Here is a 72,089-nt window from a genome sequence, read left to right as displayed (position 1 = left end):
GTGCTCCTGAATCGGTCGGTAGACCGATCCAGCTACATACAGAAGCTATGGCTTCCGTGCCAGTGTCGAGCTGGATCGATTCCTGGATCGATCCAACAGCCCAATCGATCCATGGATCGATTGGAATGCTTGATTACAGCTAGCAAGTCATCCGGGAGGCATAGATTGTCTTCCCTAGCACGTGTACAATTATTAGGTACATGTAGAGCGTTCAGTTTCAGCGTTCCCAACAATTAGATTAGAAAAATTCAAATTAGATCAGTTTTTCGCACAGTATAGCACAGCATAACTGTAGCGATTCGACCTTACAGCCTAGTAGTAGAAGGCGGGTCGTTACAGTTGTAAATTAGTGTCTGAAAGCTTAAATATGGACCTAGAGACATCGGAATTTGATGAAACAAGTTTTTATGCATCCATATTGTTGAGCTGATCATAAATGCGTCATCATCCATAATTTTTAATTATTATTTTCAGTGATTAGAATTTTTAACACCAAATTAGGTCAAATTGGGATTAAAAAATTCCAAAAATATATATATTTGGTAAAAAATATTTTTATTGATAAATTTATGATCAGGACAATGATACGAGCGCATTGAAACTTGTTTCATCAAATTCTGATTTCTCTAGGTCCATATTTAAGGCGTCCAAGTTTGTTTTATTTTTTTTATATAATTAAAATTTTGGGACGAATCCAGGATTTGTCCCAAATTCTGGGACGAATCCAGGATTCGTCCCAAAATTGAAAATATTTTTAAATAAATAAAATCAAATACCTAAGGCTTAAATATGGACCTAGAGACATCAGAATTTGATGAAACAAGTTTCTATGCATCCGTATCGTTGAGTTGATTGTAAATACGTCATCATCCATAATTTTTAATTAATATTTTCAATGATTTAAATTTTTAACACCAAATTATGTCAAATTGGGATTAAAATATTCCAAATATATATATATTTGGTAAAAAATATTTTTATTCATAAATTTACGATCAGGACAATGATACGAGCGCATAGAAACTTGTTTCATCAAATTCCGATGTCTTTAGGTCCGTATTTAAGGCGTCCAAGTTTGTTTTATTTTTTTTTAAATAATTAAAATTTTGGGACGAATCCATAGATTCGTCCCAAACTTTGGGATGAATTCCTGGATTCGTCCCAAAATTTGGGACGAATCCAGGATTCGTCCCAAAACTGAAAATATTTTTAAATAAATAAAATCAAACACTTAAGGCTTAAATATGGACCTAGAGACATCGAAATTTGATGAAACAAGTTTCTATGCGTCCGTATCATTGAGCTGATCGTAAATACGTCATCATCCATAATTTTTAATTAATATTTTCAGTGATTTAAATTTTTAACACCAAATTAGGTCAAATTGGGATTAAAATATTCCAAATATATATATATTTGGTAAAAAATATTTGTATTCATAAATTTACGATCAGGACAATGATACGAGCGCATAGAAACTTATTTCATCAAATTCCGATGTCTTTAGGTCCGTATTTAAGGCGTCCAAGTTTGTTTTATTTTTTTTTAAATAATTAAAATTTTGGGACGAATCCAGGATTCGTCCCAAAACTGAAAATATTTTTAAATAAATAAAATCAAACACCTAAGGCTTAAATATGGACCTAGAGACATCGGAATTTGATGAAACAAGTTTCTATGCATCCGTATCGTTCAGCTGATCGTAAATACGTCATCATCCATAATTTTTAATTAATATTTTCAGTGATTTAAATTTTTAACACCAAATTAGGTCAAATTGGGATTAAAATATTCCAAAAATATATATATTGGGTAAAAAATATTTTTATTGATAGATATACGATCAGGACAATGATACGAATTCATAGAAACTTATTTCATCAAATTCTGATGTCTCTAGGTAGATATTTTTTAAAACATATATAGGTTGATACTAACTAAAAAGGTGTTGTGTAGTGAACGGTTGTAAATTAGTGTCTGAAAGCTTAAATATGGACCTAGAGACATCGGAATTTGATGAAACAAGTTTTTATGCATCCGTATTATTGAGCTGATCGTAAATACGTCATCATCCATAATTTTTAATTATTATTTTCAGTGATTAGAATTTTTAACACCAAATTAAGTCAAATTGGGATTAAAAAATTCCGAAAATAAATATATTTGGTCAAAAATATTTTTATGAAGATATTTACGATCAGGACAATGATACGAACGCATAGAAACTTGTTTCATTAAATTCCGATGTCTCTAGATCTGTATTTATTCCTTTTGATTTTTTCTCCTTTTTTATTAAAAAAAATTTAAATTCTGGGACGAATTCCTGAATTCGTCCCAGATTTTGGGACGAATCCAGGATTCGTCCCAAAATTAGGGTCAAAATTGGGAACAAAAATTTTTTGATGCTGATAACCCTATATCTATATCCCATCCCAATTCTTGTTTTCTTCCCCATTTCTTTCTCCCCCGTTCCCCTTCCAACCTGCGATTTCCAGGGTTTCGGCCACATCTCCAACCAATGACGGTGGCGTGATATGCGACGACCGCTTGATCTCCGGCGGTGGAAGGTTTTCGATTAGTAAGCCCACTGCTCTCGGATCTCCCTCTCTCCGGCGCGTGCTGGCCGCCGCCAGGCGCTGCCTTGCCGCTGGCCACTGCCAGGCGCTGGCTGGCCGGCGTCTGGCCGCCGGCGTGGGCCTTGCCGTGGCTAACCGCCGTCTCCCTCTGCAGCTGAAGAAGAAGCCCAAGATCATGCAGCAGCATCTTGATGTAAGTTTCCTATAAAAACATGCTTGTTTTCCTAAATTTGGTTTGATTTCTCGCACTTGACTTAGGATTGATCGCTTTTCTGCTCTTTACCATTGATATGCGCCTTCTCTTATGCTTGATTTGCCTCTGCAGTATTGTTTCCCTGGTTTATGGCTATCCAAGATAACTCCTCGATCCTACAAAGCCAATGAATAAGGTTAGTTTTATTTGTCCTCGATTCTGCAAGGGTTAGAGATCGTTGATGAGGGTTTTAGTTCTAGAAACTAGTAAGAGCTCAGTTAAATGATTTTAGATTTGCCATTTATTTATTAAGAATCATTTCAGATAACTCAGAGACTCTTAGACGAGATGACTAATAAAAATGGTATATCCAAATCTTTGCTAAGAAATCAACACCAAGTACATTGTTCAGGATTTCATTGTGATTTCTTCAATAATATGTTTTTAATTTTTAATTTCTATTTTTTTTAATGAAATGAGAATTGAATTATTTGTAGAAAATATTGACTTTCATGCGTATTAATCAGTACATGTTTTCAATTGCAGACATGTGTTCTTATAGTCCGTATACATTGTGAAGGTTGTAAGTGTCACACCCCAGAGGAGTCCCTGTCCGAAGAAATTTCGGCAGCATCTCCCCTGTACGGCGGACAATCTGAAACTTCTACATAACACATATACCTCAGCCACAGTCGACTGGAATTATAACAATAAATAAAAACAATCACCACGCAGTTTATATAGATATTCAGCCTCTGGCTGTAACAACCACGCAGTTAATAATAGTAATCACAAACAATAGTACTCTGACTCGAAATCCACCCTACTCAACTACACTCGTAAAACTCAAATCCGACGAACTCACCTCTTCTGCCGTCCAGGCAGGCATGTAGTAGAATAAAATCCAAATCATACCAAAAGTCCATTAAACGGAAGGATTCCATACAATATCCATATGTAAAATCTAAAACAAGACTAAAACAAAGTCTGATAGAGAAAAGCTAAAATAAAATAACAACTCAAAACCAGCAGAGGACTAGCACTACGTGCTGTGGGGACCAGCGACTGGAACTGCTCCGGACAGCCTCAACCTGAAAATATAACAACAATGGAGGCGGGGTGAGTCCAACACTCAGCAGGTACAACTGATATGCAAAATAAAGTAAATAATAGACAACACTAATCATGCGTACAGTCTCCTGAATACGAGAAGGATAAATGCAACTGAAACAAAAACAGGAGAACTGTACTAACCAGTATCAAGGTAAAAAGATATCTGGGTCGTCAGACCGAGAGTGTCATAAACCTATATGCATGTCAATCATATGCATCCAAATAAATGCAGCAAGTAAATGCAGCAAACACAAACAATCAATGCATCATGCATATGATGCCAATGACATGGTCACCCCTGACGCCAGTCAGCCATCTCACACACAACGGTGAGTCCGAGTGGGTAGGGCTGTGACAACCGTGCACTCTGACATCACTGCCCCTGATGAGTGACCGAGTGGACGGGATGCTGTCGGAGTACATACATACTCCTACCCCAAATCATAAATGGGGGAGCACAATTCTCGAATCTCCCGGTACACGATGACGGGGAGGAAATCTCTGCCGGCTACCACGCTGAGACACACTACCCATGAGCGGACCAACGGAGCCAAACAAAGTCCAACTGCCTGCCGGCTACAACGCTGCTACACTAAACCAACGGAGCCAAATAGAGCGGAACTGACTGCCAGCTACCACGCTGAGTCACCAGACCAACGGAGCCAAACAGCAGCACTGCCACACACCTGTCTGATATACCCCTAACCCATGAGTGGTGGTGTGTACAGATACATGTAACTGACGATACGCTCACAATAATGGAGCAGACAACCGCACAGCATGCAATCATGCAAAATGATGCATGCCTCTAAACATGGCAATATCATGAATAGCATAGCAAGATCCATACATAAATAAAAGGTGTACCACAAGTCAATGTATCAGATGGAAGGTACACAAACAGATAGGGTATCAAATAAACCCTAGGTCCTGAACATGATGTATCATATGGTTGGGTCACTACCGAAAGCATGCATGGTCAGGTCAATAATAACATGCAGTGTATAATAAATAAACAAACAACATGTAACAGATCATGTAGTGACCAACCGAATCAAAAGGATAACACAATCATTGCTATATGTTAAACACTTTATTATGCATATCAAAAGACATAAGTCAAAGTACCCGCCTCCAATAAAGTGGTCCAATCCGGTAATCAAGATACTCGTCGAGATACCGTCCCGAATCAAAGTCCTGTGTCGAACATATAGATATATTTTATTTAGCTACAATTCAAATGAATTTAAATAGCTTAATAAAATCCACGAAACTAATATCAGGGAAAAACCCTAATTAACATAACCAATTACCTACCCAAAATTAAATCTAACCATTGACTAAGGTTAATGGTCTTAACCCTAATCGTTCCATTAGATTCATTTAAAACCAACTCAATCTACAACAAGGATCCGCCATCAATGTATCATCCTATAACCAAATTAGGTACGTATCAATTCATACACAAAACACATTTTCACCTCAAATCACAGCTGGTGAAGATTCGCTGTTGCAGCACAGTAGACGAAGTTGCTGCCAACAATCCTATCCGGAGCGAGGTGGAACCGTTACCTAGCAAGTTAACCCTTCCAAAACAGCACCAAGACAAATCCAATGTCCAATTCACAGTGTGTACATGCTCAACCATGCAAGACCAAATCAAGGCTCACCTTGGGGGTCTGATCACCTTACTCACTGTCTGCACTTCACAGCAACCCGAGGCTAAGATCCAGCGCTGGAAGGACAGTGTAGCACAAAGGAAAACAATGGCACAGAGAACCCGTGTAGGCTAATTGGTTGGCTGCCGACGCTAGGGCAGAGAGGGACGGCAGTTGGCTGTGCTCAGATGTCGCTGAAGAGAGGGGTGTCGCGGCTTTGGCCCAAATCTAAGGCACGGTGTGGCTCGGGAAGGAGGAGGAGTCGGCCGGACAACTAGGGCTGAGGAAGGCCGGCGGCAAAGAGTGGCTGTGAGGCGACCAAGGCTCGGCGGCGGGCCAACGCTAGGGCACAGAGACACCAAGTCTGTAGAGGAAGAGGACTGTGGTGGCACCGGCTAGGGCTCAGGCGACTGGAGTTCCTGTGGCTGGTGGTGTCTCAGCGTCGGAACGGCAGTGGCGCGCGTGAGGGAGGAGAGGCTAGGGCATGGGGTGGCGTCGGGAGGACAGGCTCGGCTTCACCGAGAAGAGGAGAAGATGAAGGGAGGAACCGCTACAGCCGGCGGTTAGGGCAAAGAGGAGAAAAGAGCAAGGCGGCGTCGGGGAGAAGAGAGCTCGGGCGCAAGGCTTCGATGAGGAGAACAGAAAATGTAAAAATAAAGGAAAATAAAAGTAAAAGGAAATGTAATTATAAGCATTTTCTCACTTAAATGGGGTAGCCTAAATAGGCTTTTCCGGGCCCCGTCTTTATCCCCGTTAACTTGTCCGTACGAGCTCTGAAAAATTCCCGGAAAATTTCCAAAAATTTCAGAAAAATCCCTTATTAATATCCGCCTATTTTTCGGTATTTTACATTCTCCCCCACTAATAAAAATTTGGTCCCCAAATTTCGTTATCTACCATCAGCAAGTACTAACGACAGATAGAAAGTATAAATGCTGAACGGTAAACTAAATCACATACCTTAAGTGAAAAGATGGGGATATCGAGCTCGGATAGTATCCTCGAGCTCCCAAGTAGCCTCCTCGTCTGAATGATGCTGCCATCCGACTTTAACCAGCCGGATAGTCCTGTTCCGCAACTGACGCTCTTTCCGGTCGAGTATCCGTACCGGAACCTCCTCATAAGTAATGTCAGGCTGAACTGGAACTGGGATATCTGCCAGCACATGTGTCGGGTCATGTACGTATCTCCTCAGCATCGATACATGGAATACATCATGGACGCCTGACAGGGACGGTGGTAGTGTCAGTCGGTAAGCTACTACTCCGATCCTCTCCAAGATCTCGAAAGGACCAATGTACCGCGGAGCTAGCTTACCTCTGATGCCAAATCTCTTCACCCCTTTCGTGGGTGAAACTCGCAGAAATACATTGTCACCAACAGAGAACTCTAGTGGTTTGCGTCTCCGATCAGCGTAACTCTTCTGGCGATCCTGCGCCTCTGACATCCTCCGTCTGATAGTACGGACCAACTCTGCATCCTGCTGAACTCTCTGAGGTCCCAACAACTGGGCCTCTCCAACCTCATCCCAGAGGACGGGTGTCCGACAAGGTCTACCATACAACGCCTCAAACGGTGCCATCTGGATAGCCGAATGAAAGCTGTTGTTGTAAGCAAACTCTACTAACGGTAAGTGGTCCTCCCAACTGCCTTCGAAATCCATAACACATGACCTCAGCAGGTCCTCTAAAGTCTGAATGGTCTGCTCTGACTGTCCATCTGTCTGCGGATGGAAAGCTGTACTAAATCGGAGCTGCATGGCCAAGGCTTGCTGCAGACTCTGCCAGAAACGTGACGTAAACCGTGGATCTCTATCCGAAATGATACTCAACGGAACACCATGTAGTCTGATGATCTCTCGACAATACAGATCTGCCAATTGATCAAGGGGATCAGTCCTCCGGATCGCTAAGAAATGCGCGGATTTGGTTAATCGATCAACGATTACCCAAATCGCGTCATGGCCTCGTCGTGTCCTCGGCAATCCTACCACAAAGTCCATGGTAATGTGATCCCACTTCCACTCAGGAATAGGAATCCGCTGAAGTAATCCTGCAGGTCTCTGATGCTCAGCCTTCACCTGCTGACAGACAAGACATCTAGCTACGAAATCCGCGATGTCTTTCTTCATGCCGTTCCACCATTAGGAACGCCTCAAGTCTCGATACATACGGGTCCCGCCTGGATGGATCGCAAATCGAGAATGGTGAGCCTCCTGAAGTAGCTCCTGTAAGACCGGATGAGACTGAGGTACGCATAATCTGCCTCGGAAGTATATGATACCCTCCTCGTCTCGTGTAAACTCGGTCTGCTGCTCGGAAGCTATCTGACTGCTAATGAACTGCAAATGCTGATCACCAGCCTGTGCCTCTCGGATCTTCGTCCTGATCGACGACTGAGCAACCATAGTAACCAAAATACCCTGCTCTGTAGATCCCTGCTCCTCCAAGTCTGTAACCACAACTCAGTGGCAAGCCAAAGTCCCTCTAGACTTCCGGCTAAGTGCATCAGCAATCACATTAGCTTTTCCCCAGGTGATAGCTAATGGTGCAATCGTAATCCTTCAGAAATTCCATCCATCTCTTCAGACGGAGATTAAGTTTCTTTCTAAGTGAACAGATATTTGAGACTCTTATGGTCAGTGAGAATCTCGAATGTAACACCGTACATATAACATTGCCAAATCTTTAAGGCAAAAATAATGGCGATCAGCCACAAGTCATGTACTGGGTAGTTCTCCTCATGCAACTGTCGAGAAGTAGTAGACTACCCTACCGTGCTGCATCAAAACAACGCCCAACCTTGTAGAGATGCGTCGGTATAGAGCACGAATCCGTCCTCTTCAGAAGGTAAAACCAAAATCGGAGCGAACACTAGTCTCCGCTTTAGCTCCTGGAAGCTGGTCTCTAGTCCTCGAACCACGTGAACTTCACGCCTTTCCTGGTCAGGCATGTCATTGGCATAACGACGCATGGAAAACCCCCAACGAATCGTCTGTAATGTCGAGCCAGACCAAGGAAGTTGCGAGTCTCCTGTATAGACTACGACTACTCCCAACGATAACAACCTCTATCTCTTGTGGAACCATGGTATACTACTACTAGTGCCCGTGTGTCTCAAACATCTCACAGAAGACAACCAAAATACGCACTACTGATCTTCACATATAGACATTTCCGTCGAAACATCTCTAAAACTATGCGAAGATGGTGTACGTGACCCACCTCGGATCCGAAATAGATCACAACATCATCAACAAAGACAATGGAAACCGATCCAAACATCCTAGGAATACCCAAATCATCAAATCCATGATAACATCTAGGGCACCGCAAGCCCTAATGGTAAAACCAAGACACATAATGTCTGTATCACAGACATTCCTAACCTTAAGATCCTCGACAATAAACAGATCTGATCACCAACGATATAAATCACCAAAGAATAGATCCTCCAATGTGAGAGCAACGCTCCATCACATGAAATACCACATAGGTGGGAGCAACCCTCTACCATAAGAAATCCTCCATATGTGGGAGCAACGCTCCATCACAAATAATCCGAAATATGTATCTACAATAAATATGAGAGCAATGCTCCGCTACAAGAAATCCGTAATATGTGGGAGCAACGCTCCACCACAAATAATCCATAACACGTGTGGGAGCAACACTCCACCACAAATAATACATAAGTGCCCAAGGCACCTAACTATCCAGCTAGAGTCTGCATGAAATCTCTCTACCACAGATCACTGGGGGTAGCCTAGGGTATAATAACCCAGTAAGCAAATCAAATCCATAGTCAACTCTATCATCATCCTAATGGGTCGACCGCCCATTAATAAGAGAATTAGTTGACAGGATAATACAACAAATATCATAATGTAGATATTTAACATTCTACATTTAACATAGGTAGAATCATCATGAAACTACCAACCATACACCTGGCGCACGTGCACACACATATATGGATGATCGACATAATCCTCCAATTAGTACACATCAAACATACCCACAACATAGGTATAAATCATCGTGATACCTCCAATAATGCATACCGAACCCGTGTGCATATAAAAACATAGGTATAATCGACAATACACCTCAAACAACACTCACATGACATATATACACCTATGCCAAGAGTATAATCACGTAATACTTCCAACAAATCATAATCGACACGAGTGTACACACAGAACAAATAGAATGAACAAGATACCTCCAATAAAAATACTCAAACACATGTGCACATTTCACGACATAGATTTAATTGACAAAATATCACCAATAAACCAATCAGACCACTCAGGTATATTCCATTAGAAACTCACAATAAACATAACTAGAAAAATACACCCACTACATGAAATCAGACCGTCCATCATAACACTCCTATAACATATAATAATCATATGTATACACCACATAAATATACAGAGTCAACATATTTAATCCAATCAACCTGATATTCTCCATGCTACATATAAGTTATCCAACCAGGTATATAAAGTCTAAAAATTAAAGTACCCATAAAATAGGATACATCGATCCTCTATAGACTGACCAAGCCGACAATGGTATACGGCAAATTCAGTCTTTTCCACATCGGTACAAACCCTCTACTCAAATGTGCTCCAAATATCCAACTAAGCACGAATAACCCAAATATCAGCATCTTTATAAAATAGAGTATGATGGTCCACTACTGATCGGACCAACAAAACTAAATTGGTCATCTACCAACTGATCACTTAATCCTCTTCAAGCAACTATGGTAAATCAAACTTCTACTGACTGATCTAACAAGAGTAGATCAATTATCTACTAATGAAATTAATTAAGATAAAATGGTATACTACTGGCTAAGTCAACATGAATATGTAGATACTATCCACTACACAACTAATAATAACAGAGGCTGGTATGCGCCTCGATCTTCTAACCAACTAGTAGTAACATAAGTAAAACTACAGGTGATATGATATGGAAAATCACTAGAGACTGTAATCCTTGATCTCTATTAAAGTCGACTATGATAAGGGATTTACCTAACACATAAAATATATGCTATATCAACTCGATAGGTACTAATAAAGAATACTAATACATGTCATAAACTGTAATAGTCAACGGTGCATATACTAACAAAAAGGTAGGATAATAATATACTAACATACCTCCTATAGCTTGGAGATGTCCTGCTGCTGCCAGGTCCCAAAACCCGAAAAGTCACATCGAGAAAACTAAAATACGAAATCCAAAACACGGGATATAAAACTCGTACCGTGCTCTGATACCAATAAATTGGTATCAAATAAATCTCGAAAATCCAAAACACATAGCAAGTATCGTATACCTGCTCTGATACCACTAAATTGTCACGCCCCAGAGGAGTCCCTGTCCGAAGAAATTTCGGCAGCATCTCCCCTGTACGGAGGACAATCTAAAACTTCTACATAACACATATACCTCAGCCACAGTCGGCTGGAATTATAACAATAAATAAAAACAATCACCACGCAGTTTATATAGATATTCAGCCTCTGGCTGTCACAACCACGCAGTTAATAATAGTAATCACAAACAATAGTACTCTGACTCGAAATCCACCCTACTCAACTACACTCGTAAAGCTCAAATCCGACGAACTCACCTCTTCTGCCGTCCAGGCAGGCATGTAGTAGAATAAAATCCAAATCATACCAAAAGTCCATTAAACGGAAGGATTCCATACAATATCCATATGTAAAATCTAAAACAAGACTAAAACAAAGTCTGATAGAGAAAAGCTAAAATAAAATAACAACTCAAAACCAGCAGAGGACTAGCACTACGTGCTGTGGGGACCAGCGACTGGAACTGCTCCGGACAGCCTCAACCTGAAAATATAACAACAATGGAGGCGGGGTGAGTCCAACACTCAGCAGGTACAACTGATATGTAAAATAAAGTAAATAACAGACAACACTAATCATGCGTACAGTCTCCTGAATACGAGAAGGATAAATGCAACTGAAACAAAAACAGGAGAACTGTACTAACCAGTATCAAGGTAAAAGATATCTGGGTCGTCAGACCGAGAGTGTCATAAACCTGTATGCATGTCAATCATATGCATCCAAATAAATGCAGCAAGTAAATGCAGCAAACACAAACAATCAATGCATCATGCATATGATGCCAATGACATGGTCACCCCTGACGCCATCTCACACACGACGGTGAGTCCGAGTGGGTAGGGCTGTGACAACCGTGCACTCTGACATCACTGCCCCTGATGAGTGACCGAGTGGACGGGATGCTATCGGAGTACATACATACTCCTACCCCAAATCATAAATGGGGGAGCGCAATGCTCTCATCTCCCGGTACACGATGACGGGGAGGAAATCTCTGCCGGCTACCACGCTGAGACACACTACCCATGAGCGGACCAACAGAGCCAAACAAAGTCCAACTGCCTGCCGGCTACAACGCTGCTACACTAAACCAACGGAGCCAAACAGAGCGGAACTGACTGCCGGCTACCACGCTGAGTCACCAGACCAACGGAGCTAAACAGCAGCACTGCCACACACCTGTCTGATATACCCCTAACCCATGAGTGATGGTGTGTACAGATACATGTAACTGACGATACGCTCACAATAATGGAGCAGACAACCGCACAGCATGCAATCATGCAAAATGATGCATGCCTCTAAACATGGCAATATCATGAATAGCATAGCAAGATCCATACATAAATAAAAGGTGTACCATAAGTCAATGTATCAGATGGAAGGTACACAAACAAATAGGGTATCAAATAAACCCTAGGTCCTGAACATGATGTATCATATGGTTGGGTCACTACCGAAAGCATGTATGGTCAGGTCAATAATAACATGCAGTGCATAATAAATAAACAAACAACATGTAACAGATCATGTAGTGACCAACCGAATCAAAAGGATAACACAATCATTGCTATATGTTAAACACTTTATTATGCATATCAAAAGACATAAGTCAAAGTACCCGCCTCCAATAAAGTGGTCCAATCCGGTAATCAAGATACTCGTCGAGATACCGTCCTGAATCAAAGTCCTGTGTCGAACATATAGATATATTTTATTTAGCTACAATTCAAATGAATTTAAATAGCTTAATAAAACCCACGAAACTAATATCAGGGAAAAACCCTAATTAACATAACCAATTACCTACCCAAAATTAAATCTAACCATTGACTAAGGTTAATGGTCTTAACCCTAATCGTTCCATTAGATTCATTTAAAACCAACTCAATCTACAACAAGGATCCGCCATCAATGTATCATCCTATAACCAAATTAGGTACGTATCAATTCATACATAAAACACATTTTCACCTCAAATCACAGCTGGTGAAGATTCGCTGTTGCAGCACAGTAGACGAAGTTGCTGCCAACAATCCTATCCGGAGCGAGGTGGAACCGGTGCCTAGCAAGTTAACCCTTCCAAAACAGCACCTAGACAAATCCAATGTCCAATTCACAGTGTGTACATGCTCAACCATGCAAGACCAAATCAAGGCTCACCTTGGGGGTCTGATCACCTTACTCAGTGTCTGCACTTCACAGCAACCCGAGGCTGAGATCCATCGCTGGAAGGACAGTGTAGCACAAAGGAAAACAATGGCACAGAGAACCCGTGTAGGCAAATTGGTTGGCTGCCGACGCTAGGGCAGAGAGGGACGACAGTCGGCTATGCTCAGATGTCGCTGAAGAGAGGGGTGTCGCGGCTTTGGCCCAAATCTAAGGCACGGTGTGGCTCGGGAAGGAGGAGGAGTCGGCCGGACAACTAGGGCTGAGGAAGGCCAGCGGCAAAGAGTGGCTGTGAGACGACCAAGGCTCGGCGGCGGGCCAACGCTAGGGCACAGAGACACCAAGTCTGTAGAGGAAGAGGACTGTGGTGGCACCGGCTAGGGCTCAGGCGACTGGAGTTCCTGTGGCCGGTGGTGTCTCAGCGTCGGAACGGCAGTGGCGCGCATGAGGGAGGAGAGGCTAGGGCATGGGGTGGTGTCGGGAGGACAGGCTCGGCTTCACCGAGAAGAGGAGAAGATGAAGGGAGGAACCGCTACAGCCGACGGTTAGGGCAAAGAGGAGAAAAGAGCAAGGCGGCGTCGGGGAGAAGAGAGCTCGGGCGCAAGGCTTCGATGAGGAGAACAGAAAATGTAAAAATAAAGGAAAATAAAAGTAAAAGGAAATGTAATTATAAGCATTTTCTCGCTTAAATGGGGTAGCCTAAATAGGCTTTTCCGGGCCCCGTCTTTATCCCCGTTAATTTGTCCGTACGAGCTCTGAAAAATTCCCGGAAAATTTTCAAAAATTCCGGAAAAATCCCTTATTAATATCCGCCTATTTTCCGGTATTTTACAGTAAGGATAGGTCAGGAAGAAGGTGCAGAAGGTTCAAGGTAAGTTGTGGGGTTCAGTTGTATTTTATTCGTTGTTTAATTGGTTTATTGTTTGGCTGGGTTCATGTGGTACATGGAAGCAATAAATAACATATTGTTGTAGGAGCTTTGTTGATTCTTTGAAAATGTGGACTCAATTTTACTCTGTTTCAATTATGTTTCATATTCTGTTATTTACTTGAGTTATGCTTGTATTGTATTGTAGAGTGGTAGATCGTTGTATCTTAGAGAAGGAAAATGTTTGTCTGGCAAACTCTATATCTGAAATGCATAAATTTGGAGCAATCTATAATATCAAATGGTTCTCATACTTTGGCATATGAATCCAATGATTTGGGTAAAAAAGATAAAAAGAAGAAAGGAACAAAAAGAGGAAGGCACTTTGATAGAGATTCTCGAGCTACTAATCCAGAGGTTCGTTTGGAGTCTCTAACTAGGCAATATGAATGGAGTCTCTAATACTCTAACTTTATTTTTGTCCTGATTTGATAATGTTGTTTGTGCAGGTCTCAGGTGTGATCTCACTGTAGTTGAAGACAGCTGTATTTGTTCACCTCTTTTCGGTATTCCTAAGTTCATTAATATGCATTTACTGATCTATATATACAGTTAGCTTTAAATAATTATGTTATAGTTGTTTAATTATATAAAGTTAACTTTAAATAATTATGTTAAAGTTAGATTTAAATAGTTGTTTAATTGTGTTCCTTCTTTTTGATAAGCTGCTCATTCTTGTTTTGTCTTCAATGATAATGATGCATAAAAGTTCTGAATTTGATCTATGTACAGTCTCAAAACTATATAGATACATAAAAGTTCTATATTTCATCTAGAATTACATCACACTATTCTAAAATTCTTTACTAGATAACGATGCATCCTCCTACCTTAATATTTTGCAAAAATTTGTTAAAAATGTGCTAAAGTTATTCATATGAAATTGTCAACTAGTTAACACAATGAAAGGAACAATTATTTTAAACATCCTTTAGTTTACATTAAATACCAACCAAAGACAAAACTATAAATTCAGTAAATTAAAATGAAAAATAAAGTTAACTAAGTGAGAAAATTTGAACTCTAATACCATACTTCACAAGATCTCTCTCTCTTTCTCTCTATATGATGTGCCAATTATATTAGGTTGTATCATAGTTACGATACATGTACTTAGCTTCAAAATAATGCTTATAATTTTATTTACCGTTGCTATGACATGGATGATTCATATCGTTGGTAAATATGACTTTTATTAGAATTAGGGCTTTTATTAGAATGTTTAAGGAATTTCACATTTATGTTTTGTTTCCAATTATTCTTTTTACATGGCCATATCGTATAATATTTACAATCTTTCTTGTTACACATAATCTAGTTTATTTGTTCGTTGTTATGTAGGCAAAGGAGATTTGATGGGGATCAAAGATTTTGTGGCACACGAAGATGACTATATGTATTCTTAGTGTTGTTGGATAAATGATGGACTTATAAAACATTGGGTTGTTGAACTTGTAAACTTTGTTGAACAAGATGGATCTTGTAAACTTTGTTGAAATCTTTATATTTCTTGAATTATGAGTTGATGTGTTGAATGTTAAATTAGGATGTGTTGAATGCATATTATTTGTTATTTGAATTTGGTTTTTATATATTTGGATTGTATTGCAGAAATAAATTGAAGCTGGAAAAATTATTTGATATAGGGATGAATTTGGCAACGAAAATGATTTGTCCCAATTCTATCGTAATTTGGGACAAAATTATTTTCGTCCCAAAATTCGTCCCAGAATCTGGGACGAATTCTGGGACGAATCCACAAAATTCGTCCCAAAATTTGTCCCAGAATCTGGGACGAATCTACAAAATTCATCCCAAAATTCGTCCCAGAATCTGCGACGAATTCTGGGATGAATTTTGTGGATTCATCCCAAAATTCGTCCCAGATTCTGGGAAGAATAAAATTTTCGTCCCCAAATTCATTGCAAAAATGTATATAAATTTGCAACGAAAATTATTTTTGTTGCAAACTTAGGAACGAATTTGGGGACGAATTCACATAAATGTTCCGCCAAATTTGTCTCTATTTTTGCAACAAATTTGGGGACAAATTTGGTGACAAATTATATTTTGTTGCCAAATTCGTTGCCAGTTTTGCAACAAATTTATTATTCGTTGCAAACTTAGGAACAAAAATGGCAACAAAAAAAATTTTGTCACCGAATTTGTCCCCAAATTCGTTGCAATATTAGGGACAAACTTGGCAACAAAATATAATTTGTCACCGAATTCGTCCCCAAATTTGTTGCAAAAATAGAGACAAATTTGGCGGAAAATTTATGTGAATTCGTCCCCAAATTCGTTCCTAAGTTTGCAACAAAAATAATTTTCGTTGCAAATTTGTATACTTTTTTGCAACGAATTTGGGGACGAAAATTTTATTCGTCCCCAAATTTGTTCCCAAATTTGCAACAATGCATAATTCGTTCCAAAAGTTGGCATCAACCATTTTGGGACGAAAAAATTTTCGTCCCAAATTTTGTCCCTAAAATTTTTGCAACGAATTTTTTTTAAAAATTCGTCCCCAATTTTGTCCCAAAATACCTTATTTTTGGTAGTGAAGTCGAAAGGAAAGAAGAAGAAGAAACAGGTTGTCTCAGCAAAGAAGGTGAATAAACCTCGAGGTACAGGATCAAAAGCTAGAATGAAGAAGCCGAAGGGAAAGTGCATCATCTGCAAGCAGTCAGGACATTGGAAGGCAGATTGTCCTCATAGGAAAGAGAACAATAAAGGTATATCTCATTCTCTAGTAGTTGAAACATGTTTAGCGGTGTTATATACCAGCACCTGGTGTGTAGATACAGGAGCTACTGATCATGTCTGCAACTCTTTGCAGGAGTTCCAGGAAACTCGTCGACTATGTGAATGAGAGATAACCGTCTACATGGGCATTGCTACTAAGGTGGCAGCTGTTGCAGTAGGAGACGCCTACTTATCTTTTGACAGGAATAGAAGTTTGGTTTTAAGAAATTGTCTTTATGTACCCAAGTTTCAGAAAGAATTTAATTTCAGTTTCTAAACTGTATTTCGATGGATATTCTGTTTTATTAATAACAATGTGGTTATAAAGAGAAATAGGGTTATTATATGTTTTGGTGCATTGGTTGGCAATTTATATATTTTAAATCTAATTTCTTCCACAAAACAACAAATGGAAATTAATAACACATCTTCTAATTCCAATAAGAGAACAGAACATTCGGAGATGAATCAAACATATCTTTGGCATCTAAGGCATGGTCATATTAACTTAAGTAGGATTCAAAGGCTTATAGATGATGGACTCTTGGGTTCATTAGTGGTGGAAAACTTTCCAACCTGTGAATTTTGCTTAGAAGGAAAAATGACCAAAAGACCTTTTAAGGATAAGGGGTATAGAGCCAAAGATGTGTTAGAACTGGTTCATTCTGATTTGTGTGGTCCTATGTCTATCCAGGCAAGAAGTGACTTCGAATACTTTGTTTCTTTCATAGACGATTATTCAAGATACGGATACATTTACTTGATGCGTCGCAAGTTTGAGTGCTTTGATAAGTTCAAAGAGTACAAAGCTGATGTGGAGAAATGTCATGGTAAAGTATCAAGACACTACGGTCTGATCGTGGTGGCGAATACCTCTTAGGAGAGTTTAGGAATTACTTATCAAAGGTCGAGATTCAATCCCAATTCTCCGCACCTGGTACACCCCAATAGAATGGTGTGGCAGAACGAAGGAATATGACTCTTATGGAAATGGTTAGATCGATGATGAGTTATTCAGAATTACCAAATTCATTTTTAGGATATACTCTGGAAACGGAAGTGAACATAGTACCTTTTAAGTCAGAACTCTCTACTCCCATAGAATTATAGAATTAGCGTAAGCCTAATCTAAAGCATATTTGGATTTGAGGTAGTCCAGTACATATGCTGAAGGGAGACACTGATAAGTTGGAATTAAGAACAGGAGTTCACTTGTTTGTGGGTTATTCTAGAGAAATGAAAGGAGGTTTATAGTCCTAACAATCAGAAGGTCATGGTTAGCACCAATGCCCGATTTTTAGAAGAGAACTATGTAATAAACCACAAGTCCATAAGTAAATTTATTCTTAAGGAAATAGTAAAGGACACGTCTAATCTAGTACCAACTGTACAAGATGAAATATCATAAGAAACTGCAACACGTATCACAAATAATACACAATTACAGACAGTGTCTCATCGTAGCGGGAGGGTTGTTAGGCAACCTGGAAAATTCATGTTTTGGGAGAGTCTTTGGACTTGATCCCTAGTAAACATGAACCTGATCCCCGGACATATGACGATGCACTCCAAGATAAAGATGCAACATCTTGGCAAAGAGCAATGAATACAGAATTATAATATATATATTCTAATAAAGTCTGGGAGCTTGAAAAATCCCCAAATACTGTAAAAGTCATTAAGTCTACAATAGAAAAAGAAGGACAGACGGGAAGATATAAACTTTCAAAGCAAGACTTGTTGAAAAAAGGTATCGATTATGAAAAAACCTTTTCACTAGTAGACATGCTTAAGTGTATCTAGATATTCTTATCTATTACTTCTCATATGGATTATGAGGTATGACAAATGGATGTCAAAATAGCTTTTCTTAACGGAAGTCTTGAAGAAAGCATCCATATGAAACAACCAGAGGGATTTATTGTAAAGGGAAAAGAGCATCTTGTATGTAAGCTCAATCGGTCTATGGACTGAAGCTAGCTTCAAGGTCTTGAAACATCCGGTAATCCAGTCATATGGATTTATTCAGTGTCCGGATGAGTCTTGCGTATACAAGAAGTGTGATAGAAACGTGGTGGTATTTCTTGTACTATACGTAGATGACATTTTTAGTAGTTGGAAATAATATCAAAGTGTTGTCGGAAGTAAGGGTATGGTTGTCCAAGCAATTCAATATGAAGGACTTAGGAGAATGCGCACATCTTCTCACGATCAAAGTAATAAGGGATCACAAGAAAAGAATGTTGTGCTTATCCCGAGCTTCATATATCAATATAATCCTAGATCATTTTAGCATACAAGACTCCAAGAAAGGTTTTCTACCTTTTATGCATGGAGTATCTTTATCTAAAGAGATGTCTTCGAAGACATCAAAGGAGATAGAGGACATGAAGGCAATTCCTTATGCTTCGGCTGTCGGAAGTCTACTGTATGCTATGTTGTATACGAGACCGGATATCTGTTTTACCCAGGGCATAGTTAGCAGATATCGAAGTAACCCAGGACCGGGACACTAGACTGTCGTAAAGCATATATTAAAGTTCCTTAGAGGGACTAAAGATTATATGCTAGTTTACAAGGCAGATAATTTGATCCCTGTGGGTTACACGGATTTTAACTTCCAATCAGATAGGGACAATAGTAAGTCGACCTCGGGGTTTTGTGTTTACTTTAGGAGGTGAAGACATAACTATGGAGAAGTGTTAATTATAAGTGTTTTTCCAGACTCCACCATAGAAGCTGAGTATGTGCAGTCTCTTAAGCAGCCATAGAAGTTATATGGCTCAAAAACTTCATGATGGACTTAGACATGATTTCTGGTTTGTTCAAAAATTATTACAATTTTTGTAATAATAGTGGTGCAGTAGCAAACTCGAAGAAACCATAAGTCCATAAGGCAAGTAAACACAATAGAGCGCAAGTACCACCTAATACGAGATATCATATAACAAGGAAAAATTGTTGTCACCTAGATTGCATCGGATGATAACCTGGATCTTTTCACTAAGGCCCTTAAGGCAAGAGCTTTTGATGGGTATGTTGAAGGGTTGGGAATCAGATGTATGGCAGGATAAATGACAGCATAGTCTTTTAGTATAAGTGGGAGATTGTTGGAATGTATACTAAAAGCCTACCTTTTGTATAAACATTTAAGAATCACATTGGTCAATATCTACATTTATAAGCTAAGTGTAGTTGTTCAATTAATTTATATTGTAGATAACATGGTGTGTGGTGTCACACACAGAAGATCATGTTATCAGCTATTTATAAATTATAAACAGTAGCTCACGACTAAGATGGATAAGAACAAACCATTGGAATAGTCGTAGTGTAATTAGATATTAGTTTATCTTGATTGATAAATTACACTAGTACACTCATAGTGTATTGAGCTGGACCATTTAAGGTAAGTTCTTTTTATACTGACTTAATAAAATAACAAGACCTTAGTTATTATGGAAGTATGTGCTCTTAATCTTAATATAATAACAAGCACATATATATTTAGTATTTATTTCTTTAACTTATCAAAGGGTGAGATTTAGCATGATAAATCAAAATGCCCGATAAGTTGAGAAATGATATTACTTATAGTGTGTGTTGTTGATAGAAGAAAACTGTGTCCTAGTAATCTAGGTTGATAATGTCCCCAAGAGAAGCTCATAAAGATTGTCATGTTAAACCCTGCAGGTGGACTTAGTCTGACATGACAATAAGGTTGAGTGGTACTACTCTTGGACTAAGATATTAATTAAAGAGAGTTGTCAGTAACTCATTTAATTAGTGGGCATTCGACATTTTAACACAGGGAGACTAACACACTCATGATTAGAAGGAGCCCAAAATGTAATTTGAGATTGGTGTGGTAGTTCAATAATAATTCTTTAGTGGTATGAATTATTATTGATGAAATTAAGTTAGGTGTTCGGGGCGAACACAGGAAGCTTAATTTCATCGCGAGACCAAAATCAATTCCTCCTCTCGGTTCCTATCGTAGCCTCTTGTATATAGAGAATTATACCCACCGCATACCCACTTCCTACCCACCCTTAGGTGGTCGGCCAAGCAAGCTTGGAGTCTAAGTTTGGGACGGCCAAGCCAAGGGATGAGTCAAGTTGAGGGGGTCGGTCATAGCTTGGAGCCCAAGCTTGTTGTGGTCGTCCCTAATAAAATTAAAAAGATTTTATTTTAAAATCTTTTCTTATGTGGATATCATGGTTTTAAAAGAGAGAGTTTAAAATTTAAATCTTTCCTTTTATAGCTTTCTACAAAAGATTAAGTGAAAGATTTGATATCTTTCCTTATTTGTAATTAAAAGGAAGATTTTATTTTTTGATAAAACTTTCCTTTTTTGTAACCATGTTCATGATTTAAAAATAGTGTTTTAAAATTAAATATTTTTTTTTATAAGTTTCTACAAAAGATTAAGAAAAATTTGATATCTTTCCTTATTTGTAGATTGAAAGGAAGATTTTAATTTTAGAGAAAACTTTTCTTTTTGGAAATCATTCATATGTTTTAATAGAGAGATTTTAATTTATTAAATTTCCTTTTATAACCAACCATGAAGGGAAAAATTATTAGAGAAATTTTTATTAAAAATTTCGGAAGTAAATTAGGAAATTTTAATTCTTGTGTTATTAAAACTTTCCTTGCTTGGAGCTATGAGATGGCCAACCATGATGATTTAAGGAAAGAAAATTATTTTTAATCAATTAAAATTTTCTTTTCATAGCTAAGAAAATAAGGAAGTTTTTATTTAAATTTTCTTTATTTGTCAAGACCAAGGATTACAAAAGAGAGGGAGGAGGTGCCTTTATGAGATACAACTCTATTCTATTTTCCTCTCCTCTCTTCCTTGGTGGTGGTCGGCTCTTGCTCCTTTGCTTCTCCTCTTCTCTTCTTCTTGGGTGGCCAACGGCATCATCCCTTGTAGCTTGGTGGTGGTGGCTGATCTAGCTTGGAAAAGAATGAGAGAAATGAGGCTTTGTTTCTAGCATCCTTTGGAGATTGGTGGTGGTGGCCGAAACTCTTCATCTCAAGGAGAGGTGCTTGGTCGAAACTTGCAAGAAAGGAAGAAGAAGGGTTTGGGTGGTTCTCATCTCGGTAGATCGTTGCCCACACAACGTCCGAGATAAGAAGAGGAATACGGTAGAATATCAAGAGGTCGTTGCTTATAAAGAATGGTATAACTAGTAATTATTTTCCGCATAATACTAGTTTTTCTTTGTATGAATCCAAACATAAGAGGTTAGAGATTCTAGATTTTTGGATTTGTAATTCGAAGTTGTATTTCTTTTATTTTATTTGTCGATTTTGTGATTCGATTGTTCTTTTTGGTTAAACTTAAGGTTATATAAAGAAATTAAATATTGAATTTCGTCAAGAGGCTTTGTCGAGGTAGTGGTGGATGTTCTCATACCCAAGAAGGTCAAGTGTCTCGCCATGTTTGACCTGAGAGCCAATTTCCGAAATAAATATTTAATTAAATTTGTAACCTAGGTGGACTTGGATCTATAATGTTAAGTATCATTTGCGATCCAAGTCTAAACCATTAAAAACAGATAAGTTAAATTCGGAATCAATAATGTTAAGTTCTGTTTGTGATTCTGGATTTAATTTCTAAAGAACATAATATGTTGTTAGGAAAGGTTTGATATTTGTACAAAATTTTTATACAGTAAAATTGTTATCAACTTCCTAGGACCAACTAACAGTGTATTCCCATTGCTTTATATCTGTCTAAAAGAAAGTCCATTTGTTTAATTATTAATGAGGTTGCTTTGTTAATGTCAACATGTATTTTTGCATCCTTAGTTTCTTAATGCACGACTAGTATGTTCTGTTAAATGATTGTTATTGTTAATAGTTTAGTACTTTTAACTTTGAAAATGGCCACACCTTGTTCTTTTATTACCTGGCATTCACTTTAGATAAACATGGAAATCAGATGATGTGATCTGTGATTAGCTGTTTCTAAAACCAGATAATCTAGACACCAACCTTCATGCTGATGGTTATGTTGCAGATATTGCCTAAGGGAGCATATTAAGAAACATCCCCCCTTGGCAACCACAGAGAAAGTGCAACAGTTTGTTAGGGTGAGTTGAAACTTATGCATATCACCTGGTAGATTACCTATTATACTATTATTTTATGCATATCATATTATAGGGTTGGCATTATCAAATGGTCCAGTATAATTTGTTTATCACTCGTATTTCATTCATAACTCACGAATAGATAAATATAGTTTTGTATGATTGTTTTGTACGTTATTAAATAAATATGCCATGCATTTTCCCCATTATTATAATAAGAAAATCTGACAAATTATTATTAGGTATGGAATTAGAAGCTTTCATGTAATACTAACATAGTACCGTTAATAAATTTTGGATCCCTGAGTTTGCTTGACCTTGTAAAATGCTTTGTTTCTGAATGCCCATTATACAATGAAAATCCTACTACAGTACAAAATGATTTTTTGATAAATAATATAAAAAAATTAAAATGTTTTATAACTATGCTTATTTAATTTCCTTTCTTTTGGTACATAAATTTAAGAGTAAGCACAATTTGGTGACCTTGTAGCATGAATTTTTCTCATTATTGTGGGCTTGAAAATTAGTATTCATGTATAGCAAGTTAACCAGATATGCTTGTTTTGTTGGGCAAAGGGAAGAGAAGCTATTGTTGCTGGATTCTATCATGGAGGTTATGAAAATTCACTGTTGATGCTTATGAAGGGACATTCGGGTTTGGTTATAAAGGTGGGCAGCTTCTCATCCATTCAAATCTGAATTTAGGACTACAAATGTTGTTTATTGCTATGATCTTTTACCAAGTGTTTGTGCCAATTATTTGGAGTATATATATGTTTGGTTATAAAGGTGGGCAGCTTCTCATCCATTCAAATCTGAATTTAGAACTACAAATGTTGTTTATTGCTATGATCTTTTACCAAGTGTTTGTGCTAATTATTTGGAGTTTATATATATATATATATATATATATATATATAGATATATCATCGAGCAGGAAGCCTTTGACACCGCCAACTCCAACAGTGGTTGTGAATTCACTTCCATCAACAGTGTTTACCTAAACTTTTCTTAGAGATTGTAAGTGGATGTAGCATACTTTGTTAATATAATCTTGCATTTATGACCTATAGATTATTTTGAAAAAACAATGCTCTTTTCCTTTCTTTGAATCCTTGCTCCGTTGTTGTAAAGATTACCTGCTTATCATAGTGACAACATCTCACTTATAATACTATGGGTGTTAATGCTAGCAACTTATGTTTCCCAAATCATCTTTTGTTGATGAGGTGTGTTTGGAGTTGACAAAATGTATACAAGATCATATTTATGAGTAGGTGCGATCGAGTTTATATAAGTTCATTATCTTGTTTTTGCTAAAGTGAACAATATTTTTTAAGTGTCATTAAGTGTAGTATTTTGTCTTTCGTTTTATTTTCTTCTAATGTCAATATTCCTGAAAGCGAACAAGATTTCTAATGAACTTTTTATTTTCTTCAGCACTTACTGATTTCTTATCGCTTTTTGTATTTCTAGGTTCTAGCAATGATTTCTTAATTCCTCTTTCAAATAGCAACTATTAAGTAGTTTTATACTATTTTATAGTTTTGTGCAACATGTTGCTTGAAATCTAGATTTATCTCGTCTGTACCTTAATTTAGATTTTTTAATTGTTCTATGGTGTGAACTGTGATCCTTGTTTTTAACTTAAGAGTGAAAATTTCTTTTGTATAACACTGATGGTATTATTTTCTGTGGCAGATACACAGTGGTAGATGTTTTGTCATAGTCTCAAGCCGACAATCCTTTTTTAGTGTAGCTAGTAGAAGTAAGCATGCAGATCGTTGCCTTCGAGACCAGCTAGCTATTTTGTACTCTTTTGTTCTAAATTTGAATGTCACTATCTACATTGAAACAGAACTATTTAGTATTTGAAATTAGCTAAATTCTACTTTGTAGTTGAATTCTCCTGTAAATACCAATATCTACTTTGTGTCTAAATTATATTGTTTTGGTATGAGTTTGAAATCATTAGCCAACCTAATTAACTGCTATTATATGTCAAATTCGAATCTGGACATGGTAAAAGAAAATTAATAGTTTTGTAAATATAAAAATAATGATTTTGTAAATAGATTTTTTAATTTTTTTTATTTTAAAAAGGCAACGCTTTTAAAGAGTTGTAAAAGTGTTATCTTTGCAAAATACAACAATGCTTTTAAAGCGTTTGCAATAACGTTGTTTTTTCCAAAAAATGGCAATGCTTTTAAAGCGTTGTCTTTGCTACAAATAGCAATGCTTTTAAAGCGTTGTCGTTGAGCTGACTTTTAACAACAGTGCTTTTAATAATCCTTTTTCAGACACAGACAACGATTTTAAAGTATTGTCTATTAGCTTTTTTCTTATAGTGTATCTCCATAACTATATAGAGATATTATTCGTGATCCACCTCGGATCAGGAATATATTGAGATATTATCAATGAAGACAATGACAATGGATCCAAATACTCTAAAAATACCCGGTTCATCAAGTCCCTTACACACTACATGATCTACTTCTAAAATAGATAATCAGTGTTTTGCCTAAAATTCTTCATAAAATGAAGTTCTACACAAAATGACTTGTTGTAAACTCCTCTAAGTTATCCAAGAGTCAGTCGAAGAGTCAGCAAGAAAATGGACGAATTTGATTAATCATTCAATGATCATCCAAATCGAATCACACCCCTTTTCTAATTGTACCGATTCTTTTCCTTGTTGGAGATGAGCCCCCTTCGTTCTATCTCAACTTGAGACAATTGACTTTGAAGTGAGCTGCTACATAGCAATTAAAGTCTGTAATTACTTTCTTCTTTTGTTAGATTATTCTTGACCAATAAATATATATATATATATATATATATATATATATATATATATATATATATTCTTTTGTTAGATTATTCTTCTATCCTTGACTATATATATATATATATATAACTCCTTGCTTACCCCATAGACTATAACAAGTCTAATGGATTGCTTCTAAATAATTTTACTATTATCATCCCTTAAAGGGTGAAAGATAATAAGGTGGTATAGTTCTACAATGCGCAAGCCTTGACGCGACTAATGAGGTCACAAGCTATCATATGTTTGACATTAAAGAAGGATTTCATTTGCAAATAATCCTCACCTCTAACCTCTAAGATATGAAAAGAATGTAAGAAGAGAGAAAATTATAAATAGCCTAAGCTGTTGAGGCCTTCAACCCTCATAAGATTTACGACTTCAGTCAATCGACCAGATATGACTTGGGAGTCCATCCCACTATTAGGCAATCGCCACATAATTATAATGGTATTATATGCTCAATGACAAAAGCCAAAATATTATAGCCACTCAACATAATCTGGCATGGATCTCATTCTTCAAAATTTTCATCTCGTCAAATCCACTAAGATCTCCTCTCCATGCTCTAGTGGTGGTAACTGATCCATGACAAGCTCTCAAATATGAGTTCACAACTCCTAAGTCTACTACTCAAGCTAAGTTTCCAACCTCGAGCACATGAGATCATTAAGTCTACAGCTCAATCTCATCAAGTCAACAAGCTCCTCAAGCACCATGTGCACTATCCAGTTATCCCCTCGGATGGATCTAGTAGCTAACGCATTAGGTATTATCATAATGAGCTATAAGGTTCGAATCTCGACAAAGTCGAGATAAATACCTCCCTTATGTGCTAGTCATTATTCCAAAGGCTAGTAGCCTCTCGTGATTTACCTCCTCCGTGTTGGCCTTGGGGCAAGTAGTTGATGGAAATGTTGAGGATGAACATATTCGTCTTTTACCACCCTATGCACTATCTAATCGTATCATCACAACTATTGGCATACTAGATATGCAATAACAAATCACAAAATTTAAACCATATCAGGTTACTCCCAACAACAAGGAAGCGTTATGACCTGAACAAAATGAACAAGTTACCATGGGTTTTATGTGACTGTGGTTGTAAAATACTGAAAATTTAGCGAATAATGATAAGGGATTTTTTCGGAATTTTTGAAAATTTTTCGGAACTCATATGGACAAGTTTACGGGGATAAAATAGGGCCTCGGGAAAAGTCTGTTTAGGCTACCCATTTAAGTGAGCAAATGTTATTTATAAATACATTTTCTTTTCTATTTCTTATTTCCTTCTTCCCCGCCGAAACCATGCGCCGACGCCGAACATTTTCTCCCGATCTTCTGCCCTAACCGCCACGAGAGCACCGCCGGCTCCTCCACTCGGCCAATCTATCCTCGCCGGCCGACGAGAGCCAAGGATAAAGCCCTGTCGCCGGCCACACACCGAGCCCTAAGTCTTTCTCTCTCGGCGCCGGTTACTTCTTCCTCCGGTATCGGAGCTGTGGCTAAGGGATGTGCTTCTCCTCCCTTGTCGGTGCTCTCGGTTTTCCCTCTGCCTCATCGCCTCCTCGCCACAGAGATCTTCCTCCGCCGATTCTTCCTCCTCATCCATTCGGAGCCGCGCACCAATCACCGGCCACTACAGCCGTTCTCGTGCGCTGCCCTGTTGATCACCGCCGATTCCTTGTTCCTGAGCCGTGCCCTAGACCCGAGCCAACAAGGTGAGATTGTGCCCGAAGGATTTGGGTTGGTGGAGCACCCGATTGTTTGATCTCAGGCTGTGGTGTTGTTTCTTGTTTTCAGCAGGACCTCTAGCTTGTTCCGGCAGCCAACATCTTTGACTCTGGATCAACAGTGATACATTCAAATTGAGGTAAGGCGAATGGCCGAAATTGATTAGCAGTGATTGGTTTTCCATTCTATGTATTGGGATGTGAAGCTTAATGTTAGGCTTGTCTTTGGAGTTTCGGTCAGCATTATTTGCTGACGAATCACAGTTCCGGCCATCCTATTCCGGAAGTGACCCTCTCTAGCCGTGAGTTGATGGAGGAGAAATCCAAGTTAGGTGAGTTGAGCTATGAAATGATTACATATTTAGAATTGTGATAATATAGATGATGATAAATTGGTTGATTTGGTGAGTATGTGGAGATATCATTATTAACTGGATAAGTAGAGTTAATTAGTTGATTTCATGAGCATTGTTAGAATTATTGAATTGGTACTTTAATTGGTGGATTAAAAATAGAGTTATCATCTATTTGGATCATACTGGATTTTTGTTAAATTGATTTGTTAGTAAATGGTTTGCCATATGAATTAATTAAAGGGGTTGATAAGGTTGGGTTAAATTTATTTTAGTAAATGGATTTGGGTGAAATGAAGTTCATAGTTGGATTAGAGTTTTTCCCTAATTTCGTTGGGTTGGATTTAGCTAGTTGTTATTTATGAAATTAGCTAAATTATACATCACGTGATTTGCAGGACTTTGATTGGAGACAGATGTCTTGATACGAGATTTATTGCGATACGGACTACAGATAAAGGCGGGTACCTTGACTTATTTTTTTTATATGTCTTGTTGATATGTCTAGTAGGTTATAGCCTTTAGTAATAATTATATTCGTCCTCATTTCGGTACGTCACTACCGGATACTCGTGACATGCTTGTTTGCTCACCTGTTATGCATTTTATGCTAGTATCCATATGATTATATATATGCTCAATGAGGTAGTGACATACCATGCTTGTTATGTTCAAGACTTAGGTTTTTGATATCCTATCTGACCTGTGTACTTTAGTTCTTCGCATTTGACCATCGATACTACGATACTCATGTTATATATATGAATATGGTTATGTTGATCAGTTTATTGCTATGCTTAGTGTCATGCATCATGATTGCATGCTGCGCGATTGTCGGCTCCACTATGGTAGAGCACATCGCCAGTTACATATACTGCACACACCACCACTCATGGATTAGTGGTATATCAGGCAGGTGTGTGGCGGTTCTACTGTTTGGCTCTGTTGGTCAGGTGACTCAGCGTGGTAGCTGGCAGACAGTTCCGCTCTGTTTGGCTCCGCTGGCATTTAGTGTAGCAGCGTAGTAGCCGGCAGACGGTGGACTCTGTTTGGCTCCGTTGGTCAGGTGACTCAGCGTGGTAGCCGGACCTCCCCGTTATCGTATACCGGGAGATGAGAGCATTGAGCTCCCCCATTTATGATTTGGGGTCAGAGGACAGGAGTACTCCGACAGCATCCCGTCCACTCACTCACTCATCAGGTGTAGTGATGGTAGAGTGCACGGTTGTCGCAGCCCTACCCACTCGGCCTCACTATTGTGTGTGAGATAACTGACTGGCGTCAGGGGTGACCAGGACGCATCATTGGCATCATACGCATTTATGCATTTACTGCTTGTGTTTGCTGCACTTATATGCTGCATTTGGATGGATGCATATGTTTGACATGCATACAGGATTTATGACATTTCCGATCTGACGACCTGATTATTCTGATAGGTGGCCCTGGTGAGTACAATACTCTTTAGCCTTTTCTATTATGCATTACCTTCTTTTGTTCAGGAGACTGTACTCCATAGTTATTACTATTTGTTATAGTTTACTATACATGTCAACTAGGTATTCGCTGAGTTGTTGAACTCACCCCCGTGGACACTATCTTTTTCAGGTAGCAGGTTGTTTATGGAGTCGCTTGGAGTATTCTGACTGCCGGTCCCCACATCACATTAGAAGACCAGTCTTCGCATTTTGTTTATGTTTATCGTGGTATATGGTATATGTGTATTTGACTTTGTGTTCTGGTTTTGTTTCCGGAGTATTGTGTTGTTGTGTGGTGTAAGCCTAGCCGGCTAGCAGTCATGTATTTTGGATTTCTATCGTTTTTCTGCTGTGTTTTATATTTTGTTCCAGCCGAGTGGGCTGATGATATATATATATAACTGCGTGGTTGTGTGTATATTCCAGCCGCCTGTGGCTGATGTATATTATGTCTGTAGAAATGCTTCAGATTGTCACCCGTACAGGGGAGGTGCTGTCGAAATTTCTTCGGACAGGGACTCATCTGGGGCGTGACAATTTAGTGGTATCAGAGTAGGTATACGATACTTGCTATGTGTTCTGGATTTTTGAGATTTATCTGATATCAATTTATTTGGTATCAGAGATCGACTTACGAGTCTTATTTTCCCTGTATTTCGGATTTCGTGTTTTGATCTTCTCGATGTGACTTTTCAGGTTTTGGGACTTGGCAGCAGTAGGACATCTCCAAGCTATAGGAGGTATGATGGTATATGTTATCCTACCTTTTTGATTAGTTTATGCCCTGTTCACTATTACAGTCTATGACATGTATTAGTGTTCTTTATTAGTACCTATCTAGTTGATATAGCATATATTTTTTTTGTGTTAGGTAAATCACTGATTATGGTAGACTTTGATAGAGATTAAGGGTTACAGTTTCTAGTGATTTTTCATATCATACACCAGTAGTTTTTAGTTTCTGTTATTACTAGTTGGTTAGCAGATGGAGGCACATACCTGCCTCTACTATTATTAGCTGTCTAGTGGATAGTGTCTATATTTTTATGTTGATCTAGCCAGTAGTATACCATGTTATCTTAGTTAATTTCATCCGTAGATAATAGATTTACTCTTGTTAGATCGGTCAGTAGAATATAGATTGACGTTTGTCGACTTGGGTAGTCGTGATCGATTTACCTTAGATGCTTGTAGAGGCTTTATTTATTCTTGATTAGTTAGTAGATGACCGATTAGTTTTGTTGATCCGACCAGAAGGGGATTGACCTACTTTACTTTTAGATGTTTGAATCTTGGGTTATTCGTGCTTAGTTGGATATCTTGAGCACATCGAGTACCTAGCTTATACTGACGTGGGAAAAGATTGAATTAACCATATACTATTGACGATTTGGTCAGTCGATAGAGGATCGATGTATCCTATTCCATGAGTACTTTAATTTTAGACTGTATGTACCTAATTGGATAACTTAGAAGGTGGTATAGGGTTTGTGTGGTAGATTGGATTAAATATGCTGATTATGCATAACTATGAAGTGTACATATGATTGTTATGAGTTGAAGGAGTTCTATGATGGATAGTTCATTTGTAGATAGTGTGGGTATTCCCATCTAGATATGGTTATTGTAGGTTTCTATTGACATATTGGAGGTATCTTATCGATTTAAATCTGTGTCGTGGTATATGCACATGGGTGTGAGTGTCATGTTGGAAGTATCTTGTCGACTACATCGGTGTTGTGATATGTACATATGTGTTTGGTGTGGTATCTGAGGTATCTTGTTGATTATGTGTGATTTGTGAATGTTTTAGTATGCCTTATTGGAAGTATATGTTGATTATACTCTTGGCATATGTGTATATATGTCATGTGAGTATTGTTTGAGGTGTATTGTCGATTATACCTACGATGATTTATGCACACGGGTTCGGTTTGTAATATTGGAGGTATCACACTGATTTATTTACCTGTGTTATGAGTATGTTTGGTGTGCACTAATTGGAGTATTATGTCGATCATACCTATGTTGTGTGTGCACACATGCCAGATGTATGATTAGTAGCATCATGATGATTCTACCTATGTTAAATGTCTACATTATGATATTGATTGTTTTACCCTGTCAACTAATTCTCCCATTAGTGGGTGACCGACCCACTAGGAGGATGATAGAGTTGACTATGGATTTGATTTGCTTACTGGGTGGTTATACCCTAGGCTACCCACAGTGATATGTGGTAGAGAGTTTTCGTGCAGTCTCTAGCTAGATAGTTAGGTGCTTTGGGCACTTATGTATTGTTGTGGTAGAGCGTAGCTCCCACATGTTAGGGATCGCTTGTAGTAGAGCGTAGCTTCCACATATTCTGGATTCCCACATATTTAGGGATTGTTTTGTAGTGGAGCGTTGCTCCCACATATTGCGGATTGCTTGTAGCGGAGCATTGCTCCCATGTTTATTGTAGATACATATTTCGGATTATCCCACATACGGAGGATTTTTTTTTTTGTGGTTGAGCGTTGCTCCCATATATATGGTATTTTGTGTGATGGAGTGTTGCTCTCACACTGGAGGATATATTCTTTGGTGATTTATATCGTTGGTGATCAGATCTATTTATTGTTGAGGATCTTATGGTTAGGAATGTCTGTGATACGGACATTATGTGTCTTGGTTTTACCATTATGGCTTGCGGTGCCCTAGATGTTAGCATGGACTCGATGATTTGGGTATCCCTAGGATGTTTGGATCGGTTTCCATTGTCTTGTTGACGATGTTGTGATCTATTTCGGATCTGAGGTGAGTCACGTACACCATCTTCGCATAGTTCTAGAGATGTTTTGACGGAAACATCTATATGTGAAGATCAGTAGTGCATATTTTGGTAGTCTCCTGTGAGATGTTTAAGACACACGGTCACCAGTAGGAGTATACCGTAGTTACACAGGAGATAGAGGTTGTTACTATTGGGAGTAGACGGAGTCTATAGAAGAGGCTCGCAACTTCCTTTGTTTGGCCGATATTTTCGGAGATACGTGAGGATTTCTCACGGATTGCTATGCTGTTTACACGCCAGACCGGGAAAGGCGTGAAGTTCACTTGGACTAAGGATTGTGAGACCAGCTTCCAGGAGCTGAAGCGGAGTTTAGTGTCGGCTACGATTTTTGGTTTTACCTTCTGGAGAGGACGGATTCGTGCTCTGTACCGACACATCTCTACAGAGTTTGGCATTGTTTTGCTGCAGCACGACAGGGTAGTCTCTTACTTCTCGGTAGTTGAAGGAACATGAGGAGAACTACCCAGTACATGACTTGTCGTTGATCGCCATTAGTTTTGCCTTGAAGATTTGGCGGCATTATCTGTACGACATTTCATTTGAGATTCTCACTGACCATAAGAGTCTCAAATATCTGTTCACTTAGAAAGAAACTTAATCTCCGACTGAGGAGAAGGATGAAATTTTTGAAAGATTACAATTTGTACCATTAGCTATTACCCGGGGAAAGCTAATGTGGTTGCCGATGCATTCAGCAGGAAGTCCAGAGGAACTTTAGCTTGCCACCGAGTTGTGGTCATAGACTTGATTCAAGGTTTCTCGGAGTTGGGCCTTGAGGGGTAGGACAGACAGAGCAGGGTACTCTGGTTACCATGGTTGCTCAGTCGTCGATCAGGATGAGGATCCGAGAGCCCTAGGCTGCTGATCAGTATTTGCAGTTTATTACAGCTAGATAGCTTCCGGGTAGCAGACCGAGTTCACACGAGACTAGGAGAGTGTTATACACTTCCGAAGCAGATTATGCGTACTTCAGTCTCATCCGGTTTTATAGGAGATTACTTCCGGAGGCTCATCGCTCATGATTTGCTGTCCACCCAGGCGGTACCCGTGTATACCAAGATTTGAGGTGTTTCTATTGGTGGAACGACATGAAGGAAGACATCGCGGATTTTGTAGCTAGATGTCTTGTCTGTCAGCAAGTGAAGGCCGAGCATCAGAGATCTGTCGACTTACTTCAACAGATTTCTATTCCTGAGTGGAAATGAGAACATATTACTATGGACTTTGTGGTGAGTTGCCGAGGAATGACGAGACCATGACGCGATTTGGGTAATCGTTGATCAATTAACCAAATCCGTGCATTTTTTTTTTAGCTATTCGGAGGACAGATTTCCTGGATCGATTGTTAGATCTGTTTTGCCAGGAGATCATCAGATCACATGGTGTCCCGTTGACTATTATTTCGGATAGAGACTCCGGTATATGTCTTGTTTTTGACAGAGTCTGCAGCAGGCCTTGGGCACGGAGCTCTGTTTTAATACAACTTCCATCCGCAGACAGATGGACGGTTAGAACGGACCATTCAGACTCTAGAGGACTTGCTGAGGTCTTGTGTATTGGATTATGGAGGCAGTTGGGAGCAATGTTGTCAAAATCGCGTTTTGACTCGTAAACTCGTACAAAATCGCGAGTTTACGTGCGAAAATCGAGTTAAAATGTGACAAAATCGTGTATTAAAGTAAAATCGTATTAAAATCGTAAAATCGTATGTAAACTCGTAAAAATGCGATTTTGAGAACGCTTTTATCGAGTTTAAGTCATTACTAAAATGAGGGCATTTTAGACAAAATTTTGTCATTTTGGTGAAGCAGAAAAATGAAAAAAAAATAGATAAAATCAAGTCAAACTGCTTTTCGTCGAACAGAACACAAACCTTTGCCAAACATAAACCCTCGCCACGATGTCGCCGACGGCCGAACTGCTTTTCCACACCGTCGTCCCCACGCCGTCTTCTCCACACCGTCGTCTCCAGACTCTCCACGCTGTCTTCTCCATGCCGTCGTCTCCTCCGCGTCGTCGTCTCCACTCTCCATCGCTCAATATTGTGGGAAGAATAGGTTAGATGTTAGGTCTGCTGTGACTTGTGATTCTCGATGATCTCAAGTAAGTGTTGATTGTAGCAAAATGTCGGGTTTGTCTTGAGCTAAATGATATTTGATATTCAATTTATTAAGTTTTGATTTTGATATTCTTTTAAGATAGAGATGTCATCTACAACTTCAAAGACTAAGGAAAAAATGCTTCAGGAAGTAGAACTGATATAGGATGGCAGCATGGAGTCGATGTGGAGAACAACTCAAAAAAGGTCAGGTGCAAATATTGTGACAAAACATTCAGCGGTGGTATTTTTTGATTCAAGCATCACTTGGCCGGCACTCATAGAGATGTGGAGCCTTGTTTAACTGTTCCTGATGATGTGAAGAACAAAATGCAGTCAATTGTGGATAAACTTGCTAAAGTTGCTGACAAAAGAAAGAGAAAAAGTTATGGGATTGATGATTCGGATGATGAAGATCCTTTACCAAAGGCAACAGACAAGGGGAAAATGAAAATGGATACATTTTCTAGAAGTAAAAAAGGCAGTAATTTTGGTAGCACTCAAGCTACCATTAACCAAATGATGAAGAAGGAATTGCGAGATGAAGCTTGTCAAGAGATTGCTCGGTTCATATATGGATGTGCTATTCCTTTTAATTGTGTCAAGCATCCTTCATTTCAAAAAATGTTTGAGCTTGTTGGGAGATATGGATGTGGATTCAAGGCTCCCACGTATCATGAAGTGAGAGAGACGTTGTTGAAGAAGGAAGTGAATCAAACTAAGGAGTTGCTTGAGGTGTACAAAGCTGAATGGAAAAAAATAGGATGTTCAGTCATGTCTGATGGATGGACAGATAAAAAAAGGCGTTCAATATGCAATTTCTTGGTAAATAGTCCAAGGGGAACTGTGTTTTTGAAATCTATTGATACATCCAATGTCTCAAAAACAACAAAAAAGGTTTTTGAGATGTTAGATGAGATCATAGATGAAGTTGGTGGAGAAAATGTGGTTCAAGTAATCACTGATAATGCTGCAAACTACAAAGCTGCTGGTGAGATGTTGATGGAAAAAAGGAAAAATCTCTATTGGACTCCTTGTGTAGCTCATTGCATTGACTTGATTCTTGAAGATTTTGAGAAGAAATTGGAAGTTCACAAAGAAACTATTACCAAAGCAAGGAGGGTTGCTACTTACATTTATTCAAGGACTTTACTCATTTCCATGTTGAGACATTTTACAAAGAGTAGAGATTTGATTCGACCAGCCACTACACGATTTGCAACTGCTTACTTAACTTTGAGTTGTTTCAAAGAATTGAAGGTCTTTCTAATGACAATGTTCTCATCCCAATCATGGAAGACAAGTAGATTTGCTAAAACAAATGAAGGAAAGTGTGTTGAGCAAACTATCTCGGATAGTAAGTTTTGGCATAATGTGGTTGTATGTCTAAAGGCTGCTATTCCTTTAATTAAAGTGCTTCGATTGGTTGACTCAGAAGAGAAACCAGCTATGGGTTTCATTTACAATGCAATGGATAGTGCCAAAGAACAAATACAAGCCAATTTTAATAATGTGAAGAGAAAGTAAGACACATTTTTATATTTCATTAATTTATTATCTATTATCATCAATAATTTATTTTAGTTTATTGACATATAAAATCATATTGTCCATTTTAGGTTTCAGTCAATATTGAATATCATAGATGAAAGATGGGAACTTCAGCTACATAGGTCATTACATGCTGCTGCTTATTTTCTTAATCCACAATACCAATATAGCCCAGATTTTAAAGTAAGTATGGAGTTGAAACTTAATCTCTATCAGTGCTTGGATAGGTTGGTTACTTCTCAATGTGATAGAGATAAGATAGATATTCAAATTGAGGACTTCAAAAGTACAAAAGGGTTATTTGGTATTAATGCTGCGATAGTAGCAAGGGACAAAAAAACACCTGCAGCATGGTGGGATTCTTATGGTGATGGGTGCCCTGAATTACAGAAGTTTGCCATTCGAGTTCTTAGTTTGACTTGTAGCTCATCTGGATGTGAACGTAATTGGAGTGCATTTGAGATGGTAATAATTTATATATACTATTTAGTTTATTTTTTTGTCATATGTGAATATAATTATTTTTATAATTTTAGGTTCATACAAAGAAAAGAAACCGATTGCAGCAAAAGAAGATGAATGACTTGGTTTTTGTTATGTCCAATATGAAGATGATCAACAGGAAGTCAAAGAAAGAAGAGTTATTTACCATTGATGACCTCTCATCAGATGATGAATGGATAACTGAGGAAAATGATCACATAGATAGAGATGATTTGGATCAAATCAATGAAGTTGATGGTCATGATGTAGAGCCAATCCATCTAGTTGATGAAGAAGGGAGTGGAAATGTTGCAGGTGCTAACGATATTTCTAGTATTGTTCATCATGCTAATGATGGTAGTGATGGTGACAATGATAGCGACGAAAGTGATGATTTGCACTTGTCTATGGATGATTTATATTAATTTGTTATCTTATGTTGTATTTATTTTTGGACTTAAGTTTTAGACTTGAATTTATGTTTATGTTGTGTCCTCATGACAAGTATTTAGTTGTTTGAAAGTTTAAAAGTTAAAACTATGAGTAGTTTATGATTATATGAATTAAAATGTTCTATATGTAGATTTATGTTATAATTTGGATTGAAATATTAAATGATCAATTAAAAAGAATATACTAGGTTTTTTTTAAAACTAATTTAAAGTATGATGCAAAATCTTACGATTTTACGATTCGATTTTACAACCACTCCAATGATTTTATTTAAACTCTCGATTTTGACAACCTTGGTTGGGAGGACCATTTACCATGGGTAGAGTTCGCCTACAACAACGGTTTGCATTCGGCTATCCAGATGCCACCGTTTGAAGCGTAGTAGGGTAGGCCTTGTCAGACACCCACCTTCTGGGATGAGGTTGGGGAGGTCCAGTTGTTGGGACCTCATAGAGCTCAGTATGAGGCATAGTTGGTCCGTACTATTAGACGGAGAATGCCAGAGGCACAGGACTGCCAGAAGAGTTATGTTGACCGGAGTCGGAGATTTTTTAAAAGTTCTCCATTTGCGACCATGTATTTTTGCGAGTTTTACCCACGAAAGGAGTGAAGAGATTGGTCTCAGAGGTAAGCCAGCTCCGCGATACATTGGACCGTTCCAGATCTTAGAGAGGATTGGAGCGGTAGCTGACTGGCTAGCACTACCACCGTCCTTGGTAGGCGTGTACGATGTGTTCTACGTGTCTATGTTGAGGAGATACCTACTCGACCCGACACATGCACTGACAGATATCTCAGTTCTGTTCAGCTCGACATCACTTATGAGGAGATTCTGGTACGGATTCTGGACCGGAAAGAGCGTCAGTTGTGGAACAAGATGATCCGACTGGTTAAAGTCGGATGACAGTATCATTTGGATGAGGAGGTTACTTGGGAGCTCGAGGATATTATCCGAGCTCGATACCCCATTTTTTCACTTGAGGGGTGTGATATTATTTACCGTTCAGCATTTATACTCTTTACCTGTTGTTAGTATTTGCTGAGGGTAGATAACGAAATTTGGGGACCAAATTTTTATTAGTGGGGGAGAATGTAAAATACTGAAAATTTAGTGAATAATGATAAGGGATTTTTCCGGAATTTTTCGGGAATTTTTCGGAGCTCATATGGACGAGTTTACAGGAATAAAATAGGGCCTCGGGAAAAGCCTGTTTAGGCTACCCATTTAAGTGAGCAAATGTTATTTATAAATACATTTTCTTTTCTATTTCTTATTTCCTTCTTCCCCGCCGAAACTATGCGCCGACGCCGAACATTTTCTCCCGATCTTCTGCCCTAACCGCCACGAGAGCACCGTCGGCTCCTCCTCTCGGCCAATCTATCCTCGCCGGCCGACGAGAGCCAAGGATAAAGCCCTGTCGCCAGCCACACACCGAGCCCTAGGTCTTTCTCTCTCGGCGCCGGTTACTTCTTCCTTCGGTATCGGAGCCGTGGCTGAGGGATGTGCTTCTCCTCCCTTACCGGTGCTCTCGGTTTTCCCTCTGCCTCATCGCCTCCTCGCCACAAAGATCTTCCTCCGCCGATTCTTCCTCCTCATCCATTCGGAGCCGCGCGCCGATCACCGGCCACTACAGCCGTTCTCGTGCGCTGCCCTGTTGATCACCGCCGATTCCTTGTTCTTGAGCCGTGCCCTAGACCCGAGCCAACAAGGTGAGATTGTGCCCGAAGGATTTGGGTTGGTGGAGCACCCGATTGTTTGATCTCAGGCTGTGGTGTTGTTTCTTGTTTTCAGCAGGACCTCTAGCTTGTTCCGGCAGCCAACATCTTTGACTCTGGATCAACAGTGATACATTCAAATTGAGGTAAGGCGAATGGCCGAAATTGATTAGCAGTGATTGGTTTTCCATTCTATGTATTGGGATGTGAAGATTTAATGTTTGGCTTGTCTTTGGAGTTTCGGTCAGCATTATTCGCTGACGAATCACAGTTCCGGCCATCCTATTCCGGAAGTGACCCTCTCTAGCCGTGAGTTGATGGAGGAATAATCCAAGTTAGGTGAGTTGAGCTATGAAATGATTACATATTTAGAATTGTGATAATATATAGATGATGATAAATTGGTTGCTTTGGTGAGTATGTGGAGATATCATTATTAACTGGATAAGTGGAGTTAATTAGTTGATTTCATGATCATTGTTAGAATTATTAAATTGGTACTTTGATTGGTGGATTAAAAATAGAGTTATCATCTATTTGGATCATACTAGATTTATGTTAAATTGATTTGTTAGTAAATGGTTTGCCATATGAATTAATTAAAGGGGTTGATAAGGTTGGGTTAAATTTATTTTAGTAAATGGATTTGGGTGAAATGAAGTTCATAGTTGGATTAGAGTTTTTCCCTAATTACGTTGGGTTGGATTTAGCTAGTTGTTATTTATGAAATTAGCTAAATTGTACATCACGTGATTTGCAGGACTTTGATTGGAGACAGATGTCTTGATACGAGATTTATTGCGATACGGACTACAGATAAAGGCAGGTATCTTGACTTATTTTTTTGATATGTCTTGTTGATATGTCTAGTAGGTTATAGCCTTTAGTAATAATTATATTCGTCCTCATTTCGGTACGTCACTACCGGATACTCGTTACATGCTTGTTTGCTCACCTGTTATGCATTTTATGCTAGTATCCATATGATTATATATATGCTCAGTGAGGTAGTGACATACCATGCTTGTTATGTTCAGGACTTAGGTTTTTGATATCCTATCTGACATGTGTACTTTAGTTCTTCGCATTTGACCATCGATACTACGATACTCATGTTATATATATGAATATGGTTATGTTGATCAGTTTATTGCTATGCTTAGTGTCATGCATCATGATTGCATGCTGCGCGATTATCGGCTCCATTATGGTAGAGCACATCGCCAGTTACATATACTGCACACACCACCACTCATGGATTAGTGGTATATCAGGCAGGTGTGTGGCGGTTCTGCTGTTTGGCTCCGTTGGTCAGGTGACTCAGCGTGGTAGCCGGCAGACAGTTCCGCTCTGTTTGGCTCCGCTGGCATTTAGTGTAGCAGCGTAGTAGCCGGCAGACGGTGGACTCTGTTTGGCTCCGTTGGTCAGGTGACTCAGCGTGGTAGCCGGCAGAGATACCTCCCCGTTATCGTATACCGGGAGATGATAGCATTGAGCTCCCCCATTTATGATTTGGGGTCAGAGGACAGGAGTACTCCGACAGCATCCCGTCCACTCACTCACTCATCAGGTGTAGTGATGGTAGAGTGCACGGTTGTCACAGCCCTACCCACTCGGCCTCACTATTGTGTGTGAGATGACTGACTGGCGTCAGGGGTGACCAGAACGCATCATTGGCATCATACGCATTTATGCATTTACATCTTGTGTTTGCTGCACTTATATGCTGCATTTGGATGGATGCATATGTTTGACATGCATACAGGATTTATGACATTTCCGATCTGACGACCTGATTATTCTGATAGGTGGCCCTGGTGAGTATAGTACTCTTTAGCCTTTTCTATTATGCATTACCTTCTTTTGTTCAGGAGACTGTACTCCATAGTTATTACTATTTGTTATAGTTTACTATACATGCCAACTAGATATTCGCTGAGTTGTTGAACTCACCCCCGTGGACACTATCTTTTTCAGGTAGCAGGTTGTTTATGGAGTCGCTTGGAGTATCCTGACTGTCGGTCCCCACATTACATTAGAAGACCAGTCTTCGCATTTTGTTTATGTTTATCGTGGTATATGGTATGTGTGTATTTGACTTTGTGTTCCGGTTTTGTTTCCGGAGTATTGTGTTATTGTGTGGTGTAAGCCTAGCCGGCTAGCAGCATGTATTTTGGATTTCTATCATTTTTCTGCTGTGTTTTATATTTTGTTCCAGCCGAGTGGGCTGATGATATATATATATAACTGCGTGGTTGTGTGTATATTTCAGTCACCTGTGGCTGATGTATATTATGTCTGTAGAAATGCTTCAGATTGTCACCCGTACAGGGGAGGTGCTGTCGAAATTTCTTCGAACAGAGACTCTTCTGGGGTATGACAATGATAAAGCCAAAAGGAACATGATTTACAGGATAGGCTAGCTAGCTGCAACAAAAAACCTCACATCAATCTCTAATGCACAAAATTTCATAAAGAATGACTAGAAGCTTATTGGCATTGCCACAGTTTGGAAATCTACAAGAAAGCACATTAGGAAAAAAAACATAAAGATTGCCCTTTATGTCAAAACAGTAAAATTTCATTATGTCACTAGAGGTTTGAACGGTAAATTGACAAAATTGCATAGTATACAAAAGACAAACCCTGCACTGTCCAGAGACATGACACCTCACCTAATGTTATAATTACTTATTATTCCTGGCATTTTAATTACATTCCTTGCCTGTTTTAAGTATTGTACTGAGGGTTTGCTCCTCAGATGAAATATTACAATTTTAGTATAGTATATTATCGGACACTAGGCACACTTTGGTGACAATGTGTAATTTGAAATTGTGAGTCCATCCACATAGTTAAGAAATTTATCAAGCAATATTTTGGGGTATAGAAAAGAGATATCTTCCGCTCGTTGTGTCCCTATACTTGTAATAATTGTTTTATTTTTATTTGTATTTGGGTTCAGCATCGTATCTGAATTTTCAGAGAAGATAGCTAAACTATATGTTTTGTGCAACTAAGATTTAATTCCAATCAACTCCCGATAAAAGAAGACATGGAGTTGGTTTATACAAAATAGCATATGACAGTTAGTGATAGCCTCAACAGCCCTCTCAATTGGTCACATTACTCGGGCAAATTGTAACCTCTACATTTTTTACATTAGTATAAGTCATACATCTATGTAGTTTCTAGATTATCTAACCAGATACGAATAGTCTATGGTTAAAATCCCCATGGAATAGGATGCATCGATCCTTAATTGACTATAATAGTATGAGTATATGCTCCTTGTCCATTACCAAATGATAGTGGCAAGAATGGTATGGTTATTTGTATTTCCTAAGACTGTCATCCTTAATCTTCAATAGATTATTGGCGGGCCCGACACCTACATCCAACTAGGTATCAGTTGATGTCACAGAAGAATCTATATTATGTGTGTTAGGCTTGGGTCTTGTAATGTCAACTTGTCGTGTTCATGATCGTTCTTGATCATGACTGCAATTAAGGTTAACTCACTTAGTGTCACCATGCTAACACCAGTCAGTGAGTACGTAGCAAATAGGTATAGAGACAACTATACAATCCAACTAAGTTGGAGAAAGTCTAAGAAACCATGCATTCATCCTTACAACATTCAACTAATCTAACAGTAACTAAATAATGTAGTGAACCAAAATAGGTATAACAACACCAGAGATATACCTTACTTCTTATAGTTTGGAGATGTCTTGTGTCACTGCCTAGTCCCAAAATTCAAAAAGTCATATCAAGAAAGTAAATCATGAAATCTGAAACACAAAAAGGCATCGCAACCTGGGCTCTCATACCAATAAATTGTCACGCCCGGAGGGTAAGGTTGTATGACAAAAATCAGATAGCACATCCCCTATAACAATGACAATTAAAACATGGATACATAGCCATAAAGCAACATAGGATAATATCTACAGCCCACATGGATAAAAATAAACACAACCACGCAAAATAAGAAACTAGATTACATACCAGTACGACTTACCTCAACAAATATATAACAAACAAAAGGGCAAAGTCTAGAAACCCATACACAAGTTATACAATATGTTGAGAAAGCCAAAATATGAGTACGAGTAACAACAACAACAAAAAATTCATGATGCAACATGGGACTGGCAGCTAGGATCTCGAAGCGACATGACATATCATCTACCTACTAACCTGGAAATAAAGGGAAAGAAAGGGGTAGTGAATATAACATATTTGTAGGTACAAGAAGATAGTGTATGATAATAACATAAGAAACTCAAAGGAGACAGTCTTAGGAAAATACTTACTTCAAAGATAGGAGAACCAAAATAATAACTTGATAGCCAACAACATAATCAATAATATAATGTCCATTAACCTCCTCAACCAGGTGTGGTAAATAAATCAGGAGTACGTTTGAACCTGTATGAACATATACATAACTAGCATATAACAAGCATATAACAAGTCCTAACTATCTCAAACTGCTACCACTAATGGATCTTGTGGTCAATTAGGGTATATAACTAGTCACTGTCCGTAGGAGAACGCTCTACCACGGATGGTCCCATGAGTGGACAGGATGTGGTAGCTATCTAGCTTCTCAAGCACTGACTGCAGGAGAATACTCTACCACGGATAGACCCATGAGCAGTCAGGGTATGTAACAGTCACTGTCTATAGGAGAACGCTCTACCACAGATGGTCTTGTGAGCAGATAGGATAAATAAACAACCACTTCTTGCGGGAGAATACTCTAATGATGTGATGATAATCGTAAGCACATGTTCATCATCAAGTAATAAAATTTATAAGTCGATCCGACGAGAACTGAAGATTAAATGCTAGTTGGTTTTACACTTTGAATTTAGATAGACAAAATCGATGAGTGCTTGTTTTGAGATTTTCAACTAATATGTGAAAGTAAAAGAAAGTAGATTGAGGAAGTCATTAGTTTAGTGAATGTTCTAGGCCATTGGTTTTATGCTAATGGTGAATGTTGTGATATGAATTTTCCCTTCCCTAGTTCTCTACTTATATTATTGTAGGACAATCACCAAATATCATCCTGCGACGGTGTATCAGAATACTTCCCCTGCTAGTAACTAAGTATGTTATCAAGTGAAGAAGTAATCTAGAGAGTCCAGGATTTTAGTAGAGTACCTCCTATCACAAGGTCTCCCCCAAGTTTACGTCTCTCAATTACGTAGGTCACGTAGCACATGATTAGGGAAAGCCCATGAGGTCTAGTGATAGATTTATCCATACATAGAATTGTTCTCCCTTAGGAGGTTACGTTCCATATAGAAGGATAGTTACCTTAGATACTCAATGTTAAACAAGTATCCTAAGACCATGTTGAGCTATATGAGAATGCACACTCAAAAGAGGCAACAATTCATGCATCTACTCGATGAAAATTCAAGTTCATGCTCAGATTTAGATACACAACAATGTATCTATTACAGAAATGAGATATACATATACAAAAATACATTTTAGATAGATAAATTCATGTCCATAAAAAGATTCTTCTTACAAGCAATTTATTGAACAGAACATATGCATATATGCTTCATCAAACAAGGGAATTGGCGATTCAATAGAGTTTACAACTTCTACTCCTTACAATTACTTCCTACGTCCTAGAACAATTTTAATCTACTCCATAATAGCTAGAAATGCAATCCAAACACTCATAATAATAGAAATCCAAGAAGAGGAGGAAATCTTACCCTTTGATGTCGAATGAAGCCTTTGGATGCAGATCTTGGTGTGCCTTTGGAATAGTAGAACTGCCTTAGATCGCTCAAATGACACCTCCGAATGCAAGGATTTGACCTAGATGGTCTCCTCCTGTGCACCAAGCTTTCTTTGGAAGGAGATGAGATGCTCTTTTTATAGAGGTGAGGCATGGAGTGATCGTGCCTAAAGGCACGACCAATTCGCTCCTTGGGCATTTGGTCGTGCTTTTTAGCATGGCCAGAGCCAAATTGGCTTTGACAAGATAGCTTGGCCATGTCAATTGGCACAACCAAAGCTATCTTTGGCTTCTTGGCCGTGTCTTTTGGCACAGCCAGGGCAGAGACTGCTCTATTTTAGCCTTCTGGGTCATGCCATCTAGCATGTACTAATCTTCAAAACTGGATTTGGAGGCATGGCCAATCTTTATTCCGCTTTTGAAAGGGGCATAGATTGGCTCCTGGCCATGCCATTTGACATGGCTAGAGCCAGTTCTGCTCTGGTTTCTTCCATTGGCCGTGCCATTTAGCACGACCTGCTCCTTGCTGTTTCCTTGGTCGCGCCTCAAGGCATGGCCAAACCCAATTTGTCTCTGGAATGGTTGTTTCATACACTTCTCTCCATGAGGTTGGCAAGGCTAGGCCATGGTCTTCATCAAATGATCTTCATTTACGTCTTTAGAGTCTCTTTCCACCTCAACTTGCTCCTGAAAGAAAAAATAAACATTCGGCAAATATCTAGATGTAAAATAGTAATTATACTTAAATATGATAGAAAATGGTGCAAAAGCATAGATCATAACCAAATGAATATAGAAATATGGGCATTAAATGATATAAAATAACATATATAATTTATGCATATCACCCCCCCTAGATTTAAACCTTTGCTTATCCTCAAGCAAACCTTGCAATCTAGATTCATGAGCTAATAATGAGTATCCCTAGTAATTCTAATCAGTTTTACCAAACTAGTAAAACTGATGAGCATAATCAAGAATGATCTACAAGTAAGCATTCGATTGTTATCAAATAAAATTTTATAGTCTAGAAACATATGTAGGAATAAGTGCATCATACTCCCTAACAAATCAATTTAACTCTATCAGACAATTTCAATAGTGAGCATGATCATGAATGGATTTAACTATCCTAAGAATGAGTTCTTTGTGCTCAGTGCAAATTGTGGCCTAAATTTCTCAAGTTTCAATTCCTAATCTTAGTCAAGTCGTCATTGAACCATCTTTTCCTTTAATTCCCGGTAGTAACACTGCTTGGTTCATCTATATTAAATCTACTCAAGGTCTAAAGAATACGCTCGATAACAAGAGAAATCTAGTGTTCATTTTTCCAGTAACCTAACTCGGTCTTAAAGAGGTAAACATCTAATTTCCACTCATGATAACAAATTTTTCAATCTCTTATTTCATATGCTTTGTTTGTGTTTTTTTTTCTTTTTCAATTGCACATTTGTAATGATGCAATTAGTGGGATTTCCATTTTTCCAAATGAGTTTTAATGGTTTGAGCTTCAATCTAATAGCCAAGGTGTAGTTAAGAAATCACCATGGGAAATTAAGTACTCATCAAATTCAATGAATTATGACTATTTTTAGAACTTTCAACTATCAAAATAAGATAAGATGTATAGAGATCCTTAAGCTAGACTATAACCAAATCCTTTCAATGAAAAACAATGCTCATGTCCTGCTATTAATGATAGAGAAAAGTATATCACCAAACATACTAGCAATCATATCCTAACAACATGAATCTAAACCATAAATGTGCGAAAAAATTTTCTATCAAACAAATCATATGATCACTTTGTTCCACTGCAGGTAAAAAAATAGATCACTACTATACTGGCAATATAAATGTAGCTCATGACTCTAGATAATTAGCATGCTAGAAGTTTACTCATGGACAAGTCAGTAGTAATGGTGTGGATAGTCTAACTCAAATGACTCAAAAATATTATTAAGACCAAAATCTAAATTTTATTATCAGAATCTAAACTATAATCCAACATATATGCATCTAAGTATGTATCCTCCTAGACTTAAACTTTTCATTGTCCCAATGAAAACAAAGCCACATATGAAAGAGAGTTAAGGTTAAAGGAGTTACCAAGTGAGACATGCCAAGTTAATGAGTCAATCAAGTTATGAAATTACTCTATTATCCTTAAGCCACCTACATAATGTATCATGAAAAATAAATATGGACAAGAAAAATTAAGTAAAGGGATTGGGTTAAGAAAAACAGAAAAGAAAATAAACTGAAATAATAACAAGAAAGAAACTTGGGTTGCCTCCCATAAAGTGCTTGTTTTAGGTCCTAAGCTTGACCACCTCATTAGGCTCATCGAAATCACGATCTTGCTGAAGTGAGAAACTTCCAAATTTTTCTTCTAATGACCTATATTATTATGAAGAGAGCTATCATCATAAGAACAATGTAATGTATCACCACTCTCTTCATCTTCATCTCCTTAAGAGTCCTTTCCGGCGGTCGGAGATGGTTCAGTGTGAGTATCCAATATTTGGCCTCTTGAAAATTGGCACACCCACAAGAAAAGCATACCTCCCAATATTAAGTGAGTTGTCAGTAGCTCATTTAATTAATGGTCATTCGATATCTTAAACACAAGGAGATTAATACACTCATGATAAGAATGAGCCCATAATGTAATATGAGATTGGTGCGGTAGTTCAATAATAACTCTTTAGTGGTATGAGTTATTATTGATGAACTTGAGTTGGGTGTTCGGGTCGAATACAAGAAGCTCAAGCTCATCGAGAGACCAAAACAAATTCCTCCTCTCGGTCCCTGTTGTAGCCTCTATAAAGCCTTGTATCCACTAAGCCCACTTCTTACCCAAGTAATGGGCAGGACACATCCTTGCTTGGTGTAAAGGGGGCGACCAAGCATTAGCTTGGAGCCCAAGAGGTGGTCATCCAAGCTTGGTGCCCAAGCAAGGGGCCGACCACATAGGATTAAAAGGAGAGATTTTATTTTTTGTTAAAATCTTTTCTTCTATAGCCATCCACATGGTTTTAAAAGAGAGTTTTAAATTTTAAAATCTTTCCTTTTATAGCTATCTACAAAGGTTTAAAAGAGAGATTTTAATCTTTCCTTTTTTGTAGTTATCTATAATATTTAAAAAGAGAGATTTTAATTTTGACAAAACTTTCCTTTTTGTAACCATGTTTAAAAGAGAAGTTTTAATTTTAATCTTTCCTTTTTTGTAGCCTTCTACATTGTTTAAAAGAGAGAGATTAATTTTAAAACTTTTCTTTTGTAGTCATCACAATAGGAAATTTAAAAGAGAAAGATTTTAATTATTATTAAAATTTCTTTTTTTGCCATGACCAAGGATTATAAAAGAAAGGTAGAGGGTGTCTTATGAAACATACACATATCTCTACAATTTCTCTCCTCTCTTTTCCTTGGTGACCAGTCTCTCTCCCTTTCCTCTTCATAAGGCCGGTGGCACCTTGTTTCTTCTCTCTTTTTCTTCTTTCCAAGGCCGACACCCATCTCTTATTGGTGGCTGAAACTTGAAAGAAAAGAAGGAGCACTTGGTGGCCGGTTGCTTGAGAGAAAGAAGAAGAGAAGAAAATTTCCTATTTTGGCATTCCTTGGTGGCCGGAATTTCTTGGAGGAGGAGAAGAAGTGGTTCGGATGGATTTCATCTTGGTAGACCGTCACCCACACGATGTTCAAGAGGAGGAGAGGAATATAGCAGAAGATTAAGAGATCTTTGTTTACAAAGAAAGGTATAACTAGTTCTTAATTCCGCAGCGAAACTAGTTTTTCTTTGTATGGATCCTGAAATACCAACACAAGAGGCTAGCGATTTCGTGTTTCATTTTTTTCAATTTTGATTTAGTGTTTTAATCTTGTGCTTCTATTGAGGTCTCTGTAGTTAAACCTAGGGTTACTGTAAGAAGTTTAAATATTCAATTTCTTTGAAAGACTTTGTCTAGGAAGTGGTGGATGATCTCATACCTAAGAAGGTCGAGTGCCTCGTCATGTTTAACCTGGAAGTCAATCCTTGAAATAGATATTTAATCAACTTCTGTAACATGGCATGAACTTTGATTAATAATATTAAGTATCGTTTGCAATCCAAGTTTTAACTACTAAAGAACACATGAGTTGAACTTGAAGTAAAAATGTTAAGTTCCGTTTCCAATTCAAGTTTAACTCATGAGGAACACATAGGTTATTAGGAAAGTTCTATGCTTGTACAAATTTTTGTATAGGGGAAGTAGAATGGAATTCCAAGTAACGACCAACAATTGGTATCAGAGCGAGTTTTCTCCCTCTATGTGTTTGGTTTCCAGTTAAATTATGCACGGTTCATACATAAATTTGGTAGGATAATAGTAGGATGTGTAAATAAATTAACTATGTGGTTGCAGGCATCCTAGTTCCAACTATTATGACCCTATCGTGCTTGTGTATGATTGGACCCTTGGGCATGTCGAGGGCATTTCATGTGTACATGATTATAATTATTAAATACAGTAGGAGTTGTATTAGTTTTAGGATTTTACATTCTGTTCGATCTAGATTACATGTACATTCCCTTGTGGAATATAGGATCGATAAATGTAAAATTTTATTTTGTTGCGCCTCGTCTCCTTGCTATGTGTGGTGCAATCTTGAGGACCAGAGGTGCATCGAAAAATGAAGCAAGATAGACGTAACGACATGACCCGATGGCGGCAGCTAGGCTTGGTGGCACATCGAGGACAGCTATGGATGAGGCCATAATAGTTGAAAAATTAATTTTCATATTTATAGACTTTTTATGCTGTTTATATGTGATGTGTGTGTGCATGTTAAAATTCCTCATTTTAAATAACTAAGTGGGAGAGGAATTATTTAAATTTCACGGTCTTCATTACTGGTGTAACGCCCAAAAATTCTCAAATAAATTTTAGAAATATTCTATTATTTTTCTAAACTTTTAGAATATTTTTATAGAATTTTTAGAGTAGCAAAAGTAGCAAAATTAAATAAAAACGTAAAATAGCCTAAGCAAGAATTGAACCCGTGACCTATCAGCCCTACAACTTATAGCATGACTTTAGTAACCAGGTGGCCCCAGCAGGGGTGTGCTGAAAGAAGAGAGGAGGAATTATATTTATGATTGAGTTGGGTCATATTAATCACTTAATATAAATAGGAAATTTAAGTGAGGGTTTACTATTTTGGATCGACAACTCTTCCTCACCCTCACCCGTCGACCTCTCCTTCTTCCTCACCCTCTCGGCACACCAAGCTCCCAAGAGACCTAGGGTTCCATCCCTAGGGACGTAGTAGCACCTTCCGGCGATGACTCCGATACAAGGACGCTCCTCTCCGTGAGAAGAACGCGTAGACGCAAGAAGATCGTCGAAGAGATCTTCTTCTCCAGAAATCTAGAGATCAGAATTGTAAGAAACCTAGCGCAGGAAGTAAGTAACCCCTCACCTGCAGTATAAGTAGCTAATCGTACGTTTTTATGTTTTTAGTTCAGCCATATGCTGATTTTTTGGCACGTAGGGTGTATTTGACCTTCCTCGCAGGTTTAGGGTCTATTCGAGCACCTCTAGATGGGCCAAACATGTTTTCCCCCTACAATTTTGGAGTTTTAGACGTTGTCGAGTGCCTAGAGGTGGTCCCCTAATAGAGAGGAGAGTCCGAGCACACCAAGTGTTTGATAAAATGACTAGTACAGTTAAATGCTACAGTAGGCATTTTAATAGCTCAGTTAAATGCCATAGAAGCATTTTAAATAGCATGCTTAGTCTTGCTTCAGTTTATATGGGACTACGGTCCAATGGGTGGGCTCCCATAGTCACCTCTAAGTTCAGATAACCTAGCTCTAGGTTAAGATAACCTAATAAGATCAAGATAAGATAAATCAGCTTATGAATCAGTATTTTACTTTTATCAGTGGCACTGTGTTGGACTCTTAGTTGTCCTTGGATTGGGCTCCCATAGTCGTCCCTAGGTTTATATAACCTAGTAAACCCTACTAGATTCGGGACTAGCTACCTCGAGTCTAGTTAGGGATGCGCGCATAGCAAGTACAGTGTCGGGCCCATCAACAGCATGATTATTATTTTTATCTATTATGAAAATAGTTTTCATAACTTCACAAATTAGTTATGTGAATATAGTTCAGATTCAGTATTAGCCTAGCATCAGTTTAGCTCAGCTTATGTATCAGTTCAGTTTTTCTTATTGATACAACAAGATAGTTCTATGATCAGTATTTGATTGTCATGACTCATATATCAGTTGTTAGCTAGAGCCCTAGAGTCAATCATTTGATGATTGTATTTTGGACTTGTTGTATCATATTTTATATAAATAAAGGCATTTAGTTTTTGATTATTATACTTACTTGTATTGGTGCCAAATAAACTAAGTATAATAACGTCCTTGAGTAGAAGGTTCTTACCTATATCAATCGATTGGTTGAATCGATAGTGAGATGATATAGGGAACACTACTCTTAATCATTCCTAGTCGAGTATTAATATTCAGGGACAATGTTAATGCAATAAGACTAGCATGTAGGTCAACTCGATGACTTGATCTCACAAGTCATGGATATAGAGATATCAAGTTGACACATGGGTATACATTAGAGAATGTATACTGAATGACCCGCCATGAGAAAGTATCATGGATCGTTATATGAGTGTCATATACTTTCTCATGTGGCTATTAGTATGACTACTAGTCCTTGGACCTGAAGTCACCATGGATCCTACATAAGGAGTTATGTACTTTGGTTTCGTCAAACGTCACCCGTAATTGGGTGGACTATAAAGGCGATTACTGGGTATGTAACGAATTATGCAGAGAGATGTGAGTGATGTAGATGGGATCTATCCCTCTTATATGATGGGAGAGACATCGGTATTCTTGATAGAGTGAGACCACGAAGTGCATGGCCATGCCCAAATGAGTCAATATGAGATATTGAGCTCATTTGTTTTAGTGAGTCTACTTGGAGTTCAAGATTTAGATTGATCAGAGGATGACATGGTCTATGCCTCACATTGATCAATCTAGATGTCTAGGATAGAAGGACACTTGTCATATATTGTGAGGAGTCACAATTAGTAGTCACAAGGTGATGTTGGATCTCAACATTCTTGTAACTTGGGTAGTAATGATGTATTGCTAGATACCGCTCATTACTTATGCTTCTAAATGAGTTTAGGGGCATTGCCAACGTTACAAGAACCTATTGGGTCACACACAAAGAACAAGTGGATGGAGATTAGGTTCATATGATGAACCAAGAGGATTAGATTCATTTGATGAATCAAATTGGATTAAGAGTAATCCTAATTGGGCTAATTGAGTTGGACTCAAGTTGATTCATGTGTTCAATGAGTCTAATTTAGATTATGACTCATTTAATCAATTTAATTAAATGAATTAGATTCATTATATTAAATTGGCTTGAATTAAATGGTTGGATTAGATCAACCATGAGAGAGATTAAGTCAAGTTTGACTTGACTTGAGTGGAAGATGAAGAGTCAAGTTTGACTTGACTTTATGCCACCTCATTGGTGAGTTGGCATTAAGTGAACCAATGATGATGCTCCACATCATCATGGTTACTTAAATGAAGTGCCACCTCATGGGAGTTACCAAGAGTTGTGACTCTTGGTATCCCATGGAGGTTACAAACCACTTAATTAGATGAAAAGAGTTTCATTTTGCAAGTGTAACTCTCATTCAAGTGATCTTCCTCCTCCTAAGCTCTCTTCTTGCTCCTTCTCTTCTCTTGGTCATGGGTTTCAAGCAAGGGAGAAGAAAGGAGAGTGAATCTAATCCAAGAAGAAAGGTTAGTGAAAGTCACATAGAGATTTTAGAGGAGTGTGTTATCTTCTTTTCCTTTCTTCTTCTTCCAATCCTACTCGAGAGCCCTAGAGAGTGCTAGCACACTTGTGGTGCTCTCTTCTCCATCCTTGTGTGTTAGAGAGCACAACTTGTTCGTGTGGATACTTCTAGAGGATTGGCTACGTTGACAATCATGAGATCCGGCGTACCTTGGACGAGCGGGATTCGCGAAGGGCACGCATCGAAGGTATAAGATTTTCTCCATGTAGATCTAAGTGTAGATCTAGGTAAACTCGTGTTCGTATGTTTTTGAAATTTTTCTTCGCACGGATCCATTGGCTAAGGGGTTTCGGGGTTTCTGCGATGCGAAAAAGCGATTTTCGCGGCCCGAAAAACCAACATCAGTATGCCATGTTTTAGTATTTTCTGCATGAATATCAGCATGTGTTTCAAATAGCATCTTTTAAAACCATGATTTCATCGAATGCATGTTTTGTGAGGTAGATGGTTCTTACTAAGCTCCCAAGCTTATAGTTTCCTTTTCCTTATACTGCAGATAAAGGTAAAGGGAAGATGGATTAGCGGAGGCTGGAGGGCAATGTGTCAAGATGTGTGTGAGAAGGAACTTGGAATAAAGACTCTTGGGGACTAGCAAGTTTAAAGAATTAGAATTTCTTATTTTCTTATTATTTCCGCACCTTTAGAATGTTAAATGTCATGAATTGTGAAAGTATGCACCATGCTATGCCTAGACTACTAGTTATTTTGATGTTAGTTAATAAACTATGAACAATGACAGTAATGGCATGCCTAGTAATGTTATGATGCTTTTCAGTTGATACATTTGAATTGTATACGAATTAGTTGAGGAATGCTTATCATGCACTTACATTGTCATATGGGATGTTGGGGTGCTGCTAGCGGCATGTTTAGTTTGTATCAATGCTTAGTTTTAGTATGAAGTTGATACAAAGCCCATGGTTCCACTCGTATGCTTAGAAATTGCCAAAGCGTGCTAAATTTGATAGAAACATGTAGCTTAGAATGGTAGTATACGTTCTATTGTATGACAATTGCATGAAAAGTTTAGATTCTATCATTTAGCATATGTACAACAATGAAATAGTATTTTGAACATAAATTCCAGATTTTATAGCAATTAGCAGAGATTTTAATTAGTTCAGCTTTCCGCACATTATACTTCAGTGATAGCCACAGAATAGTTTAGCAACTGTAACCCCCGGCCTTACAGTTTAGTCAGTAGAAGGCGGGGCGTTACAGAGTGGTATCAGAGTAAGTTCCATACTTCCTCCACACACACATCAGCATTGAACCTGCAGCTTCCAAGTAAGAATACCTCTCACCTTATTTATGTTTCTTGCTTCCATGTTTATAGATAACTAAAGCATGTTTATATATGATAGCATCTAACATGATAGTAGTAGTTATGTAAACATGATTGTAGTAGTTATGTATGTCCTCTACTTCTATAGGAAATGGTACGAGGACGCCCAGCTAGAAGGGCACCAGCTACTGAGCCCCAGCATGAGGCGGACAGCTCAATGCCTCCCCCAGACCTTACAGAGGTAGTGGCTCAGTTACAGAAGCAACTAGCTGAACAGCAATAGGAGATAGCCACCCTAAGGGCTAATCAGCAAAACACTCCCACTGCTACCCCGAAACCTAACATAGCAACCCCAGTAGTTGCAGAGTTTCCACTAGTCCAACCTACAGCATCAGTAGCCCCAGCAGCGGGGGCAAGGAGAGAAGTGTTGGAGGATCGGTGGCCGGCTTGAAGGGGGGTTGGATAGACGGCACCCCCCAAATCGTTAGCTTCCTACACTATTGTTAGCTTGCGCAGCGGAAATACAAATACTAAAGCAATAAATACGAAAGCTAAAGAAAGAAAAGAACTAGCAAACTAATACACGTTCGTTTAACGTGGTTCGGAGATGATGCTCCTACTCCACGGCTGTCCGTAAGGTGGACGATCCCGATCCTTCGTTGGATTAGCCCCCGGAAACTCCGGCTATCTCAAGTCGCTCCTTGTGGGTGGAGAAACCTCACCACAACACACCAAGACCTCTTGGATTCCACAAACACTTGAGCACTTGTAGACTACTAATTAGACCTTAACCAAGTCTAATTTCGTCGCTTTGGCCATACCAAGCTCCTTCTTATAGAGCTTGGGAAATCACCTTGATTTGCAGCTACCGATCGTCCATGCACCACGATCGGTGCCAACCAACGGCACTCAACGGCTATCTATCACGATCGGTCTCATGACCACCGATCGATCCCATTTCGGGCATGTACATGCTCACCACCACCGATCGATCCCAAGATCACGACTACAACCCAAACTTAGGGTTTCCCATCCCGAGTACATTTCACTCGCGGACCCTCACGACTCTCTTGACTCTTCTTTGCGCCTTGACCTCTTGCCTTCAAGCCTACTTCCTTTGGCTCGCCCTCGGATGCATCCAAGCCCGCGGCTTGTCTCCAATGCCATCCTTCGCGTATGCCTCGAAGTCGCTTCCCTCGGCCCTTGTCCTTGCTGCCTTGTCCACGATCCCTCAGATGCATTCAAGCCCGCGGCTTGTCCTCAATGCCATCCTTCATCGGACCCGAAGCCGTCAACCTGAGTCACATGTGTCACCTGCAGTCCTGCACAACTCAAGTACACATATCAAATAACGAGGGTAAACCTAACTTAAACCCTTTGCCCAAACACCAAAACACATGGTCCCGCGGACCATTGGGATTGCTCCAACAATCTCCCCCTTTTTGGTGTTTGGCAATACGTTTAAGTTAGGGAAAACATATAGCAAATAAACATGCTAAAAACAAATGGACTTACGATGCCAAGGCTACACACTTGGACTTACTCCGCCGAATGGACTTACGATGCCAAGGCTACACACTTGGACTTATAATGCCGAATGGACTTACATTGCCAAGGCTACACACTTGGCAACCGCCGAATGGATCATGTATTGGAACCTATCCCAAGGCTCCCCCTACACCTATGCTCCCCAATGAGCTAGGATTTTTACAACGGGCTTTTTAAGAACCTATCCCAAAGCTCCCCCTACACCTATGCTCCCCAATGAGCTAGGATGTTTACAACGGGCTTTTTAAGAACCTATCCCAAGGCTCCCCCTACACAAAGGTACTTTCAGGTTTTCCCAACTAAACCTTACTTCTCCCCCTTTGCCTAACATCCAAAAAGTTCTCCAACAATATCCCAATTGTTGAAACCTTATCATCTAACTGACCCTAAACTCATGTATTAATCCCCCTTGGATTCCATACATCTAATCGAGTTGACATGGTCACATACCAATGCTGAAAACAGTTTCAGACTGGTATCAGTCGACTGCCCCAAGTGCCAGTCGACTGCCCCCCTTCGACAGAACCTTACAGAAAGATTCTGTGGTCGAAAAACACTGTTACCAATCGACTGGTATCTGTACCAGTCGACTGGTACCCTATTTCTGAAAAAATCAGCCTTTTCAGGCCAACTTCAGAAATGCACCAATAATTCCCTAGACCTCCAAAAATTTCCAAATTTTGTGGAGAGGTCTATTGTACCAGTGTCTACTTGGAAAAATACATTACAAAATGTATCTATCACCAATCCCAAGATTGACACAAAATCCAAAACTAGCTAAATGGTTCAATTGAACCTTGACCTAAAGTCCTAGTTTTGCCTTCCTTTTGATGTATTTGCCCATACTAACCCACAATGCATCCCTAGCATTGGTTTATATGGCATCTATACATCCAAAACCAATTATCATGCTATATGACCCCAATGCCATATTTTCAAGCATGAAACACAACCCATGTGTGCCAAATCCCTAGGTTTGAGACTCAAATCCATCTCCAAACCTTTTGGCACACTCCATGGCTCCTCTAGACCCCCAAGTAGAACCCACCTGAGATCCATTGGCCATGGGTCCCAAATTGACATTTGGAGCTCCTCCTAGAGCTCTTTACCTTAGTCACCTCCCTAGGTGACTCATCTATTGTGACCAACCCACAATGATGTCCCTTAGAAGATCTCCTTATCTTCTTGATCTTGGACACATCATCCTTGCCATAATCATATGCAACCCTAGCATATTTATTTTTATTGGCCTTGGATGACTCTCCCTTGCTTTTATCATGTGCCACCTTAGCACATGGTCTCCTTTTGACCTTGGAGACACTAGATTGGTATCCCAAACCCGATCTATCATTGTTGGGTTTTTGACTCCCCAACACCATACTTAATCCCTTAGATCCAATAGTGAATCTCTTAAGGAATTTCTCTAAACCATCAAGCTTTGCCTTCAAAGCTTGATTTTCCCTCTCTAGGTTCCTAACCCTAGAGTCAACATGTCCACCTTGGACATTCCTAGACCTACCCTTTCTAGGCATGTGTCTCCCCTTCTTGGGATTAATGCCTTGGGTCTCCTTAGGTCTACCATTCCTAGGTTTTTCATGAATTGGCCTCCTAGGGTTTTGATCTACATTAACCCTATTCTTATCATGATATTTAAATCCAAAATTTTGCATGGGTATATAATGAGAATTATTCCTAGCATGCATGGAGGAGTTTAAATTTGAATTAACCTTCAAGTTAGGGTATACCTCCCTTACCCTTGAAGCTCCCCCTTGACACTTGCTTCTCTGCTTCTTCTCCCATTTCTTCAAATGCGACAACTTCTTGACTTCTTTCTTCTTTGGGCATTTGGTGTGGTAATGACCCTTCATTCCACATGTGAAGCATACAATGTGCATCCTCTTCTTTTGGATTTCTTCACTCCTACAACCATTGTTAGTGTTTAAATTAACTTGAATGGGTTTAGGAGATACCTTCTTCTTACCCAATGGACACCTACTCTTGTAGTGTCCCTTCTCATTGCAACCGAAGCAAATGATGTGGTCCTTTGACTTTGCTTCGGTGGAGGTGCTCACTAGGTTGACCTCCAAGACCTCTTCTTCATCCGTCTTGGATTCTTCTTCAACCCTTGAGGATGTTGATGATGCTTCATCTTCCTTCTCCTCCTCGGATGTTGAGCGTGACTCAACTTCCGTTTGCTTCACCTCCTCTTCTTGAGCTACTAAGCTCAACTCCTTAGGCTCCACATCCGATTGGTCCTTCTTCTCCTCTTGGACCACTTCATCACTTTCTTCAAATTTTTCTTCTTCTTCTTGTGTAGGCAAAAATTCCTCCCATGGAAATTTCTTCACTTTGCTCCATAATTCATGGGCATTCTCATATTTACCTACACGACTCACAACATCATTAGGCAACAAATCAATTAAAATTGCTATTACCTTTGAGTTTGCCTCCGATCGTGAGGTTTGCTCCTCCGTCCAATGTCGTGTTCGGAGCTTCTTTCCTTTCTTGTCCTTTGGGACTTTGAACGGATCATTTACCACCATCATGGTGTCCCAATCCGTGTTGAAAAAGATCTCCATCTTCTTCATCCAATAGGTGATGTCCCCAAGGCTTCCTCCTTCAAATTTTGGAGGGACAATCAACCCGGCCATCTTATGCTTCCTTGGCGGTTAGTCCAACGGAGAGCGTCCTCGCTCTGATACCACTTGTTGGAGGATCGGTGGCCGGCTTGAAGGGGGGTTGGATAGACGGCACCCCCCAAATCGTTAGCTTCCTACACTATTGTTAGCTTGCGCAGCGGAAATACAAATACTAAAGCAATGAATACGAAAGCTAAAGAAAGAAAAGAACTAGCAAACTAATACACGTTCGTTTAACGTGGTTCGGAGATGATGCTCCTACTCCACGGCTGTCCGTAAGGTGGACGATCCCGATCCTTCGGTGGATTAGCCCCCGGAAACTCCGGCTATCTCAAGTCGCTCCTTGTGGGTGGAGAAACCTCACCACAACACACCAAGACCTCTTGGATTCCACAAACACTTGAGCACTTGTAAACTACTAATTAGACCTTAACCAAGTCTAATTTCGTCGCCTTGGCCGGCCATACCAAGCTCCTTCTTATAGAGCTTGGGGAAATCAGCCTTGCTGATTTGCCCGTTACCAGTCGACTGGTCCATGCACCAGTCGACTGGTGCCAGCCAAACGGCACTCCAACGGCTATCTATCAGTCGACTAGTCTCATGACCAGTCGACTGATCCCAGCCATTTCGGGCACAGAATGCTTCTGTGCTCACCACCAGTCGACCGATCCCAGTACCAGTCGACTGGTACAACCCTAAACTTAGGGTTTCCCATCCCGAGTACATTTCACTCGCACTCGGACCCTCACGACTCTCTTGACTCTTCTTTGCAGCCTTGACCTCTTGCCTTCAAGCCTACTTCCTTTGGCTCTCGTCCCTCGGATGCATCCAAGCCCGCGGCTTGTCTCCAATGCCATCCTTCGCGTATGCCTCGAAGTCGCTTCCCTCGGCCCTTGTCCTTGCTGCCTTGTCCACGATCCCTCAGATGCATTCAAGCCCGCGGCTTGTCCTCAATGCCATCCTTCATCGGACCCGAAGCCGTCAACCTGAGTCACATGTGTCACCTGCAGTCCTGCACAACTCAAGTACACATATCAAATAACGAGGGTAAACCTAACTTAAACCCTTTGCCCAAACACCAAAACACATGGTCCCGCGGACCATTGGGATTGCTCCAACAAGAAGCCTATCTGATCCAGTGGCAGAAAATCAAGCCAGAGAACTTCTCAGGCACTAGTGAACCATGGGATACCCAAGCCTGGTTCAAAACACTGAAGAGTACGATGGAGCTCCTGGACTGGCCAGAGCATGAAAAGGTGAAATGCGCCTCCTTCTGCCTGGCGAGAGACGCACGTATGTGGTGGGAGAGGATTAAAGCGAAGCGCCCAGTGAACCAGATGACATGGGCTGACTTTGAAAGAGAATTCTTTGAGGAGTTCTTTCACATGCGGGTCAAAAACCGCCACTACGACGAGTTCACTGAATTTTGTCAGGGCAACCTTTCAGTTGAGGAGGTCGTGAAGAAATTCAACAGGATGGCTCGTCTGTGCCCCGAACTAGTCAGCACCAAAAGAGACGGCTGATGCTTAAAATGCTAAGGCTGGAAATAGCACTGAACGTGGCCAGCGGCGTCCATAGGCCGCAAACCACTGAAGAACTGGTAAGTAGTGCTCTGATCACCGAGCATTACCAGAACAGCATCAAGCGACAGAAGCAAGCCTTCTCAGAGTCCAAAGGCCAAGGAGGCTCAGGTATTCAGAAATACCAGGGCCACAACTCTAACTGGAAAGGGAACTCCAGTAACAAACGTAAACCAGGGAGTTATCCAAAAGGAGGACCAGCTAGTAAATAGCCTAGCTATCCCAAGTGTTCTACTTGTGGGAAATTCCACCTAGGAGTTTGTTGCAAGGGCACACGAGGATGCTTCGAATGTGGTCAGGAAGGGCATATGGCTAAACAATGCCCGAACAAGACCAGCTTTCCCCCACCACAGCCGATTCAGTACGGAGGCAAGCCAGCACAGTTGCACCAGATGCAGGATGCTTTAGATGGCCCACACATCAGCCAGGGCAAACTAGAAGCCCCCTCAGCCACGACGAACGGGAGAATCTACTCACTAACCAGAGAGGATGTAGCGAATGCCTCGACAGTTATTACACTCAGATCAGTATTTTACAGCAAAGTGCAACTGTCTTATTTGATACTGGGGCAACCCATTCTTATATATCCAGAGCATTTGCTGAAAAGTTAGCAATACCTCTAGATATACTCAGTGGTCAATTTTTGTTAGCACTAACTTCAGGAGGAATCATGGCATCCACGCACTGGCTCCGAGCAGTGCCAGTCATTATAGCGGACAGAGAACTTTTTGGTGATCTGATAGTGCTAGATATGGCTGACTATGATGGCATCTTGGGAATGGACTTCCTGATCAAGTACGGTGCCTCCATAGAGTGTCGTAAACAGAAAGTTGTATTCCAACCTGAAGCAGGAGTGCAGTTTGGGTACATCGGAGAACCAAAGAAAAAAACCAAGAAGTTTCTCTCAGCTTTGAAAGCACAGAAACTACTGGATTCAGGATGTACGGGGTTCCTAGCACATGTAGTCAATACCAGTCAAGACAAGGACCAAAAGCTAGAAGGGGTCCGAGTTGTATGTGACTACCCAGCAGTCTTCCCTGAGGAGTTACCGGCCCTAGCACCAGACAGGGAGATTGAATTTGAGATAGAACTCGTCCCCAGTACAAATCCTATCTCCAAAGCACCCTACCGCATGGCTCCAGCAGAACTGAAGGAACTTCAAGAGCAACTACAGGAGCTGCTCGACAAGGGCTTCATACGCCCTAGTCACTCACCATGGGGAGCGCCTGTATTGTTCGTAAAGAAGAAGGACGGGAGCATGCGCCTATGTATAGACTACCGGGCACTAAACCAAGTCACGATTAAGAACAGGTATCCTCTTCCCAGAATAGATGACATGTTTGATCAGCTAAAGGGAGTAGCAGTGTTCTCTAAAATAGATCTCAGATCGAGATATCACCAAGAGAGAGTTAAAGAAGGTGATATACCCAAGACAGCTTTCAGGACCAGATACGGACATTATGAGTTCGTAGTCATGCCCTTTGGCGTGACAAATACTCCAGCTACTTTCATGGACCTCATGAACAGAGTATTCAGAGAATACTTAGATAAGTTTGTTATTGTGTTCATCGATGACATTCTTATCTATTCCGGAACTCAGGAAGAACACATAGAGCACCTGAAAATAGTACTGCAGACCCTCCAGCAGAACCAACTGTACGCCAAGTTCACGAAATGTGAATTCTTGCTCGATCAGGTATCCTTCCTGGGTCACATCATCTCCAAGGATGGTGTCATGGTAGACTCCAGTAAGATAGAGGCTGTGAGTAACTGGAAAAGACCTAAGAACGCCAGTGAAATCAGAAGCTTTCTGGGACTAGCAGGCTATTACAGAAAATTTGTAGAGGATTTCTCCAGGATAGCCTCCCCACTGACAGCTCTCACCAGGAAGAATAGAAAATTTCAGTGGATAGAGGATTGTAAAAACAACTTCATCGAGCTAAAAAGAAGATTGACCAGTGCTCCCATTCTGACTCTGCCAGAAAACACAGACAGCTTTGATATTTACAGTGATACCTCTAAATTGGGACTAGGAGCAGTACTGATGCAAAATGGCAAGGTGATCGGCTATGTCTCCAGACAACTCAAGGACTATGAGAGGAACTACCCTACTCATGACCTCGAGCTTGCAGCAGTTGTCTTCACCTCAAAATTTGGAGATATTACTTGTATGGAGCTCAGTGCAGAGTGTATACAGATCATCAGAGTCTGAAGTACTTCTTCACTCAGAAGGATCTGAATATGCGACAGCGCATATGGTTCAAGTTGGTCAAAGACTATGACATAGACATCCTCTACCACTCAGGAAAAACCAATAAGGTGGCAGACGCACTTAGCAGGAAGTCCAGTGCCACCTTACTATCCCTAGCAGCCATGTCACCGCCCCTACAAAAGGAGATTACAGATTTCAGTCTCGAACTTATAGTTGGACAGCTCTCTACTATGACATTAGTATCTACCCTACTTGGTGACATCCAGACAGCTCAGGATCAAGACCCTGAAATTCAGAAAAGTAAGCAAGGGATAGCAGAATCAGAAAGTGGAGAGTTTAGAGTATCTGATAGTGGGGTATTGTATTTTGGTGACAGAATATGCGTTCCGGATCAGGAGGAACTATGGAGGAAGATCCTAGATGAGACTCATAGGACTCCTTATACGATGCATCCTGGTTCCACCAAGATGTACCAAGACCTAAAGAGACGTTTTTGGTGGTCTGGGATGAAAAGAGACATTGCTAGATATGTCAGTACCTGTCTGACCTGCCAGAGGATCATGGCAGAACACCAGAGACCAGGAGGAGTTCTGCAGCCTATTCAGATCCCAGAATGGAAGTGGGAGGATATTTCCATGGATTTCATAGTGGGACTACCCAGAACCACAAATGGTTTTGATGCCATTTGGGTAATAGTCGACAGATTGACTAAATCAGCCCACTTCTTAGCTATCAGGATATCCTCCTCCATGGAGCAGCTAGCGCAGTTGTGTTGGTTGCTACTCGGAAAACCTAATGGTTCCACTATACAAAAATTTTGTACAAAGGTCTGAACCTTTTCCTAGCTACCATGTGTTCTTTTAAATTAAACTTGGATTGCCTACGGAACTTAACACGTTTGATCCAAAGTTTAATCTATTTGTTCTTTTAGGTTTAGACTCGGATCTCCTGCGGAACTTAACACGTTCGATCCAAATCACCTAAGTTATTAATTTCATTAAATGTTAGTTTCCAAAATTGACTTCCAGGATTGCATGACGAGGCACATGGCCTTCTTGGATATGGGAACAACCACCACCGCCTAGACAAAGCCTTTTAAGGAATGTTGATATTTAATTTCCTTAAATAACTTTAGGTCAACCGAAAAGAACAATCAAATCACAAGGAAAAGAAAAACAAAAGAACACAACATCGAAAACAAATTCGAAATACTAGAATCGCATGCCTCTTGTATTTGGTATTATTTCCAAAAATAACTAGTATGATGCGGAAAGGAAAAATACTAGTTATACCTTTTAGAAAGACCTCTTGATCTTCTACCTATTCCTCTTCTAACCTCGGACGTTGTGTGGGCAACTATCTTCCAAGATGAGGACCACCTAACACCTTCTTCTTCTTCCTTCAAGTTTCGGCCAAGCACCAAAATCCAAGGATGAAGAACTTTTTCCACCAACTAAGCTCCAAGGGATGCAAGCTTTCTCTCCTTCTTCTTCGTCTTCTCCAAGTAGTATCCGGCCACCACAAAAGCTCCAAGCAAGGAAGAGTTTCGGCCACCACAAAGAGGAAGAGAGGGAGAGAGGATGGTCGGCCACAACACCAAGGAAAAAGAGGGAGAGAATAATAGAGGTTGTTTCTCATGAAGGCACCCCAACCCCCTCTTTTATAATTCTTAGCTTTGGTAAATAAGGAAATTTAATTACAATAAAATTTCCTTAACTTTCCTTGACAACAATTAATTAAGAAAAATTAAATAGAATTTCCTAATCAATTATATCATGGCCGGCCACCTCAATAAGAGCAAATAAGGTAATTTCAATCAACAATTAAAATTCTTTATTTGTCTTCGAAAATTTTAAAAAAGAAAATTTCCCTTTAAAATCCCTTCATGGTTGATAAAAAGAAATTTCTATAATTTTAATTTTTCTACATGTGAATAATTTATAAAGAAGAAAAATAAAATATCTTTCCAATCTACAAATAAGGAAAGAGATCTAATCTCTTTCTTTAATTTTTTGTAGATCCTTTTAAAAGAGATATTTTAATTTTAAATATCTCCAATAAATTATATCTTTCATATAATAAAAATTTAAAATTAAAATTCTTTTAAATTTAATGGGGGTCGACCACCTAAGCTTGGGTTCAAGCTAGGGCCGGCCACCCATGAACCAAGGCTTGGCCGGCCCTAGCTTGAACCACAAGCTAGCTTGGCCGACCCCTACATCATGGGTACGAAGGTGGATATAGGTGGGTATAGTACTCTATAAATAAGAGGCTACGATAGGGACCGAGAGGAGGAATTGGTTTTGGTCTCCCGATAAAATTAAGCATCCCGTGTTCGCCCCGAACACACAACTTAATTTTATCAACAATAATTTATTTCACTAGAGAACTATTATTGAACTACCGCACCAATCCCAAATTACATTTTTGGGCTCCTTATTATGAGTGTGTTAGTCTCCCTGTGTTTAAGATGTCGAATGTCCACTAATTAAGTGAGTTACTGACAACTCATTTAATTAATATCTTAATCCAAGAATAGTACCACTCAACCTTATCATCATGTCGGACTGAGTCCACCTGCAGGGTTTAACATGACAATCCTTATGAGCTCATCTTGGGGACATTATCAACCTAGATTTCTAGAACACAGTTTCCTTCTATAATCAACAACAACACTATAAGTGATACCATTTCCCAACTTATCGGGCTTATTGATTTATCGAACTAAATCTCACCCATTGATAAATTAAAGAAATAAATATCAAATATATGTGCTTGTTATTATATTAGGATTAAGAGCACACACTTCCATAATAACTGAGGTCTTTGTTCCTCTATAAAGTAAGTATACAAGAAACGACCTCTAATGGTCCTACTCAATATACTCTAAGTGTACTAGTGTAATTATATAGTCAAGATAAACTAATTCCTAATTACACTATGACCTTCCAATGGTTTGTTCCTTTCCATTTTGGTTGTGAGCTACTGTTTATAATTTATAAGGTACTGATAACATCATCTTCTGTATGTGGCACCACATACTATGTTATCTACAATATAAATTAATTGAACAACTACAACTAAATGTAGACAATTTGACCAAATGTGATTCTTTATTTAAAATAAATATTTACAAAAGCTTAGGCTTTCAGTATACACTCTAACAAGTTGTATCTCAAGGAGATTGTCAGACTGCATGGAGTCCCATGGACTATTATTTCAGACAGAGATAGTAGATTCACATCACACTTCTGGGAGTGTGTACAGTCAACATTGGACACCAGGTTAAAGTTTAGCACAGCTTTCCATCCTCAGACAGATGGTCAGACGGAGCGAGTAAATCAAGTACTCGAAGATATGCTCCGAGCGTGTGCCCTAGACTTCAAGGAAAGTTGGTGCAAATATCTGTGTTTAGCAGAATTTGCATACAACAATAGTTATCAGGTCACTATCGGCATGGCACCCTACGAGACTCTCTATGGGTGGAGGTGTAGATCTCCAATCTGCTAGTATGAAAGTGGTGAACAGAAAGAACTAGAACTTCAGACAGATCTAATAGCAAAAACCACAGCAGCTATACAGCAGATCCACCAGAGGATAGAGACAACTCAGAGCCGCCAGAAAAGCTATGTTGATACACGACGCTGACCCTTAGAGTTTTCAGTGGGGGATACAGTATTCCTCCGAGTGGCTCCCATGAGGGGAGTAATGCATTTTAGGAAGAAGGACAAATTAAGTCCCAGATATGTGGGACCATACCTTATCACCAGAAGAGTTGGCAAGGTAGCATATGAGCTAGATCTACCCCAGGAGATGTCAGCTATCCATAACGTATTTTATGTCTCTATGCTGAAGAAGCATATCCCAGATGCCACCCAGGTGATTGAGCCCCAGTCGGTACAAGTCCGTGAAGACCTCAGCTATGACAATCGGCCTATTCAGATAATAGACCGAGCAGTTAAGAAATTGCGGAACAAGGAGGTACCATTAGTAAAAGTCATATGGCAAAATCACACAGCAGAAGAGGCAACTTGGGAGACAGAAGCTAGTATGAGACAAAAGTACCCAGAGTTATTTTAAGTTCGAGGACGAACTTTTTATAAGGTATGGGGGATTGTAACGCCCGAAAATTCTCAAATAAATTTTAAAAATATTCTATTAGTTTTCTAAAATTTTAGAATATTTTTATGAAATTTTTAGAGTATCAGAAGTAGCAAAATTAAATAAAAACGTAAAATAGCCTAAGCAGTAATTGAACCCGCGACCTATCAGACCCTACAATTGTTGGGTTTTTTGGGCCGCGAAAATCGCTTTTTCGCGTCTCGAAAACCCCAAAACCCCCGCCACCGGATCCGTGCGAAGGAAAAATAAAACAAAATATGAGTACGAGTTTCTAAAGTCTAGATCTACACTAGATAAGAGTGTTACCCTCGATGCGATGCCCTTCGCTATCCCACTAGTCCAACAGTTTGTCGGATCTCAAGATTGTCAAAGTAGACAACCCTTTAGAAGTATCCACACGAACAAAATTAGGTGGAGGGGACCAAACAAAGGTGTGCTAGCACCTATGGTGTTCGGCCAAGAAAGGAGAGGGAGAGCTTGAGGAGAGCTTGAGGAAGAAGATAATGGAATGAATGAGAATTACTCAAAAATGAAAAATCACTCATGCAATTGATGTGGTCGGCCACATTAAGAGGTGTTGTAACCTCCATGGAATGCCAAAAGTCACAACTCTTGGTAACTCCCATGAGGTGGCATCCTACTTAAGCAACCATGATGATGTGGAGCATCATCATTGACCCACTCAATGCTAACTCACCAATGAGGTGGCATAAAGTCAAGTCAAACTTGACTCTTCATCTTCCTCTCAAGTCAAGTCAAACTTGACTTAATCTCTCTCATGGTTGATTTAATCCAACCATTTAATTCAAGACAATTTAATATAATGAATCTAATTCATTTAATTAAATTTATTCAATGAGTCATAATCTAAATTAGACTCATTGAACACATGAATCAACTTGAGTCCAACTCAATTAGCCCAATTAGGATTACTCTTAATCCAATTTGATTCATCACATGAATCTAATCCTCTTGGCTCATCATATGAACCTAATATCCATCTAATTGTCCTTAGTGTGTGACCCTATTGGTTCTTGTAACGTTGGCAATGCCCCTAAACTCATTTAGGAGCATAAGTAATGAGCGGTATCTAGCAATACATCATTACTATCCAAGTTACAAGAATGTTGAGATCTAACATCACCTTGTGACTACTAATTGTGAATCCTCACAATATATGACAAGTGTGCTTCTATCCTAGATATCTAGATTGATCAATGTGAGGCATAGACCGTGTCATCCTCTGACCAATCTAAATCTTGAACTCCAAGGAGACTCACTAAATCAAATGAGCTCAATATCTCATATTGACTCATTTGGGCATGACCATGCACTTCATGGTCTCACTCTATCAAGAATATCGATGTCGCTCTCATCATATAGGAGGGATAGATCCCATCTACATCACTCACATCCCTCTGCATAATTCGTTACATACCTAGTAATCGCCTTTATAGTCCACCCAGTTACGGGTGACGTTTGACGAAACCAAAGTACATAATGTTGGTGCAACCTTAGGTCAAGGTTGACCTAGTTGAGTTGAATTTTAATGTTTGACACTCGTGGAAGAGTTGTATTCTTGATATGGGACAAGAATAGATGTTTGGGAGATTATTGGTGCAACCGTAGGTCTAGGTTGACCTGGTTGACCTGATTCGGGAAAGAGTCCAAGTATGGAGACTTGGCAACAGAAAAAGTCCAAGCAGGGAACTTGGCACTGGAAAAATCCAAGCAGGGAGCTTGGCACGCGAAAAGTCCAAGTGTGGAGACTTGGCACGGGAAAAGTCCAAGTATGGAGACTTGGCACTGGAAAAGTCCAAGTATGGAGACTTGGCACGGAGAAGTCCAAGCAGGGAGCTTGACATGAGGGAAAGTCCTAACTGGGATGTTAGGCAGGTGGAAAGTCCTGGTGAGTGAAGCCAGCCAGTGGGAAAGTCCTAACTGGGATGTTATGCAGTGTGGAAAGTCCTGGTGAGTGAAGCCAGCCAGTGGGAAAGTCCTAACTGGGATGTTAGGCAGTTGGAAAGTCCTGGTGAGTGAAGCCAGGCAGTGAGAAAGTCCTAACTAGGATGTTAGGCAGTGTGGAAATCCTGGTGAGTGAAGCCAGGTGAAAGTCCGGGTGAGTGAAGCCATGCAAGGGAAAATCCAGATGGATCAGAGATGATCGGACATCTGGTGTTGAGGAAAGTCCAAGTAGGTCAAAGGGATTGACCGGACACTTAGCGGGGAATTCTAGCAGGTCAAGGGAGTGACCAGATGCTAGGAATGAAGTACCAACAGGTCGAGGTTGACCGAATGTTGGTTTGGAAGGCTTGGGACTTGGTTTGGGCAAAACCAAGTCTTAGTTATCTGATCGGTCCGGTGATCGACAAGAACCGATCGATGTGCTATCGATCGGTATCTCGATCGGTCCGCACCGATCGGTGATTAATAGCCGCGAGAAGACGCCTGATCGGCGTGGACCGATCAGAGCTTCCCGATCGGTCGTGGCGACCGATCGAGACGATGTCGCGGAAGGAAGAGCTTCAAAGTTAAGAGTTGGGATCGGTGGACCGATCCATTGTCTTCGATCGGTCCACGCATCGACGTAGCACGCATGTTTACGTGCAGACCGACCGATCGGTGCGGGGACCGATCGCAGGGCTGATCGGTCCACGCATCGATCGGTTCCGCCGCTGCAACGCAACGGCTAGTTTCTTCGCTGTTTCTTCTTCGCAGGTATAAAGGAGACGAGGCATCTTCTGTGCTACTGCTTCTTTCTCTTCTCTTCTGCTACAGAGCTGCTGTTCTGGTGCTTGAGCTTTGTTGAGCTCTTCTTCGCAAGCTTCGCGTGAGCTTCCAGTCGTCGATCAGCTGCTGCGTTTGGGTTGTGAAGTTGCTGCTTCATCGCCTCCGATCGACAGAGAAGGCAAGCGAGTGTTGCATTCATATTGCTGTTTGTATTTGCTTCTTGTTTTCCTTGTACTCCTTTCTTGTTGTTACAAGTATTGTGGCGAGGTTTCTCCACCCACAAGGAGCATTTATTAGCCGATTCTCTGGGGACTCATCCACCGACGGATTGATAGGCTTCGTCCACCTTGGACACGCCGAGGAGTAGGAGTTTATCTCCGAACCTCGTTACATCGGTTTGTTTGAGGTTTGTGTTCTTTTCCTTCGTTTCTACGTGTTATTTTCCGCTGCGCTAACCCTACTTTGTAGAAACGCGACGATTTGGGGTCGGCTATTCACACCCCCCTCTCTAGCCTCCGTACGAAGGATCCCAACAAGTGGTATCAGAGCGAGGCCGCTCTTCGACGGATCAACACCCGGGGGAGCACGGGCTAGAGATGGATCTCTATGGAGAAGATGTCACGATTCAACCCTTCTACGAGTCTCACGACAACTTCACATATTGGAAGGTAAGGATGATGTATTTTCTTAGGACTAATATGTTAAATTGGTTTTGTGTACAAGAAGGGTTTTCCCCTCCGATGGATGAGGAAGGAAAACTTATCAAGAAGAAGGAGTGGACGAAAGAGCAAATCCGACAATTCGAAATCAATGACGAGGTAACAAAAATTATTGAATTTGCTTTACCTAATAATGTTTTGTGCAAGATAGATAGGTACAACAACGCCAAGGAATTGTGGAACAATTTGGCAAAATTCCATGAAGAGGAGCCTAGTGAGCCAAGTAGCTCACATCATGGAGGAAGCGAATTGGGAGTTGAGGGCTCCTCAACATCCAAGGAAGAAGAGGAGGAGAACTCTTGTTCAAGATCGGAGCAAGAAGAGGCATCTACCTCCAGAAGGGATGAAGAAGAAAGCTCATCTACATCCACAACCCTAGGTAACTCAAACACTGTGATTTCAAGCAAATTACACATAATGTGTTTTGAGTGTAGGAAGTTTGGGCACTACAAGAGTAAGTGTCCAAAAAGGGTTAGAAAGACTCCACCGGCACCAAAGGTCAAGGAAGCCGGAGTCCCGACATGCAAGAGCAAGAAGCACGTGGTGTGCTTCCAATGCAAGCAACGGGGACACTATAGGAGTCAATGTCCAAGGGGGAGGCAACCTCACAAGGACAAGAGGCCAAACACATGTAAAGGGGGAGCTAAGGCAAACCCTAAGGTAACATTTAAAGCTCATTCTTGCAATTCTAGTAGGATGCATGCTAGTAGTCTTATTGCCATTGTCAATAATGATAAGCATGTTAATACTAGAAATCGATACATGTGCTTAGGAGCCAAGCATGTTAGCCTAGATAAGAACAATTCTAGAAATGCTAATCCTAGAATTAACTCATCTAAGGCTAAGGAAAATCTAGATAGAAATCCCAAATCATCTAGACACATGCCTAGGAATACCTCAAAGAAAAATGATAAATCAAAACTTGAGGTATTAGAGAAAGAAAATCAAGTCTTGAGGTAAAGACTTGACTCTCTAGAAAAGGCTCTTAAGGATTTGACTCTAGGGTCTAGGGGTCAAAAACCCAAGTCCAAGGACAAGAAAGGTTTGGGTCACAAACATAAGTCCCAATTGGTCAAGCCCACTTATCATAATGTTTCATTCGATTATGGAACAAAACCTAGGGCTAGGAAGACCATTACCAAGGTCACAAGGGGAGTCACCCCTATAGTTGACCTTGATGAGAACCAAATGACCAAGGCTTTAAAGCCTAAGAGGGTCATTAGGAGGGTTGCTAGGGAAGTTATCCCTAGTGAATATTTAGTGAACTCAATGAGCTCTAATAGGTATTGGGTTCCTAGGAGCATCTTCTCTACCCCATAAATGGGTTAGAGAGTGTCAACTCCGATTAGAAGGGTAGTTAACCCAACTTTGAGGAAATTGACACTCAAGGAGCATTTTCAAGGTTTTGAGAACTTTTGAAAATGAAATGGAATTATCATTTACTCCTTTGAAGAGTTAAATGTGCCTAAAGATTGGAAATTTCATTTTTAATCTCAATTGGCACAATTTGGGAAAATCTAGAGAACTCTTGAGGAAAAATGAAACATGCCAAGTTTTGAGGATAAATTTGATCTTTAAGTGGCATGAATTAATCTAGAGTTCAAGAAGTGTCAAAATTAGGATTTTGGCATTTTGGGGCAATCTAGGATTAAATTTGAAGTTAGCCAAGTGGTTAAGGATACTTAGATAGGTAATCTAGGTATATTTATTTATGCTAAATCTTGCCATGATTGTTTGCCCTCACATGTCATGACATCATGTTTAGTTTTATTATCATTTGAAATGTCATGATAATGCTTAGGCTAGTTTTTATGTCATGTTTATTTAAGTTTCAAACTTTATGCCATGACATCATGACATTGGCACATGTTTTCATTTATGATACCATTTTATGCCATGTCATCATCTCTTGCATTAATAATCAATTGAATTGATTTAAGGATGAAAAACATATTTTGATATTGAGATCAAATTTGTGTTTAGAAAATGCATGAGACCTTAGTCTAAGATACCTAAACCCATATCTCACATCAAAATTGCCATGGATGTGTTTGATACACTTTAGATGTGTGTGAGATATTAGGATCATGAATTAGGATCAAGGTGCATAGTTCTTGTACCTAGATGAGCCTAATTCAAGAAATGGAGGATCATAGGGAAAGCTTGTGTACAAGTCATGTACATTTAGCCCTAAGATTATGGTCCTAAATTAAAAGGTTTAAAATCATTTTGAAATTGATTTGGAAAACCTTGATGAAGCCATCTTAGTGATTGCATTCATCATTGAACATTGTGATACAAAGTTGAGTTAAACTTGAACTATTTCAAAGTTTTTGAACTTTGTATCAAGATTGAAAAATGGAAGTTATTTTCATAGAAAACTATTTTTCCATGATAATATATGTTATGAGGAATGTATCCTCAAATTTTCACAATTTTTCAAATTTTCTGGAATTTTCTAGGAGTTTCTGAATTTCGGGAAGGAAATTTCAGAAATCTCCTGTCAGAGTCTGGATCGGTCTGGGGACCGATCCAGGGAAGTCCTGATCGGTCTGCAGACCGATCCAGTAAGATCCAGAGCAGGGCAGTTTGATCGATCCGTGGACCGATCAGCGCTAGCTGGGATTCGATTCGATCTAGATCGGATGGGAGGACCGATCCAGGGGGTTTTTGATCGGTCTTAGGACCGATCAGTGCGTGCCAGTTTCTGATTTTCAGCAGGTGTCTGAAATTTCAGTTTTTGGGAGTTGAGTTTCGGGTTTCTAAAGGTTTGAAACTCTCCAAGACATTGTTGGTGCAATGGTCAAGGGGGAGTTGATCTTTAGGGGGAGTTTTTACCTAATTGTCAAGGGGAGTTGACTCTTAGGGGGAGTTTTTACTCCTTAAGACTTTTGAGGATTAGTGACATAGGATTGTCACTAAGTTGATTGTTGAGTTTAGTATCAAGGGGGAAATTAAGAGTTTCAATGAAAGGTATGGGACTTTCATTAGGAGGAAACTCTTGACCTTGATTCTCTCTTTTTGATGTGTGTCAAAAAGGGGGAGAGTGTTGGAGAATGGGAGAATGTTCTAGATAATGTTCAAGGAAGAACATTAACTTGATTATGGTTTTGTCAAACATCAAAAAGGGGGAGATTGTTGGTGCAACCT

General features: G+C 39.6%; 1 protein-coding gene and 1 long non-coding RNA gene across 2 annotated transcripts; both read left to right on the top strand.

The window, feature by feature from the left end:
- The first annotated feature begins 2,657 nt into the window (after positions 1-2,657).
- Positions 2,658-3,355, top strand: LOC122000114. The gene is made up of 3 exons (XR_006116951.1): positions 2,658-2,769; positions 2,902-2,965; positions 3,316-3,355. It is a non-coding gene; the product is annotated as an uncharacterized LOC122000114 (long non-coding RNA).
- A 30,671-nt stretch (positions 3,356-34,026) lies between these two features.
- Positions 34,027-36,683, top strand: LOC121999379. Its single transcript, XM_042554068.1, has 5 exons — positions 34,027-34,183; positions 34,373-34,431; positions 34,486-35,747; positions 35,844-36,240; positions 36,312-36,683. The coding sequence occupies exons 1-5, from the start codon at positions 34,027-34,029 to the stop codon at positions 36,681-36,683; spliced, it is 2,247 nt and encodes a 748-aa protein (XP_042410002.1).
- Positions 36,684-72,089: the final 35,406 nt, after the last annotated feature.

Source organism: Zingiber officinale, chromosome 7A (assembly GCF_018446385.1).
Source record: "Zingiber officinale cultivar Zhangliang chromosome 7A, Zo_v1.1, whole genome shotgun sequence".
In the NCBI taxonomy this organism is placed as follows: Eukaryota; Viridiplantae; Streptophyta; class Magnoliopsida; order Zingiberales; family Zingiberaceae; genus Zingiber; species Zingiber officinale.
The sequence above is the reverse complement of the archived record's forward strand: the minus strand, read 5'-3'. Positions and strand labels throughout refer to the sequence as shown.

What these genes read in the sequence shown, in the direction of transcription:
- LOC121999379 (XM_042554068.1), top strand. Translation starts at nt 34,027, where the DNA reads ATGTCGCCGACGGCCGAACTGCTTTTCCACACCGTCGTCCCCACGCCG. An exon ending in TGGAGAACAACTCAAAAAAG is followed by an intron (nt 34,432 to 34,485) that starts GTCAGGTGCAAA and finishes TTTTGATTCAAG; the next exon opens with CATCACTTGGCCGGCACTCA. An exon ending in ATTGGAGTGCATTTGAGATG is followed by an intron (nt 36,241 to 36,311) that starts GTAATAATTTAT and finishes TTATAATTTTAG; the next exon opens with GTTCATACAAAGAAAAGAAA.